The sequence below is a fragment of the Podarcis vaucheri genome, assembly GCF_965113315.1.
Source record: "Podarcis vaucheri genome assembly, chromosome: 4".
NCBI lineage: Eukaryota > Metazoa > Chordata > Lepidosauria > Squamata > Lacertidae > Podarcis > Podarcis vaucheri.
In genome coordinates, this window is record NC_138762.1 from 58397755 (window position 1) to 58469455 (window position 71701).

Here is a 71701-nt window from a genome sequence, read left to right on the forward strand (position 1 = left end):
CACCTCTTCCCACACGACGGCTAGTTCTTCCGGGACAGAAAGCGCAGCGGGTCCCAACACCTCGGTCGGCTTATCAAGTACGGGAACAGGCAAGCTGGAAGTCTCCTCTTCTTCCACGACAGAGTCTGTCATATCATCTGGACACTCCGGGAGCACGGCATCTTCCAGCTCTGAAGCGCTACCTCAGCGGACCACCACGGAGCACGTGTCTTCAGAAACATCTCCCGGTATCTCAGGGACAAGTGTGTTCTCGGCCACAACCCACACTGCTGACAACAGCTCCGCAGCACCAGTGGCAACAGAGAGCCCGGCTACCACTTGGACGGCAGGCCCAGCATCCAGTGCCTCCAGCATGGCTTCATCCAGCGCGTCTTCGGAAAGCGGGCAGACCTCTCCTAGCGGAGTGCGGGACACCTCCGTGGAATCCAGCTCAGCCGCCACAGCTCCCGTCACCTCTCCACTAGCACCAACGGGGACGCCTTCTGCATCCTTGAGGAGCACCACTCCGGAGTCAGCCACCCCGACTGAAGAGACAGCCTCCTCGGAAGCTGCAAGCACCCTGGGCGGCCAGAGCTCTGCAGCGCCAGCCACAAGCGTGGCTGGGGCCACCGGTTCCCCTGCTGCGTCCTTCTCCAGAAGTCCAAGTTCTCCACAGGTGGAGGGGTCCGCCACCTCTTCCCACACGACGGCTAGTTCTTCCGGGACAGAAAGCGCAGCGGGTCCCAACACCTCAGTCGGCTTATCAAGTACGGGAACAGGCAAGCTGGAAGTCTCCTCTTCTTCCACGACAGAGTCTGTCATATCATCTGGACACTCCGGGAGCACGGCATCTTCCAGCTCTGAAGCGCTACCTCAGCGGACCACCACGGAGCACGTGTCTTCAGAAACATCTCCCGGTATCTCAGGGACAAGTGTGTTCTCGGCCACAACCCACACTGCTGACAACAGCTCCGCAGCACCAGTGGCAACAGAGAGCCCGGCTACCACTTGGACGGCAGGCCCAGCATCCAGTGCCTCCAGCATGGCTTCATCCAGCGCGTCTTCGGAAAGCGGGCAGACCTCTCCTAGCGGAGTGCGGGACACCTCCGTGGAATCCAGCTCAGCCGCCACAGCTCCCGTCACCTCTCCACTAGCACCAACGGGGACGCCTTCTGCATCGTTGAGGAGCTCCACTCCAAATGCAGCCACCCCGACTGAAGAGACAGCCTCCTCGGAAGCTGCAAGCACCCTGGGCGGCCAGAGCTCTGCAGCGCCAGCCACAAGCGTGGCTGGGGCCACCGGTTCCCCTGCTGCATCCTTCTCCAGAAGCCCAAGTTCTCCACAGGTGGAGGGCTCCGCCACCTCTTCCCACACGACGGCTAGTTCTTCCGGGACAGAAAGCGCAGCGGGTCCCAACACCTCGGTCGGCTTATCAAGTACGGGAACAGGCAAACTGGAAGTCTCCTCTTCTTCCACGACAGAGTCTGTCATATCATCTGGACCCTCCGGGAGCACGGCATCCTCCAGCTCTGAAGCGCTACCTCAGCGGACCACCACGGAGCATCTTTCTTCAGAAACATCTCCCGAGATCTCAGGGACTAGTGTGTTCTCGGCCACAACCCACACTGCTGACAACAGCTCCGCAGCACCAGTGGCAACAGAGAGCCCGGCTACCACTTGGACGGCAGGCCCAGCATCTAGTGCCTCCAGCATGGCTTCATCCAGCGCGTCTTCGGAAGGCGGGCAGACCTCTCCTAGCGGAGTGCGGGACACCTCCGTGGAATCCAGCTCAGCCGCCACAGCTCCCGTCACCTCTCCACTAGCACCAACGGGGACGCCTTCTGCATCCTTGAGGAGCACCACTCCGGAGTCAGCCACCCCGACTGAAGAGACAGCCTCCTCGGAAGCTGCAAGCACCCTGGGCGGCCAGAGCTCTGCAGCGCCAGCCACAAGCGTGGCTGGGGCCACCGGTTCCCCTGCTGCGTCCTTCTCCAGAAGTCCAAGTTCTCCACAGGTGGAGGGCTCCGCCACCTCTTCCCACACGACGGCTAGTTCTTCCGGGACAGAAAGCGCAGCGGGTCCCAACACCTCAGTCGGCTTATCAAGTACGGGAACAGGCAAGCTGGAAGTCTCCTCTTCTTCCACGACAGAGTCTGTCATATCATCTGGACACTCCGGGAGCACGGCATCTTCCAGCTCTGAAGCGCTACCTCAGCGGACCACCACGGAGCACGTGTCTTCAGAAACATCTCCCGGTATCTCAGGGACAAGTGTGTTCTCGGCCACAACCCACACTGCTGACAACAGCTCCGCAGCACCAGTGGCAACAGAGAGCCCGGCTACCACTTGGACGGCAGGCCCAGCATCCAGTGCCTCCAGCATGGCTTCATCCAGCGCGTCTTCGGAAAGCGGGCAGACCTCTCCTAGCGGAGTGCGGGACACCTCCGTGGAATCCAGCTCAGCCGCCACAGCTCCCGTCACCTCTCCACTAGCACCAACGGGGACGCCTTCTGCATCGTTGAGGAGCTCCACTCCAAATGCAGCCACCCCGACTGAAGAGACAGCCTCCTCGGAAGCTGCAAGCACCCTGGGCGGCCAGAGCTCTGCAGCGCCAGCCACAAGCGTGGCTGGGGCCACCGGTTCCCCTGCTGCATCCTTCTCCAGAAGCCCAAGTTCTCCACAGGTGGAGGGCTCCGCCACCTCTTCCCACACGACGGCTAGTTCTTCCGGGACAGAAAGCGCAGCGGGTCCCAACACCTCGGTCGGCTTATCAAGTACGGGAACAGGCAAACTGGAAGTCTCCTCTTCTTCCACGACAGAGTCTGTCATATCATCTGGACCCTCCGGGAGCACGGCATCCTCCAGCTCTGAAGCGCTACCTCAGCGGACCACCACGGAGCATCTTTCTTCAGAAACATCTCCCGAGATCTCAGGGACTAGTGTGTTCTCGGCCACAACCCACACTGCTGACAACAGCTCCGCAGCACCAGTGGCAACAGAGAGCCCGGCTACCACTTGGACGGCAGGCCCAGCATCTAGTGCCTCCAGCATGGCTTCATCCAGCGCGTCTTCGGAAGGCGGGCAGACCTCTCCTAGCGGAGTGCGGGACACCTCCGTGGAATCCAGCTCAGCCGCCACAGCTCCCGTCACCTCTCCACTAGCACCAACGGGGACGCCTTCTGCATCCTTGAGGAGCACCACTCCGGAGTCAGCCACCCCGACTGAAGAGACAGCCTCCTCGGAAGCTGCAAGCACCCTGGGCGGCCAGAGCTCTGCAGCGCCAGCCACAAGCGTGGCTGGGGCCACCGGTTCCCCTGCTGCGTCCTTCTCCAGAAGTCCAAGTTCTCCACAGGTGGAGGGCTCCGCCACCTCTTCCCACACGACGGCTAGTTCTTCCGGGACAGAAAGCGCAGCGGGTCCCAACACCTCGGTCGGCTTATCAAGTACGGGAACAGGCAAGCTGGAAGTCTCCTCTTCTTCCACGACAGAGTCTGTCATATCATCTGGACACTCCGGGAGCACGGCATCTTCCAGCTCTGAAGCGCTACCTCAGCGGACCACCACGGAGCACGTGTCTTCAGAAACATCTCCCGGTATCTCAGGGACAAGTGTGTTCTCGGCCACAACCCACACTGCTGACAACAGCTCCGCAGCACCAGTGGCAACAGAGAGCCCGGCTACCACTTGGACGGGAGGCCCAGCATCCAGTGCCTCCAGCATGGCTTCATCCAGCGCGTCTTCGGAAAGCGGGCAGACCTCTCCTAGCGGAGTGCGGGACACCTCCGTGGAATCCAGCTCAGCCGCCACAGCTCCCGTCACCTCTCCACTAGCACCAACGGGGACGCCTTCTGCATCGTTGAGGAGCTCCACTCCAAATGCAGCCACCCCGACTGAAGAGACAGCCTCCTCGGAAGCTGCAAGCACCCTGGGCGGCCAGAGCTCTGCAGCGCCAGCCACAAGCGTGGCTGGGGCCACCGGTTCCCCTGCTGCGTCCTTCTCCAGAAGCCCAAGTTCTCCACAGGTGGAGGGCTCCGCCACCTCTTCCCACACGACGGCTAGTTCTTCCGGGACAGAAAGCGCAGCGGGTCCCAACACCTCGGTCGGCTTATCAAGTACGGGAACAGGCAAACTGGAAGTCTCCTCTTCTTCCACGACAGAGTCTGTCATATCATCTGGACCCTCCGGGAGCACGGCATCCTCCAGCTCTGAAGCGCTACCTCAGCGGACCACCACGGAGCATCTTTCTTCAGAAACATCTCCCGAGATCTCAGGGACTAGTGTGTTCTCGGCCACAACCCACACTGCTGACAACAGCTCCGCAGCACCAGTGGCAACAGAGAGCCCGGCTACCACTTGGACGGCAGGCCCAGCATCTAGTGCCTCCAGCATGGCTTCATCCAGCGCGTCTTCGGAAGGCGGGCAGACCTCTCCTAGCGGAGTGCGGGACACCTCCGTGGAATCCAGCTCAGCCGCCACAGCTCCCGTCACCTCTCCACTAGCACCAACGGGGACGCCTTCTGCATCCTTGAGGAGCACCACTCCGGAGTCAGCCACCCCGACTGAAGAGACAGCCTCCTCGGAAGCTGCAAGCACCCTGGGCGGCCAGAGCTCTGCAGCGCCAGCCACAAGCGTGGCTGGGGCCACCGGTTCCCCTGCTGCGTCCTTCTCCAGAAGTCCAAGTTCTCCACAGGTGGAGGGGTCCGCCACCTCTTCCCACACGACGGCTAGTTCTTCCGGGACAGAAAGCGCAGCGGGTCCCAACACCTCGGTCGGCTTATCAAGTACGGGAACAGGCAAGCTGGAAGTCTCCTCTTCTTCCACGACAGAGTCTGTCATATCATCTGGACACTCCGGGAGCACGGCATCTTCCAGCTCTGAAGCGCTACCTCAGCGGACCACCACGGAGCACGTGTCTTCAGAAACATCTCCCGGTATCTCAGGGACAAGTGTGTTCTCGGCCACAACCCACACTGCTGACAACAGCTCCGCAGCACCAGTGGCAACAGAGAGCCCGGCTACCACTTGGACGGCAGGCCCAGCATCCAGTGCCTCCAGCATGGCTTCATCCAGCGCGTCTTCGGAAAGCGGGCAGACCTCTCCTAGCGGAGTGCGGGACACCTCCGTGGAATCCAGCTCAGCTGCCACAGCTCCCGTCACCTCTCCACTAGCACCAACGGGGACGCCTTCTGCATCCTTGAGGAGCACCACTCCGGAGTCAGCCACCCCGACTGAAGAGACAGCCTCCTCGGAAGCTGCAAGCACCCTGGGCGGCCAGAGCTCTGCAGCGCCAGCCACAAGCGTGGCTGGGGCCACCGGTTCCCCTGCTGCGTCCTTCTCCAGAAGTCCAAGTTCTCCACAGGTGGAGGGGTCCGCCACCTCTTCCCACACGACGGCTAGTTCTTCCGGGACAGAAAGCGCAGCGGGTCCCAACACCTCGGTCGGCTTATCAAGTACGGGAACAGGCAAGCTGGAAGTCTCCTCTTCTTCCACGACAGAGTCTGTCATATCATCTGGACACTCCGGGAGCACGGCATCTTCCAGCTCTGAAGCGCTACCTCAGCGGACCACCACGGAGCACGTGTCTTCAGAAACATCTCCCGGTATCTCAGGGACAAGTGTGTTCTCGGCCACAACCCACACTGCTGACAACAGCTCCGCAGCACCAGTGGCAACAGAGAGCCCGGCTACCACTTGGACGGCAGGCCCAGCATCCAGTGCCTCCAGCATGGCTTCATCCAGTGCGTCTTCGGAAAGCGGGCAGACCTCTCCTAGCGGAGTGCGGGACACCTCCGTGGAATCCAGCTCAGCCGCCACAGCTCCCGTCACCTCTCCACTAGCACCAACGGGGACGCCTTCTGCATCGTTGAGGAGCTCCACTCCAAATGCAGCCACCCCGACTGAAGAGACAGCCTCCTTGGAAGCTGCAAGCACCCTGGGCGGCCAGAGCTCTGCAGCGCCAGCCACAAGCGTGGCTGGGGCCACCGGTTCCCCTGCTGCGTCCTTCTCCAGAAGCCCAAGTTCTCCACAGGTGGAGGGCTCCGCCACCTCTTCCCACACGACGGCTAGTTCTTCCGGGACAGAAAGCGCAGCGGGTCCCAACACCTCAGTCGGCTTATCAAGTACGGGAACAGGCAAACTGGAAGTCTCCTCTTCTTCCACGACAGAGTCTGTCATATCATCTGGACCCTCCGGGAGCACGGAATCCTCCAGCTCTGAAGCGCTACCTCAGCGAACCACCATGGAGCACGTGTCTTCAGAAACATCTCCCGGTATCTCAGGGACAAGTGTGTTCTCGGCCACAACCCACACTGCTGACAACAGCTCCGCAGCACCAGTGGCAACAGAGAGCCCGGCTACCACTTGGACGGCAGGCCCTGCATCTAGTGCCTCCAGCATGGCTTCATCCAGCGCGTCTTCGGAAGGCGGGCAGACCTCTCCTAGCGGAGTGCGGGACACCTCCGTGGAATCCAGCTCAGCCGCCACAGCTCCCGTCACCTCTCCACTAGCACCAACGGGGACGCCTTCTGCATCGTTGAGGAGCTCCACTCCAAATGCAGCCACCCCGACTGAAGAGACAGCCTCCTCGGAAGCTGCAAGCACCCTGGGCGGCCAGAGCTCTGCAGCGCCAGCCACAAGCGTGGCTGGGGCCACCGGTTCCCCTGCTGCGTCCTTCTCCAGAAGTCCAAGTTCTCCACAGGTGGAGGGGTCCGCCACCTCTTCCCACACGACGGCTAGTTCTTCCGGGACAGAAAGCGCAGCGGGTCCCAACACCTCGGTCGGCTTATCAAGTACGGGAACAGGCAAGCTGGAAGTCTCCTCTTCTTCCACGACAGAGTCTGTCATATCATCTGGACACTCCGGGAGCACGGCATCTTCCAGCTCTGAAGCGCTACCTCAGCGGACCACCACGGAGCACGTGTCTTCAGAAACATCTCCCGGTATCTCAGGGACAAGTGTGTTCTCGGCCACAACCCACACTGCTGACAACAGCTCCGCAGCACCAGTGGCAACAGAGAGCCCGGCTACCACTTGGACGGCAGGCCCAGCATCCAGTGCCTCCAGCATGGCTTCATCCAGCGCGTCTTCGGAAAGCGGGCAGACCTCTCCTAGCGGAGTGCGGGACACCTCCGTGGAATCCAGCTCAGCCGCCACAGCTCCCGTCACCTCTCCACTAGCACCAACGGGGACGCCTTCTGCATCGTTGAGGAGCTCCACTCCAAATGCAGCCACCCCGACTGAAGAGACAGCCTCCTCGGAAGCTGCAAGCACCCTGGGCGGCCAGAGCTCTGCAGCGCCAGCCACAAGCGTGGCTGGGGCCACCGGTTCCCCTGCTGCGTCCTTCTCCAGAAGCCCAAGTTCTCCACAGGTGGAGGGCTCCGCCACCTCTTCCCACACGACGGCTAGTTCTTCCGGGACAGAAAGCGCAGCGGGTCCCAACACCTCGGTCGGCTTATCAAGTACGGGAACAGGCAAACTGGAAGTCTCCTCTTCTTCCACGACAGAGTCTGTCATATCATCTGGACCCTCCGGGAGCACGGCATCCTCCAGCTCTGAAGCGCTACCTCAGCGGACCACCACGGAGCATCTTTCTTCAGAAACATCTCCCGAGATCTCAGGGACTAGTGTGTTCTCGGCCACAACCCACACTGCTGACAACAGCTCCGCAGCACCAGTGGCAACAGAGAGCCCGGCTACCACTTGGACGGCAGGCCCAGCATCTAGTGCCTCCAGCATGGCTTCATCCAGCGCGTCTTCGGAAGGCGGGCAGACCTCTCCTAGCGGAGTGCGGGACACCTCCGTGGAATCCAGCTCAGCCGCCACAGCTCCCGTCACCTCTCCACTAGCACCAACGGGGACGCCTTCTGCATCCTTGAGGAGCACCACTCCGGAGTCAGCCACCCCGACTGAAGAGACAGCCTCCTCGGAAGCTGCAAGCACCCTGGGCGGCCAGAGCTCTGCAGCGCCAGCCACAAGCGTGGCTGGGGCCACCGGTTCCCCTGCTGCGTCCTTCTCCAGAAGTCCAAGTTCTCCACAGGTGGAGGGGTCCGCCACCTCTTCCCACACGACGGCTAGTTCTTCCGGGACAGAAAGCGCAGCGGGTCCCAACACCTCGGTCGGCTTATCAAGTACGGGAACAGGCAAGCTGGAAGTCTCCTCTTCTTCCACGACAGAGTCTGTCATATCATCTGGACACTCCGGGAGCACGGCATCTTCCAGCTCTGAAGCGCTACCTCAGCGGACCACCACGGAGCACGTGTCTTCAGAAACATCTCCCGGTATCTCAGGGACAAGTGTGTTCTCGGCCACAACCCACACTGCTGACAACAGCTCCGCAGCACCAGTGGCAACAGAGAGCCCGGCTACCACTTGGACGGCAGGCCCAGCATCCAGTGCCTCCAGCATGGCTTCATCCAGCGCGTCTTCGGAAAGCGGGCAGACCTCTCCTAGCGGAGTGCGGGACACCTCCGTGGAATCCAGCTCAGCCGCCACAGCTCCCGTCACCTCTCCACTAGCACCAACGGGGACGCCTTCTGCATCCTTGAGGAGCACCACTCCGGAGTCAGCCACCCCGACTGAAGAGACAGCCTCCTCGGAAGCTGCAAGCACCCTGGGCGGCCAGAGCTCTGCAGCGCCAGCCACAAGCGTGGCTGGGGCCACCGGTTCCCCTGCTGCGTCCTTCTCCAGAAGCCCAAGTTCTCCACAGGTGGAGGGCTCCGCCACCTCTTCCCACACGACGGCTAGTTCTTCCGGGACAGAAAGCGCAGCGGGTCCCAACACCTCGGTCGGCTTATCAAGTACGGGAACAGGCAAGCTGGAAGTCTCCTCTTCTTCCACGACAGAGTCTGTCATATCATCTGGACACTCCGGGAGCACGGCATCTTCCAGCTCTGAAGCGCTACCTCAGCGGACCACCACGGAGCACGTGTCTTCAGAAACATCTCCCGGTATCTCAGGGACAAGTGTGTTCTCGGCCACAACCCACACTGCTGACAACAGCTCCGCAGCACCAGTGGCAACAGAGAGCCCGGCTACCACTTGGACGGCAGGCCCAGCATCCAGTGCCTCCAGCATGGCTTCATCCAGCGCGTCTTCGGAAAGCGGGCAGACCTCTCCTAGCGGTGTGCGGGACACCTCCGTGGAATCCAGCTCAGCCGCCACAGCTCCCGTCACCTCTCCACTAGCACCAACGGGGACGCCTTCTGCATCGTTGAGGAGCTCCACTCCAAATGCAGCCACCCCGACTGAAGAGACAGCCTCCTCGGAAGCTGCAAGCACCCTGGGCGGCCAGAGCTCTGCAGCGCCAGCCACAAGCGTGGCTGGGGCCACCGGTTCCCCTGCTGCGTCCTTCTCCAGAAGCCCAAGTTCTCCACAGGTGGAGGGCTCCGCCACCTCTTCCCACACGACGGCTAGTTCTTCCGGGACAGAAAGCGCAGCGGGTCCCAACACCTCGGTCGGCTTATCAAGTACGGGAACAGGCAAACTGGAAGTCTCCTCTTCTTCCACGACAGAGTCTGTCATATCATCTGGACCCTCCGGGAGCACGGCATCCTCCAGCTCTGAAGCGCTACCTCAGCGGACCACCACGGAGCATCTTTCTTCAGAAACATCTCCCGAGATCTCAGGGACTAGTGTGTTCTCGGCCACAACCCACACTGCTGACAACAGCTCCGCAGCACCAGTGGCAACAGAGAGCCCGGCTACCACTTGGACGGCAGGCCCAGCATCTAGTGCCTCCAGCATGGCTTCATCCAGCGCGTCTTCGGAAGGCGGGCAGACCTCTCCTAGCGGAGTGCGGGACACCTCCGTGGAATCCAGCTCAGCCGCCACAGCTCCCGTCACCTCTCCACTAGCACCAACGGGGACGCCTTCTGCATCCTTGAGGAGCACCACTCCGGAGTCAGCCACCCCGACTGAAGAGACAGCCTCCTCGGAAGCTGCAAGCACCCTGGGCGGCCAGAGCTCTGCAGCGCCAGCCACAAGCGTGGCTGGGGCCACCGGTTCCCCTGCTGCGTCCTTCTCCAGAAGTCCAAGTTCTCCACAGGTGGAGGGGTCCGCCACCTCTTCCCACACGACGGCTAGTTCTTCCGGGACAGAAAGCGCAGCGGGTCCCAACACCTCGATCGGCTTATCAAGTACGGGAACAGGCAAGCTGGAAGTCTCCTCTTCTTCCACGACAGAGTCTGTCATATCATCTGGACACTCCGGGAGCACGGCATCTTCCAGCTCTGAAGCGCTACCTCAGCGGACCACCACGGAGCACGTGTCTTCAGAAACATCTCCCGGTATCTCAGGGACAAGTGTGTTCTCGGCCACAACCCACACTGCTGACAACAGCTCCGCAGCACCAGTGGCAACAGAGAGCCCGGCTACCACTTGGACGGCAGGCCCAGCATCCAGTGCCTCCAGCATGGCTTCATCCAGCGCGTCTTCGGAAAGCGGGCAGACCTCTCCTAGCGGAGTGCGGGACACCTCCGTGGAATCCAGGTCAGCCGCCACAGCTCCCGTCACCTCTCCACTAGCACCAACGGGGACGCCTTCTGCATCCTTGAGGAGCACCACTCCGGAGTCAGCCACCCCGACTGAAGAGACAGCCTCCTCGGAAGCTGCAAGCACCCTGGGCGGCCAGAGCTCTGCAGCGCCAGCCACAAGCGTGGCTGGGGCCACCGGTTCCCCTGCTGCGTCCTTCTCCAGAAGTCCAAGTTCTCCACAGGTGGAGGGGTCCGCCACCTCTTCCCACACGACAGCTAGTTCTTCCGGGACAGAAAGCGCAGCGGGTCCCAACACCTCGGTCGGCTTATCAAGTACGGGAACAGGCAAGCTGGAAGTCTCCTCTTCTTCCACGACAGAGTCTGTCATATCATCTGGACACTCCGGGAGCACGGCATCTTCCAGCTCTGAAGCGCTACCTCAGCGGACCACCACGGAGCACGTGTCTTCAGAAACATCTCCCGGTATCTCAGGGACAAGTGTGTTCTCGGCCACAACCCACACTGCTGACAACAGCTCCGCAGCACCAGTGGCAACAGAGAGCCCGGCTACCACTTGGACGGCAGGCCCAGCATCCAGTGCCTCCAGCATGGCTTCATCCAGTGCGTCTTCGGAAAGCGGGCAGACCTCTCCTAGCGGAGTGCGGGACACCTCCGTGGAATCCAGCTCAGCCGCCACAGCTCCCGTCACCTCTCCACTAGCACCAACGGGGACGCCTTCTGCATTGTTGAGGAGCTCCACTCCAAATGCAGCCACCCCGACTGAAGAGACAGCCTCCTTGGAAGCTGCAAGCACCCTGGGCGGCCAGAGCTCAGCAGCGCCAGCCACAAGCGTGGCTGGGGCCACCGGTTCCCCTGCTGCGTCCTTCTCCAGAAGCCCAAGTTCTCCACAGGTGGAGGGCTCCGCCACCTCTTCCCACACGACGGCTAGTTCTTCCGGGACAGAAAGTGCAGCGGGTCCCAACACCTCAGTCGGCTTATCAAGTACGGGAACAGGCAAACTGGAAGTCTCCTCTTCTTCCACGACAGAGTCTGTCATATCATCTGGACCCTCCGGGAGCACGGCATCCTCCAGCTCTGAAGCGCTACCTCAGCTGACCACCACGGAGCATCTTTCTTCAGAAACATCTCCCGAGATCTCAGGGACAAGTGTGTTCTCGGCCACAACCCACACTGCTGACAACAGCTCCGCAGCACCAGTGGCAACAGAGAGCCCGGCTACCACTTGGACGGCAGGCCCAGCATCCAGTGCCTCCAGCATGGCTTCATCCAGCGCGTCTTCGGAAGGCGGGCAGACCTCTCCTAGCGGGGTGCGGGACACCTCCGTGGAATCCAGCTCAGCCGCCACAGCTCCCGTCACCTCTCCACTAGCACCAACGGGGACGCCTTCTGCATCCTTGAGGAGCACCACTCCGGAGTCAGCCACCCCGACTGAAGAGACAGCCTCCTCGGAAGCTGCAAGCACCCTGGGCGGCCAGAGCTCTGCAGCGCCAGCCACAAGCGTGGCTGGGGCCACCGGTTCCCCTGCTGCGTCCTTCTCCAGAAGTCCAAGTTCTCCACAGGTGGAGGGCTCCGCCACCTCTTCCCACACGACGGCTAGTTCTTCCGGGACAGAAAGCGCAGCGGGTCCCAACACCTCAGTCGGCTTATCAAGTACGGGAACAGGCAAGCTGGAAGTCTCCTCTTCTTCCACGACAGAGTCTGTCATATCATCTGGACCCTCCGGGAGCACGGCATCCTCCAGCTCTGAAGCGCTACCTCAGCGGACCACCATGGAGCACGTGTCTTCAGAAACATCTCCCGGTATCTCAGGGACAAGTGTGTTCTCGGCCACAACCCACACTGCTGACAACAGCTCCGCAGCACCAGTGGCAACAGAGAGCCCGGCTACCACTTGGACGGCAGGCCCAGCATCCAGTGCCTCCAGCATGGCTTCATCCAGCGCGTCTTCGGAAAGCGGGCAGACCTCTCCTAGCGGAGTGCGGGACACCTCCGTGGAATCCAGCTCAGCCGCCACAGCTCCCGTCACCTCTCCACTAGCACCAACGGGGACGCCTTCTGCATCGTTGAGGAGCTCCACTCCAAATGCAGCCACCCCGACTGAAGAGACAGCCTCCGCGGAAGCTGCAAGCACCCTGGGCGGCCAGAGCTCTGCAGCGCCAGCCACAAGCGTGGCTGGGGCCACCGGTTCCCCTGCTGCGTCCTTCTCCAGAAGCCCAAGTTCTCCACAGGTGGAGGGCTCCGCCACCTCTTCCCACACGACGGCTAGTTCTTCCAGGACAGAAAGCGCAGCGGGTCCCAACACCTCGGTCGGCTTATCAAGTACGGGAACAGGCAAACTGGAAGTCTCCTCTTCTTCCACGACAGAGTCTGTCATATCATCTGGACCCTCCGGGAGCACGGCATCCTCCAGCTCTGAAGCGCTACCTCAGCTGACCACCACCGAGCATCTTTCTTCAGAAACATCTCCCGAGATCTCAGGGACAAGTGTGTTCTCGGCCACAACCCACACTGCTGACAACAGCTCCGCAGCACCAGTGGCAACAGAGAGCCCGGCTACCACTTGGACGGCAGGCCCAGCATCCAGTGCCTCCAGCATGGCTTCATCCAGCGCGTCTTCGGAAGGCGGGCAGACCTCTCCTAGCGGAGTGCGGGACACCTCCGTGGAATCCAGCTCAGCCGCCACAGCTCCCGTCACCTCTCCACTAGCACCAACGGGGACGCCTTCTGCATCCTTGAGGAGCACCACTCCGGAGTCAGCCACCCCGACTGAAGAGACAGCCTCCTCGGAAGCTGCAAGCACCCTGGGCGGCCAGAGCTCTGCAGCGCCAGCCACAAGCGTGGCTGGGGCCACCGGTTCCCCTGCTGCGTCCTTCTCCAGAAGCCCAAGTTCTCCACAGGTGGAGGGCTCCGCCACCTCTTCCCACACGACGGCTAGTTCTTCCCGGACAGAAAGCGCAGCGGGTCCCAACACCTCGGTCGGCTTATCAAGTACGGGAACAGGCAAGCTGGAAGTCTCCTCTTCTTCCACGACAGAGTCTGTCATATCATCTGGACACTCCGGGAGTACGGCATCCTCCAGCTCTGAAGCGCTACCTCAGCGGACCACCACGGAGCACGTGTCTTCAGAAACATCTCCCGGTATCTCAGGGACAAGTGTGTTCTCGGCCACAACCCACACTGCTGACAACAGCTCCGCAGCACCAGTGGCAACAGAGAGCCCGGCTACCACTTGGACGGCAGGCCCAGCATCCAGTGCCTCCAGCATGGCTTCATCCAGCGCATCTTCGGAAAGCGGGCAGACCTCTCCTAGCGGAGTGCGGGACACCTCCGTGGAATCCAGCTCAGCCGCCACAGCTCCCGTCACCTCTCCACTAGCACCAACGGGGACGCCTTCTGCATCGTTGAGGAGCTCCACTCCAAATGCAGCCACCCCGACTGAAGAGACAGCCTCCTCGGAAGCTGCAAGCACCCTGGGCAGCCAGAGCTCTGCAGCGCCAGCCACAAGCGTGGCTGGGGCCACCGGTTCCCCTGCTGCGTCCTTCTCCAGAAGCCCAAGTTCTCCACAGGTAGAGGGATCCGCAACCTCTTCCCACACGACGGCTAGTTCTTCCGGGACAGAAAGCACAGCGGGTCCCAACACCTCGGTCGGCTTATCAAGTACGGGAACAGGCAAGCTGGAAGTCTCCTTTTCTTCCACGACAGAGTCTGTCATATCATCTGGACCCTCCGGGAGCACGGCATCCTCCAGCTCTGAAGCGCTACCTCAGCTGACCACCACCGAGCATCTTTTTTCAGAAACATCTCCCGAGATCTCAGGGACAAGTGTGTTCTCGGCCACAACCCACACTGCTGACAACAGCTCCGCAGCACCAGTGGCAACAGAGAGCCCGGCTACCACTTGGACGGCAGGCCCAGCATCCAGTGCCTCCAGCATGGCTTCATCCAGCGCGTCTTCGGAAGGCGGGCAGACCTCTCCTAGCGGAGTGCGGGACACCTCCGTGGAATCCAGCTCAGCCGCCACAGCTCCCGTCACCTCTCCACTAGCACCAACGGGGACGCCTTCTGCATCCTTGAGGAGCACCACTCCGGAGTCAGCCACCCCGACTGAAGAGACACCCTCCTCGGAAGCTGCAAGCACCCTGGGCGGCCAGAGCTCTGCAGCGCCAGCCACAAGCGTGGCTGGGGCCACCGGTTCCCCTGCTGCGTCCTTCTCCAGAAGCCCAAGTTCTCCACAGGTGGAGGGCTCCGCCACCTCTTCCCACACGACGGCTAGTTCTTCCGGGACAGAAAGCGCAGCGGGTCCCAACACCTCGGTCGGCTTATCAAGTACGGGAACAGGCAAGCTGGAAGTCTCCTCTTCTTCCACGACAGAGTCTGTCATATCATCTGGACCCTCCGGGAGCACGGCATCCTCCAGCTCTGAAGCGCTACCTCAGCTGACCACCACCGAGCATCTTTCTTCAAAAACATCTCCCGAGATCTCAGGGACAAGTGTGTTCTCGGCCACAACCCACACTGCTGACAACAGCTCCGCAGCACCAGTGGCAACAGAGAGCCCGGCTACCACTTGGACGGCAGGCCCAGCATCCAGTGCCTCCAGCATGGCTTCATCCAGCGCGTCTTCGGAAGGCGGGCAGACCTCTCCTAGCGGAGTGCGGGACACCTCCGTGGAATCCAGCTCAGCCGCCACAGCTCCCGTCACCTCTCCACTAGCACCAACGGGGACGCCTTCTGCATCCTTGAGGAGCACCACTCCAAATGCAGCCACCCCGACTGAAGAGACAGCCTCCTCGGAAGCTGCAAGCACCCTGGGCGGCCAGAGCTCTGCAGCGCCAGCCACAAGCGTGGCTGGGGCCACCGGTTCCCTTGCTGCGTCCTTCTCCAGAAGCCCAAGTTCTCCACAGGTGGAGGGCTCCGCCACCTCTTCCCACACGACGGCTAGTTCTTCCGGGACAGAAAGCGCAGCGGGTCCCAACACCTCGGTCGGCTTATCAAGTACGGGAACAGGCAAGCTGGAAGTCTCCTCTTCTTCCACAACAGAGTCTGTTATATCATCTGGACACTCCGGGAGCACGGAATCCTCCAGCTCTGAAGCGCTACCTCAGCGGACCACCATGGAGCACGTGTCTTCAGAAACATCTCCCGAGATCTCAGGGACAAGTGTGTTCTCGGCCACAACCCACACTGCTGACAACAGCTCCGCAGCACCAGTGGCAACAGAGAGCCCGGCTACCACTTGGACGGCAGGCCCAGCATCCAGTGCCTCCAGCATGGCTTCATCCAGCGCGTCTTCGGAAGGCGGGCAGACCTCTCCTAGCGGAGTGCGGGACACCTCCGTGGAATCCAGCTCAGCCGCCACAGCTCCCGTCACCTCTCCACTAGCACCAACGGGGACGCCTTCTGCATCCTTGAGGAGCACCACTCCGGAGTCAGCCACCCCGACTGAAGAGACAGCCTCCTCGGAAGCTGCAAGCACCCTGGGCGGCCAGAGCTCTGCAGCGCCAGCCACAAGCGTGGCTGGGGCCACCGGTTCCCCTGCTGCGTCCTTCTCCAGAAGCCCAAGTTCTCCACAGGTGGAGGGCTCCGCCACCTCTTCCCACACGACGGCTAGTTCTTCCGGGACAGAAAGCGCAGCGGGTCCCAACACCTCGGTCGGCTTATCAAGTACGGGAACAGGCAAGCTGGAAGTCTCCTCTTCTTCCACGACAGAGTCTGTCATATCATCTGGACCCTCCGGGAGCACGGCATCCTCCAGCTCTGAAGCGCTACCTCAGCTGACCACCACGGAGCACGTGTCTTCAGAAACATCTCCCGAGATCTCAGGGACAAGTGTGTTCTCGGCCACAACCCACACTGCTGACAACAGCTCCGCAGCACCAGTGGCAACAGAGAGCCCGGCTACCACTTGGACGGCAGGCCCAGCATCCAGTGCCTCCAGCATGGCTTCATCCAGCGCGTCTTCGGAAAGCGGGCAGACCTCTCCTAGCGGAGTGCGGGACACCTCCGTGGAATCCAGCTCAGCCGCCACAGCTCCCGTCACCTCTCCACTAGCACCAACGGGGACGCCTTCTGCATCGTTGAGGAGCTCCACTCCAAATGCAGCCACCCCGACTGAAGAGACAGCCTCCTCGGAAGCTGCAAGCACCCTGGGCGGCCAGAGCTCTGCAGCGCCAGCCACAAGCGTGGCTGGGGCCACCGGTTCCCCTGCTGCGTCCTTCTCCAGAAGCCCAAGTTCTCCACAGGTGGAGGGCTCCGCCACCTCTTCCCACACGACGGCTAGTTCTTCCGGGACAGAAAGCGCAGCGGGTCCCAGCACCTCGGTCGGCTTATCAAGTACGGGAACAGGCAAGCTGGAAGTCTCCTCTTCTTCCACGACAGAGTCTGTCATATCATCTGGACCCTCCGGGAGCACGGCATCCTCCAGCTCTGAAGCGCTACCTCAGCTGACCACCACCGAGCATCTTTCTTCAGAAACATCTCCCGAGATCTCAGGGACAAGTGTGTTCTCGGCCACAACCCACACTGCTGACAACAGCTCCGCAGCACCAGTGGCAACAGAGAGCCCGGCTACCATTTGGACGGCAGGCCCAGCATCCAGTGCCTCCAGCATGGCTTCATCCAGCGCGTCTTCGGAAGGCGGGCAGACCTCTCCTAGCGGAGTGCGGGACACCTCCGTGGAATCCAGCTCAGCCGCCACAGCTCCCGTCACCTCTCCACTAGCACCAACGGGGACGCCTTCTGCATCCTTGAGGAGCACCACTCCAAATGCAGCCACCCCGACTGAAGAGACAGCCTCCTCGGAAGCTGCAAGCACCCTGGGCGGCCAGAGCTCTGCAGCGCCAGCCACAAGCGTGGCTGGGGCCACCGGTTCCCTTGCTGCGTCCTTCTCCAGAAGCCCAAGTTCTCCACAGGTGGAGGGCTCCGCCACCTCTTCCCACACGACGGCTAGTTCTTCCGGGACAGAAAGCGCAGCGGGTCCCAACACCTCGGTCGGCTTATCAAGTACGGGAACAGGCAAGCTGGAAGTCTCCTCTTCTTCCACGACAGAGTCTGTCATATCATCTGGACCCTCCGGGAGCACGGCATCCTCCAGCTCTGAAGCGCTACCTCAGCGGACCACCACGGAGCACGTGTCTTCAGAAACATCTCCCGGTATCTCAGGGACAAGTGTGTTCTCGGCCACAACCCACACTGCTGACAACAGCTCCGCAGCACCAGTGGCAACAGAGAGCCCGGCTACCACTTGGACGGCAGGCCCAGCATCCAGTGCCTCCAGCATGGCTTCATCCAGCGCGTCTTCGGAAGGCGGGCAGACCTCTCCTAGCGGAGTGCGGGACACCTCCGTGGAATCCAGCTCAGCTGCCACAGCTCCCGTCACCTCTCCACTAGCACCAACGGGGACGCCTTCTGCATCCTTGAGGAGCACCACTCCAAATGCAGCCACCCCGACTGAAGAGACAGCCTCCTCGGAAGCTGCAAGCACCCTGGGCGGCCAGAGCTCTGCAGCGCCAGCCACAAGCGTGGCTGGGGCCACCGGTTCCCTTGCTGCGTCCTTCTCCAGAAGCCCAAGTTCTCCACAGGTGGAGGGCTCCGCCACCTCTTCCCACACGACGGCTAGTTCTTCCGGGACAGAAAGCGCAGCGGGTCCCAACACCTCGGTCGGCTTATCAAGTACGGGAACAGGCAAGCTGGAAGTCTCCTCTTCTTCCACGACAGAGTCTGTCATATCATCTGGACCCTCCGGGAGCACGGCATCCTCCAGCTCTGAAGCGCTACCTCAGCGGACCACCATGGAGCACGTGTCTTCAGAAACATCTCCCGAGATCTCAGGGACAAGTGTGTTCTCGGCCACAACCCACACTGCTGACAACAGCTCCGCAGCACCAGTGGCAACAGAGAGCCCGGCTACCACTTGGACGGCAGGCCCAGCATCCAGTGCCTCCAGCATGGCTTCATCCAGCGCGTCTTCGGAAGGCGGGCAGACCTCTCCTAGCGGAGTGCGGGACACCTCCGTGGAATCCAGCTCAGCCGCCACAGCTCCCGTCACCTCTCCACTAGCACCAACGGGGACGCCTTCTGCATCCTTGAGGAGCACCACTCCGGAGTCAGCCACCCCGACTGAAGAGACAGCCTCCTCGGAAGCTGCAAGCACCCTGGGCGGCCAGAGCTCTGCAGCGCCAGCCACAAGCGTGGCTGGGGCCACCGGTTCCCCTGCTGCGTCCTTCTCCAGAAGCCCAAGTTCTCCACAGGTGGAGGGCTCCGCCACCTCTTCCCACACGACGGCTAGTTCTTCCGGGACAGAAAGCGCAGCGGGTCCCAACACCTCGGTCGGCTTATCAAGTACGGGAACAGGCAAGCTGGAAGTCTCCTCTTCTTCCACGACAGAGTCTGTCATATCATCTGGACCCTCCGGGAGCACGGCATCCTCCAGCTCTGAAGCGCTACCTCAGCTGACCACCACGGAGCACGTGTCTTCAGAAACATCTCCCGAGATCTCAGGGACAAGTGTGTTCTCGGCCACAACCCACACTGCTGACAACAGCTCCGCAGCACCAGTGGCAACAGAGAGCCCGGCTACAACTTGGACGGCAGGCCCAGCATCCAGTGCCTCCAGCATGGCTTCATCCAGCGCGTCTTCGGAAAGCGGGCAGACCTCTCCTAGCGGAGTGCGGGACACCTCCGTGGAATCCAGCTCAGCCGCCACAGCTCCCGTCACCTCTCCACTAGCACCAACGGGGACGCCTTCTGCATCCTTGAGGAGCACCACCCACACTGCTGAGAACAGCTCTGCAGCACCAGTGGCAACACGGAGCTCTGCTGCCACTCGGCCCGGAGGCCCAGCATCCATTTCCTCTGTTATGGCTTCATCCAGCACATCTTTGGGAAGTGCACAGACCTCCTCTGTATCCTCTCCGCACAGTATTAGGAATGATTCTCTCACAGAAAGTACGGCAATTTCCCGAACCTTGGCCAGAACTTCTCTAAGTTACTTTTCAATGACATCCCATAAGCCAGAGGTATTCTCTTCTGTGAAAACACCCCACCCAGTACCCTCTACCAAAATGCCTGAAGAATGCTGTGAGTGTATTAGATTTTTTTATAATATTTGATGTTATTTTTAACTGTGTATCAGATTTGCACTACCATTTTTTGTCTTTACAAATTATTTTTTAATTTACAGTACCCCTTAATTTCTTGTCTTTGCCCAATTAGAATATGTATTTAAAATTCTTCCCCCCCTTCATATATAGAAAGATCACTCTTGTTTTCTGCCCCCAGCCCTTATATGGGTCAGACTGCACCATCCTCAGGGAGGCTCTATTTCTTGTCTCACTTTGCATATGCTGTGGAATAGAAGATCCCTGGAGCACAATATTAAATTGGGTGAAGAATGCTTCCTGGTCGTGGAATGCTTACTTACTTTCATAGGTGGATGGTAGAAAAATAGTGAAGGAGGGAATGGAATGGAATGGAATGGAATAGTCTACATGGCTCTATTCCATACCATAATATTTTGTAGTAAGTCCCACATGGGTATTCTATGCTATTTTGTTATTTTACATTGTGAGTGCAGTGTGACATATTGAATAACTTCTATCCAAGAGGAGCAGTACATGTGGTCAACAGTGGGTTCGGCCGCCTGACAATCCTAAACACACACACACACACACACACACACACACACACACACATTTTTGCATGCCCTTATAAGAAAAGCCAGAAGCACACACACACACACACACACACACACACACACACACACACATGCACACACAGACTCACTCAGGTGTGCACACATACATGGACACAAATGGCTTCTCTTTTCTCCAATCCATGAAAATCTGCTGAGGAGTGGGTTTATCAATCCCTCCCTGCTCCTCAGATGATTGATGTGATGTGTGAAGTTTCAGGGACATCTTTGCAAATCCATCATGGCATTGGCAGAGTGGGTTAAATCTCTACATTCACCTGAGCAGTATGTCACTTTGATGTTTACAGCAACAAAACCAGGGGTTTGGGGGGTGGGAGGGTTAGAAAAAGTTGTTTGAGGACTTGATTATACCCTGTTGCTGCAAATTTCCAACCCTCTCATATACATATTGTGATATGGCGCCCCAGAATCTCTTTATATTCCTAATTTTTTCCCCTTCTGGTTTATGTTGTTTTTGGAAGGCTTATTAAAGCTAGAATTTACCATTTATTCACTGGATTTACTTTTTTGAAGTGGGAGTAAGAATTCAACCATAGCAGAAACTCAGCAAAATAACATATTCTCCCCCCCCATCATAGTTAACATTTTGTGAATATTTCCAGAGTTGTTGAAATGCACCTTTGACATCAGATGTGTATTTTTGTTTTTGTTTTGTTTAGCTGTAGATGCTTTCTACATTCAACTTGAAAAAGTAACCAGCCAAGTGATACAATTCTGTTGGTTTCTTCAGAGTGTGAGAAGGGACAGCCCTTATACCGTGTCCCTCATGGCAGATAACACAGTTATAAATAACACTGTCACAAATGACACCAGGATGGTATTTGGAAACCTTTCTCCAGGTGGTTTGTATACAGTAACTGTGAAGGTGTGGAGTTGCAGTAAGAAGTTCAGTTCCTCCGTGATGGTTCGGACAGGTATTATCTCAATCATCCATCTACACTTGCTTTATTGTAGTAATGCATACAGTACCAGACAGTATTCTGATACATTTTGCTCAGCGCTAGCTTTCATTCAAACAGTGTCCCCAAAGGAAAACCCAAAATATGAATAGGGAATTAATCTCCAGCCATTTGTGAATTTCCCTTTTCTGTCTCTTTGGTGCATTAGGTGGGTTAGCTCATGTAATGGGACAACCCAGGATATCTCTCATTGCTCACCGCTTTCTTCATGGGAATCCCTGACATCCAAATGTTGCACACAGCTTTTGCAAGAAGACTGAGCCTAGTGAGCAAGTTGATGGCTTTTTTGGCTGCTGTGTGAAGCAGTCCTATGCACATAAAGATGCATTATGAGGGACTCTTAAAACCCTAGATTTTCCCCTGTGAGAAGGAATCTTGCGCATGTGCATCATAATTTTTATTTTTTTTATTTACATTTTTCTTCCAAGAAGCTTAGAGAGACCTAAAGGGTAGGGGTTTGAACGCTGGTCTCCCAGGTCCTAGTTCAACACTCTAAGTACTACACCACCCTGGCTCTCACATTGGACCACTTCCTATGGCTTCTGAATGTATGGCCAACAGGGGGCTGGGGAGGATGGTCTGAAGTTTTCCATATAAGTTTTCTATTTGCAAAATCCTTGAAATATGTGGATGTCCATGTACTTTTATATTATGATGATGATGATGATGATTAGTAGAGGTATATTATTATTATTATTATTATTATTATTATTATTATTACTATTATTATTATTAAAATTTGTATGTCACCCTTCATTCAAAGATCACAGGACAGTTCACAACATAAAAATACAAAACAAAAACATAAAATACATAACAAAACAAAAACAATAGCCCCCTTCCATAATTATATCTCTGTAGTATGGGGATTAACGACAGGAAAACAAAAGAGGATTTTGCAAGCCTTCACAGTCACCGAGAGACTCATACTTTGAGCCTGGAAGGATAAACACCCACCGCCTATTATGAAATGCCCTGCAGAGTTTACCTGCCCGCCCCCCCCCCCGCTATATTTGAATATGCTTCTTATCAACTCCATGTGAATATCTGGACATTTGGATGGCACACATTGATTTCTATGTTTAAATTAAGATGAATGCAGTAATGGTTATTGTATTTTAATGTTCTTTCTTAATTAAATGTGTTATAAAAATCAGTTTAAAAAATCCAATGGAGTTTTATGGATAAAGCTTACGCCTAGGTAAGTGGAATACGTCTGCAGCCTTAAGAAACTAATGTCCCAATACCTTCTGGGCAGGCATTTGGCTTTCCTGGCATATGGAATCTTTTAAAAAGCTATTTTATATGCCATTTCTGTCCTTTTTGGTGCTTTTAATTTATTTGTATTTTCGTATTTTAATACCTGTTGTAAGCAGCCTTGAACATTTTGTTGGGAAGGTAGAATATAAATATTTTAAATAAGTAAGTAAACAGACAAATAATACATCCTATGCATGTTTATTTGGACATAAGTCCCACTATGTTCAATGGAATTTGCTCTCAAGTAAATGTGGAATTTCAGTCTAAATGAGAAAAGATTGTTTCATTTGTTTCAAATTGTCCTTAAGGACCTCAGAACTAATGAATATTAGTTTATCTATTTGGAACAGCAGCAGCAGCAACAAAACAGCATAAGTATTTTGTACTAAAAATGTTACCTATACTATTAACTAAATGGTTCTCTTATTCCTTATAGAAGGCACAGCCTATCGTGGAACAGCCAGGATTACAAATAAGAAGTACATACCTCAGTTCAGCAACAAATCAAGTACAGAGTTTCAGGAGCTTCAAAAAAATGTCACTGAAGAGGTATCATCCGCAGCATTTAAAAAAATGAAAAGTAATTTGTTAAAAGCACTGAGCATAACCCAAGACAAGCATTTTTAAGCCCCATTGATTTCAGTGAAACTGACTTAAAAATGAACTTAATGGTTCTTTAGAATCCAGTGGGACTTAAAATGTTCACATTTGCCTCAACCAGAGTTTGTGCAGGCCAGATGGTGAATTTAGGCCCCATTTCAATAATTCTTACCAATGGGCAGGCCCCCTCAAAATCGCAGGCCCTCTGTTCTGGCCTGGGCTGGAGTATGCCCCATATTTTCAGTGCTCTCTTACTGATACTCAGCGGAGTAACGTTAAATCCCCCTTTTCATGGCACAGCTATGACTATGTGCTTCCCTGAGACTGACGACAGATTGGGCAGACTTGATCCCTTTCAGCCATTTCCTACCACACCCTTGCAATTGCATGGAAGGCAAACTGGGCCCTGCTAGCCTCGCCTCTTCCACCCACATGCAGAGTTGGGGTGAGCTTGCACATATTCAGCCAGCACCCCTTTACATAAGTTATCTCCAGCAGGGCTGGCAGGGACATGGCTCCCCCCTCCACATGATTACCATTTCATGGAAGAGAATGCTTGAAACAAGGTGGTACTTTCTGTCAGCTTCCCAACCTTCTGTCAATCACAATCCTGAGGTAGACCCAGGGAATCGCCACACCCCTCTTAACTGGTTTGGCAGTCTTCTCTTTCCAGAAGATCTCTCCCCTCCTGACTGAAATGAGACTCAAACAGACTGTATCCTCACAGCTTCTTCCTCTCCTTGCTCAAACTCAGCCCTCTAGTTAACTCCTGCCTGAATATTCGCACAAGACACTAAGCACTGTCTTTCTATCTTAAGCTCTGAGACTCCCTTCTCTTGCTTGTAGATAATTTTCTCAGAGTGGATGTTATACACACAGAACCAACTCTCAACTCTCAACTCTCCCCCTCGTCTTCTCTCTATCGCCACACTCTTTTAGAAAGGCTCTTTTTATTTTCCCTCCCAAAGTACTGTCTCCACCCACTTCTGGCTCGCTGTCTTGGTAGCCAATCAGAGAGAGGCTGCAGCACTCTGGTGGAGTTCTGAGCTACTGCATCACCAGACTCCGGTCTAGCTCAGCTGTCTGTCACAGCTGTCAATAATAGTTTGTGGCTTTTGGAGGTTGGCTTGGTTTTGTAATGTTATGATCTTTGCTATTTATGGTTATTGTTTTCAATTTCTGGATGTGTAGTAAGTTACCTAGATGCCATTTGGTATTAGAAAGCTACAAAGCAATTACCGCATTTTTCATTCTATAACACGCACCCGACCATAACACGCACATAGTTTTTAGAGGAGAAAAATCCGTAGGCATGCCACCCGTAGGCATTCCCTCCATAACACGCACAGACATTTCCCCTTACTTTTTAGGAGGAAAAAAGTGAGTGTTATGGTGCAAAAAATACGGTATTTATTTATTATTATTATTATTAGTAGTAGTAGTAGTAGTAGTAGTAGTAGTAATAACAGCAACAACATAATGTCTAATCAGAAGCAAGGGCCAGGAAGCTTGATTTTATGTTTGCTGCCTGAGATAAGGAAGCCTCAGACAACAGGAAAGAAAAAGACGCTTGGGAGGAGTCTAGTGGGCTGTGAGAGATGTGGTGTGGGGCTCAGGAGAACAAAAATCAGCAGCTCCTTAGATTCAAGGATGTTGCACCAAGCTGGAGCATCCAGCAGAATCTGGATAATTTTTCAAAAAGTTGAAAAACAAGACAGAGTGGTAAGGAACTTGCAAATTTTAGGTCTGTGTTGAATCTTGGCCCTTCAGACAGTGTTCACATTCAGCCCCTATCATTCTCCGTTGTGAGGCCAGAAAGAATGCCTTTATTTTCTATTCTCGGGTACAAACCTGCCTAAGGCCAGACTTTTGGCTGTTGACAGTCTGAGATCCAACATTTATTGGAAGAAATGATAAACAAATTATTCTGAATATTATGCAAAGCATAGAAAATAATCTCAAACCTGCCACTTTTACAGATAATAAACAACTTGCCGCCTTCGTTGAGAGCATTAATAGATTCTGGGAAAATGCGTATAACAATAACTGAGATTAGAAATGGCAGTGTGATTGTGACCTTCATCATCGAGATGGTTCCAGATAGAAATATAGCACACAATGAGGTGGAAAGGGCTGTAATCGAAGCCTTAAACAAAAGCAGGCATCTGGATGTAGACCTCACTCGGACTTCCATAGAAGGTATGGTCTTTCTATTATATGGTAGGAACATAGGAAGCTTCCTCATATCAAGTCAGAATATTGGTTCATCTTACTCTGTAGTACCCATACTGACCGACAGGGACTCTCTAGGGTTCAGACGGGAGCCTATTCCAGGGAGATGCCAGAGACTAAACCTGGGACTGTCTAAACGCAAAACGTGTGCTGCCTATCCCCGCTTAGCCATGGCTCTTCAGTCGGTTTATGTGTGATTCAGCCAGTGCAGATGTGCCAAGTCTGCATTGCCTTTCCTGGCCTGCTTCACAGTTAGTCTGTGCTCATACAGTGGACAAGACGTGCTCATTTGAACATTTATATCCTGCCTTTTTAAGCAAATAAAACATCCTATGCAGTTAACAACAGTGGAAAAATAGTAGCAAAAATAGTGATAAAATCATGATGCTACCCCAGAGTGTTTCCCAGAAGCAACTGTTAAGTGGGGCTGGGGGACCTGTGGTCCTGCAGATCCTCCTAGACACTAGCTCCCATCAGCCCTAGCAAGTGACAGGCATTAAGAGATCCATTTGGTGGCATAGTTCTGTGCATAGCTGTCAACTTTTCCCTTTTCTTGCAAGGAATCCTATTCGGAATAAGGGAATTTCTCTTAAAAAAAGGAAAACGTGTGTTTTCTCTGTGTGTAAATAAATTACGGATTATATTGTATGCCAATGAAAGTGCTTTCTCTTTAAAAATGACAGCATGCATATAAGCGATTGTGGTGCCTTTTATGTTGACCTTCGTGCATTAATTTTGTTGCTCTTTTATTGAAATTTGTCATAGTAATCCCTGCCTGTCAGCCAGACAACAATGGCTGTTCTGAATTTGCCTACTGCATCCCCCAAAGCACAAATTATTCATGTGAATGTAAGCCGGGATTTTTGGATCTGAGTCCCCAGGTGCCAGGAAGACAATGCGAAGGTAAGAACGGGGATTTCTTCAGAGGGTCTGCTTATTCAACATTCATCCTGATTTGCTTGCCCAAAGATTACACAATGGCTAGGCTATATCCGGTCTATACTGTATGAGTATTCATTCTGATTTGCTTATGGCACAGCTCTGTTTGCAGGGTGTTTATGTGTCCCTCATTCAACCTTCATTCACCCCATACTTTTCAATGTATCTCCCTGTCATTTTCCAAACTGGGAAAAGTCCAGATTTTTTAAAAAGTGGATTTGTTGCCCTAGGGGTACAGGGTGCTTTAATTCATTCTAAATGCATAAATCTGAAGTTTCAGTATGTGCTTGAATCCCTCCTACAAAAAACTGACTGGAGGTTTTTTAAAAAAATAAATAACAAAGAGGGAAGAAAGTGATGCTGATCTGCCTTGATTCAATAGTAGAGATGAGAAAAGTGCAATTTTAGTGTTGTTGGGATGAAGATGGGACTAAAGGTTGTCTAGCTTCCAGTTTTATTGTGAGCTGGTAGGCTCACTGGCCTGTAAAACTGTATTTGTGGATAGTCTGCATGTGTGCAAACTATCGATTTCAGTGAGAATTGCCTCTAAATAGCAATACACCATCCTGTGTTTTAATCTGTAAAAGCACTGATTCCCAACCCACTTGTTCTGCAGACATGCTTCTTACTTCAAGAGAGCTTTCCCAAAAACAAGTGCTTTGAGGGTCTCCAGTGAAGAGAAAACCGAAGTCTCACTGTGTCCCAACTGCAGAGGGAAAGGTGTCTTTCACAGTCAGGCCCATCTAAAGATAGGGAAGGGTTGCAAGAGTTTTGAAAGTTTCCCCTGGAGGTGGCAGAAATGACTGGCAGAATCCGAGACCAGGGAGAAGAGTTGGTGAAAGAAGACTGGAAGAAATTTAAAGACTATTTACAGAAATATTGTAAAATTAATGAATGTTAGAAGGATGTTGGATAGAAATTAAGGGGTTTCCAGCTGTAATGCTTTAGGAGATACGAAAAAAAGGTTTATAAATGGGTAAAAGCTTAATGGTAAGGATTTGCTGAACTAACAAATTGAAGTGGAATACAAAGAAGGGAGGTATGAGGAGGTCTGGGGAAATAAGCGTAAGGAAGATATGTTATGGAAAATTATTTGTTTTTTAACTGTTTTTATGTTGTATTTTGTTTCTTTTTATTTTTTATTTTTTTCATTGTTATATTTTAAAAAAACATTAATAAATATCTTTTTTTTGGGGGGGAGAAAGTTTCCCCTGGAGGATTACAACTACTCTTCCACATGTATAGAACATGAAATTCCTTATTTGCTTCAATGCTAGAATTTATTACTATAGCAGAATATTGCAGTTGTTTCTTACCCCATCCCTCTTCCAGATATAAATGAATGCAAGGAAAATAATGCCTGTTCCAAGTTGGCTGCGTGTGAGAACACTATTGGCAGCTATAAATGTCAATGTTATCCAGGCATAACAGATCTGAATACAAGTAATCCTGGAACAGAGTGTCAAGGTTAGTGAATATGACCTTCCCATGATATGATAATTAAAATTATAAAGCTGTATGGCTAATTAAATGATTAAGGTTTAAGCTTCACTGCTTCATCATGGGATGCACATGTGCACATCTCACTGCTGTCAGGAGTCCCTTTTTTCAAAAGCCCTTCTATTCCTGTTTTTAGCACAATGCAGGCTAAATTTCTCTAGCTGCAGTGGTTCATTCAAGGCGCGTTAGAGTAACATGAAGTGTAATGGAGTGCACAGTGAGTTTGTTGTGCAACAGTTTCAGTAGGTAGAGCCATGACTATTTAAAGCTAGTTCAAGGAAGGTCTGTTTGATAGAAAAATCACCCCTGGTGTTGACCTTCATAATGCCAGATAAATGATAGGAGGTACTTCCAAAAGCATACTGTACTCCCTTGTGAATTTGATCCGGATTCTAGCACTGCTTCTGAATCACTAGCACTACTTGCATTTTCCTGAGTTGGCGCCAAGAGGCTATAGCCCCCACTTGACATGTTGCTTAGCCGAAAGGGGTTTCCTGGGTTGAAGTGGCTGGGGGACCATGCTGCTGCCCCTACCCCATATGTCCTCTGAATCTGGATGTCTCAAAAGGGAAACCTATGCATCCTCAGCTGGGGAGGGCGGGATATAAATAAAATTTATTATTATTATTATATTATTAAAGGTTGACAAGTTTAGGCTTTTCTTCTGCAGATGTCCTCTCTTAATGTGTGGACATTGGCGTAGGGAAGCTATACAATGCCAGAGGGAGGGCAATCCTTGGTGTCTCTTCAATTAGTAGAGCCGATTTTGCATGAGTACTATGTGAGGGTGGCTATATAGAATTTGTTGCGCCAGTACAAGCTACTGTCAATGTGGGTTTGGGCTAGTATGCTAAAAGCATATTCCTGTGAGTAGTGATGATTAGGACAATTGCACATGGATTTCCAGTGACTGCCATGTTTCAGATGTACATACGCATCATCTCTAAATTGCTATTTCCAAAAATGGGTGTATTTGGGTCTGGAATTAGGATATGCAACAAACCTTTTGGTATTACAGTGGTACCTCAGGTTACAGACGCTTCAGGTTACATACGCTTCAGGTTACAGACTCCGCTAACCCAGAAAAAGTGCTTCAGGTTAAGAACTTTGCTTCAGGATGAGAACAGAAATCGTGCTCCAGCGGCGCGGCGGCAGCAGGAGGCCCCATTAGCTAAAGTGGTGCTTCAGGTTAAGAACAGTTTCAGGTTAAGTACAGACCTCCGGAACAAATTAAGTACTTAACTTGAGGTACCACTGTGTTCTTTGAAATCAGGCAGGGAGTACAACTTTCATAAGCTGCATTTCATATTTTGAAGTTTATATTTCAGTTACATAAATGGCAGTTCAGCAAGAGGAGGAATCTTATCTTTTACATGATTAATTTGGTTTTGTGCTTCTTTTATAGATCCCATCTTGTGTCTGAACATGCCTAATATTTGCTTGCAATCCACTGTGTGTCTTTCCTTACAACGTGACATCTGTTCAAGTATGTTGTAAATATGTATTATGAATTTTTTTAGCCACTGTAAGATTAGATTGCTTAAATACATGACTACAAATGATGTTTTGTAGAGCAGGACTGGGAAACCTGTGAACTTCTAGGTGCCATTGGGCACCAACTCCCATCAGCCCTAGCCAGCATGGCCAATGGCCAGGGAGCCTGGCAGCTATAGACCCACATCCTTTGGAGGGCCATGGGTTCACCATCCCTCTTGAATAAGTTGCGTGCTCCTCTGACAATTTTACAATGATTTTTTTTCTTAGCAAGTGTTAAGACCATATTTCTTTGAGCACATCAACATTTTTTAGCATATGAGCAAAAATAAAATGTTTATTTATAATTGTTAAGCAGATAAACAAATAGCTCACTTTTCAGTCCTTTTAGCTGGTTCACAACCACCATTAAAAATAATCTAATAAAAACATAAGAATGTATTCTGGAGTTGCATATCCAGTCGTAATGTATCTAGACTGGAAGGCTGTTCACGCTGACCTAATAAGCAAGTAACACTAAGTCAAGCCATGGCTTAGTGTCAGTATTTTTTTCTTTTTCTTTCCCAATTTCCTTTTTTAAAAAACTTTTTTTTATTCAAAATTAAAACAAAACATATTATCCAGAAACATATCATCCTTATTCCCCCCCCATTTTTCCTCCCTCCCCCACCCTCCTACACAACCCCCGACTTCCCTCAGTTCCAGTCTTTGACTTCTGTAAGAAAGCTGTTTTCTGCATGTTACACAGTTGTATAGATCCTCAAACAATTTAGCTGATTATTATCAAGAAAAAGTTTGTGAATGTTTATTCAAAGCCAGCCAAGGAGTCCAGTTCGCTTTGTTGCGTCTTCAAATACTTTGTAAAGGGTTCCCATTCATCTTTAAAGTCACAGTTATCCTTGTCCCCGTAGCTTATGTGTCAGTTTTGCCAGTTCTGCATAGTCCATCAATTTTTCTTGCCATGATTCTTTAGTTGGGGTTTCTTCAGTCTTCCATCCTTGTGCTATTAAAACTCTTGTGGCCATTGTCACATATATGGAGATGTTTTTCAGCTTTTCGGGCAGATCTTAGTGTCAGTATTGAGGGGTTCTCAGAGAGATGATTATAGCTGCTGCACTACTCCCCTGAACCTGCTGATTCTGCCCCAACACAGTTTGGCACAGAGTTACATCCAGTGGCGTAGCGTGGAGGGTGCAGGGGGGGCCGGCCGCACCGGGCGCAACATCTGGGGGTTAGGGTTAGGGGGCGCAAATCCACGGGCTAGGGGGCGCAAATTACTTGCCTTGCCCCGGGTGCTGACAACCCACGCTACGCCACTGGTTACATCCAAACCTGGGGTTGTGGTTTGTCTTGTTCCAGACAGGCATGAGCTATAACCAATGAAATATGGAAAACTAGTTCTGCGATGGAACTGATTGAGGTGTTAATTGCGTTGCTTTTCTTTTCCAGGCAAACAAGCATTTGCTTGCAGAATTTTATTCAAAAACCAGAGTTTTACACCTGACCTTTATAATCCAGAAAGTGAGATCTATAAGAATATGTCTAACAAAATCAGAACAACTGTGAGTTCTTTAACATTATCCCTTGTTGCAGTCATTATCTTTTGAAGAAGCATTCTCAGCACAATGTGCAAATCTATTTCAAACCAGTATACACAACAGCAGCAATAGAATGTGCCCCCCTATCTGAGATTACGAGATTGGGAATATTTAAAATCATACCCTAAAAGCATAACGAACAAAATGCTGCAATATTTAGAACCTTTGGGGATCAGTAAAAAGCACCATGGAATAAAAGTCTCAAACTAGAAAAGCCATAGTAATTAAAAAATAATAATGAGTGTCTATGTCTTTATGCTTCTTGCCCAAGAGTACCCAACCCAAAACCAGCAACATACCCTAATATTTCCAGTCCAGATAGCAAATCCTTATACTTCTACACATGTTGTGTGTCTTTCATCAGTGTTGACCTATCCCACAGGACAGTGGTAACTGGGGCTCACTGAGTTCTGTGAACTGGGGTGGGATGGGGGGGCATGAGCAGAGTGTGACAGGAGTCCAGCAGGAGACCAGGAACCAACAGCGGGAGTGGAATTCTTGGATCTCTATGGGAAGAAGCCTAGAACAAGGTCAGCTTTTAGATTGCTAGATGATTTGCAGTCAGACAGGGGTTTCTGACTCCCACTTGTTTAATCATAGTGTCAGGGGTTCAGGAGCAGAGGCGAGGGCAAGGGAGGAAACAGAGAGCGAGGGGGAGGAGGCAGAAGAAAGGATGAGTGATGACGACGACCCGAGATCTCCGAGCCTTTCCAGTGAATCAGAAGATTCACAAAAAGGAGCACCAGTGGCCAGGGCAAGGGGGGAGACTAGGGGGACACCCCAGGAAGAAAGAGCCAGAGGGGACTCAGAGGGGAGCAGTTGGAGATCGGGACCAACGTCACCGCCAGAGAGTAGGAAAGAGGAAGAGCGCCAGGGAGCAAGCGCTGGCAGCTCGCAACAGGAGGGAGGGCACGAGTCAGGAGTGGCCACACCTTCATCGGGGAGCGAAGTGACGGTTAGACGGAAAGTGGAAGGTTGGGCGCGCGCGCCAAGTTCAAATGCACAGGAAGGTGGCGCAGTAGGCAGCCCGGAAAGGGAGCCAGGTCCTAAAGCCCGGCGCAAGGAGACAGGAGAGTCAGGGGGGTCAGTGTCAGAAGAATCCCGGAAGGAAGAGACCCAGGGGGGCAGAGGGACCCAGAGGAGAACTGTCAGGCGGAAAAGGTGGAGCAGGGCTAGGATATTAAGTTGGTGCGCAAGGGGCAGAGACTCAGACGGAGCTTCGCCGATCTAAGCATAAGACGTAGGGTTGCACGCAGCAGCTCGAGAATGGAGACTGTAACTCAATAAAGACTTTTATTTAACGATCGCTGGCTAGCGTGATCCTCTGTGAGCTAGGATCTGGAAGTAACCCTGACAGTAAGCTCCGTCTCATCAAATTGTGGGCATCCACGGCCTCGCGGAGAGGAGGGAAAGCGGGTGCCTACAAGAGAGCTCACGAACGGCAGACAATATGACGGCCGAACAGCAAATAACGGAACTCAGAGAAGCAGTTTCACGACTGAATGCCGAGGCGCTGGCGTCCAGGAAGAGAGAGGAGGAAGCAGCTGCCGCCTACAGGGATCTCCAGGTCAGGTTGGACGTGCTTACGAAGCAAGGGCAACAGACACCCAAATCAGAGGGGATTGGGTTGGGGAGACGCACAGGCGGTCTAGTCTCGCACTTCGATGGGAATTTGCAACAGTACCCCAACTTTAGAGCAGACGTAATGTGTGCACTGCAACTACTGCACAAAGACTTTAGAGATGAACAAGAGAAAGTGGGGTTCATCATGTCCCATTTGCATGGAGACGCAAAAGCATGGCTGCGCAATTTGTGGAGAGATAAGGATCCTGCGCTCCAAAATGCGGACGCCTTTATTAAAGCGATGGATGGCTGTTTTTTATCAAGCATTGACGTGGATCTTGCCCGAAAGGAGGTGCATGGACTAAGGCAAGGGAGGGCCAGCGTAAGGCAGTATCATGCCCGCTTTTTCGCTTTGGTCAGTGCCCTGGAATGGGACAGAGATTCGGCTCCTGTCAGAGACCTTTTTTGGGAGGGCTTGCACAACTCGGTTAAAGATGAGATTGCGAGGGGGGAGAGACCCCGGACCACGCAGGAGATCGTTCAGAGGGCGCTGGCGGTGGGGGTGCGGCTGGAAGAACGTCCGTGGAGCAGGGACGAAGGGCGCAGCGGGCGCGAACCAGCCAGGGGCTCCTCCTTCCTTCCCAGAGAAGCAGCGCGTGTGCAATCCACGTCTCCAACAGGGGGAGGGGTGGAACCGATGGAGGTTGGGAGTGCAAGGGCTCAGTCAGCAGCCAGAGCCCTAGCACCGGCAGCAGTGAAAGCGAAGCCTCCTAGAGGGAACAGGAAGTGTTATATCTGCGAGGATCCAGGGCATATGGCGAAAGAGTGTCCCCGGAGGCTCCACAAGCACACTGCAGCCTCAGCAATGGTGACTGCAGCAACGCAGCACGGAGAACCACAGCAGGGAAACGACGATGTCTGGCTGGAGGAAGAGGCACTGGGGCCCAGCCAGACGTGTCAGTGAAGCAGTCCCCAGAGAGTTTACCGCCCATGGACCCCCTCCCGCCCAAGCCAGTAGTGAGGCTCACCGCATCGCTCCAGCTACCCAATGGAATCACCATGGACGTGCCAATCACCGTCGACTCGGGAAGCAATGCAGACTTCATAGGGCAGGACTTTGTCGACCGGCACGCTATACAGTTGCTGCCTGCCACGCTGCCCCTGCAGGTTGTCACGGTGGATGGCAGGGAGCTGTTAGGGGGGCAAGTGGTGAAGCAGACGCCACCTATGGTGCTGCGGCTTGGAAATCACAGGGAAATCATCAGCTTCAACGTCACTCAACTCTCGGACACGCCTATTGTATTGGGCATGAGTTGGCTGGACAAGCACAGCCCGACGCTGGCTTGGTACCAGAGGCAGCTGACCTTCGGCTCTTCCTTTTGTGCTGAACACTGCATCATGCCCCAGCAGGAAGGGGAGCAAGAGGAGTCACAGCTGCTGCTAGGCACGCTGCAAGCGATTCCCCACAAGTACGCAGAATTTTTGGAGGTTTTCTGCGAGAAGGAGGCAGACAAGCTACCCCCCCACAGACCATATGACTGCAAAATTGACCTGCTGCCGGGGGCGGCGCTGCCCAAAGGGAAGCTGTATTCCATGTCTGAAGACGAACTGCAGGAACTCAAAGAGTTCATAGATCATAATTTGAAGCGCGGTTTCATCCGAGAGTCCCAGGCAGCAGGGGGCAGTCCTGTATTCTTTGTGAAGAAGCGAGACACGCCCCAAAAAAGACTCGTAGTGGACTACCGCATTTTGAACAGTGTCACCAAGCCATCGGACTTCCCCATGCCCCGAATCGACGACCTCCTCGCAAAAGTACGCAAGGGCAGCGTGTTCACCAAGTTGGACCTGCGAGGGGCGTACAACCTCATTCGCATGCGGGAAGGAGATGAGTGGAAGACAGCCATGTTCACGCCCCTGGGCACCTACGAATATAGAGTTATGCCTTTTGGATTGCAAAATGGCTCCCACGTTTTTCAAGCTTTCATGCATCACGTGTTGGCGGGGCTCCTCTACAAGACGTGCGTCTGTTTCTTGGATGATATCCTGATCTTTTCGGAATCGCAGCAGGAGCATGACAGACACGTCAGGGAAGTGCTGAGCAGGCTCCAGCAACATAGGCTTTACGCCAAGCTGGAGAAGTGCCAATTCGACGTGACGGAGGTGGATTTCCTGGGCTACAAGTTGTCTGACAAGGGGCTCGCCATGGACAGCGCCAAGGTTCGAGCGGTGTTGGATTGGAAAAGCCCACGCAACCGGAAGGAGGTCCAACGGTTTGTCGTCTTCGCGAACTTCTATCGCAAGTTCATCAAAGGCTTCGCTATGCAGACAGCGGCCATCACGGACACGCTCAGTTCCAAGAAAAAGAAGTTCATCTGGACAGCGCAGGCGGAGCAGTCTTTTCAGGCACTCAAGCGTCTTTTCGCGTCAGAGGAACAGCTGCTTCATGTCGACCCCAGCAGGCCGATGAGAGTTGAAACAGACGCCTCGGACAGGGCCGTCGGAGCAGTCCTGCTGCAGAAGGACCCGCAGGGGGTTTGGAGGCCCGGAGCGTTTTACTCCAGGAAGCTCAGCAAGTCCGAACAGAACTACACCATCTGGGACAGGGAGTTGCTGGCTATTCATGCAGCGTTCAAAGCATGGAGGCACTTCCTGATTGGAGCCAAGCACACGGTGCAGGTCTGCACGGACCACAAGAATCTGGAGCACTGGCGCACGGCACAGTTCCTGAACCAGAGGCAGATACGTTGGGCTGAGTTCTTTGCGAACTTCGACTTCCGGATAGAGTATGTCCCGGGGGACACCAACATCATGGCGGACGCGCTCTCCCGTAAGCCACAGTATCTGGAGGACGCCACGCCAGCGGCCGCCATGCACATCTTCGCACCAACAGTGTGGGCGTGCGCTGCGGCGACAGTGGACCTGGAGGCGGTGCGACGAGCGTTGCAGAATGACTCCTTCGCGCAAGCAAAGATGGCAGAGATGCAAAGGGGCACGGCAGCGACCGACGGGTTCCAGCTGAGAGATGGATTGCTCATCCGCAAAGGGGCCATCTACGTGCCGGGAGACGAACTTCGCGCCAAGGTACTGCATCAGCTGCACGACGCGCCCACTGCCGGGCACTTTGGCAAGGAGAAGACGGTGGAATTAGTCGCCAGGGATTTCTGGTGGCCCGGAATGAGAGGGGAGGTCGCGGACTATGTGGCGAGGTGCGACACCTGCCAGAGGGCCAAACCAGTGCACAGACCGCCGGCCGGACTGTTGGAACCGCTGCAAACTCCGGTCGAGCCATGGGAGAGAGTCGCCCTGGACTTCGTCACGGATCTGCCCAGCTCGAGGGGCAAGACGGCCGTGCTGGTGGTGGTGGACTTGTTCTCCAAGATGGCACATTTCATCCCGTGTGCGAAGGTGGCCACGGCGGAACAAACCGCCAAACTGTTCATAGACCACGTGTTCAAGGTTCACGGTCTGCCACGGTCTATTCTGTCCGACCGCGGGCGGCAGTTCATCTCGAATTTCTGGCAGAAGCTGATGGGCTTCCTAAACGTCAAGATCAACCTGGCGTCGGCGAGACACCCGCAGACCAACGGGCAAGCGGAGCGGGTCAATGCCATCATGCAGCAGTACCTGAGATGCTATGCGAATCAACAGCCTGCGACGTGGGTGGATTACCTGCCGCTCGCCGAGTTCGCCTACAACAACACGAAGCACGTGTCCACGGGGGTCACGCCGTTCTTCGCCAACAACGGGAGGCACCCCAGAACCTTCCCGGGACTGGAAAGACTGGTGGAGGGGGAGCCGCAGACAGCAGATGCGTTCGCGTCGGAGTTGCAGGAGGTCCACGATCAGCTGCGGCGGCACCTGGAGCTGGCCAAACACGCATACAAGGTGCAGGCAGACAAACACAGAAGGGTTGGCGAAGAGATCCATGTGGGAGACTGGGTCTGGTTAGCAGCCCACGCAGTGCCGGCCAGGTCGTTGGCCAAGAAGAAACTAGGGCATAAGCAACTGGGGCCCTACCAAGTCGAAGAGCAGGTCAACCCGGTGGCCTTCAGGCTGGCGCTTCCGGAGGGTTCCAGAATGCATCCGGTGTTCCACAGATCGGTGCTCACTCCCTACAAGGCACCGCACAGGTTTCAGGAACCCGGAACGGCGCCGAGTCCGCTCCGAGAGGGAACCAGGCAACGGGGAGTGGCACAGGAGGTGCGCCTCAACGAAGTCACGGAGATTTTGGACTCCAGATGGGGGGAAGAGGGGGTAGAATACCTTCTCGCTAAGGAGGGCACCCCGGCCAGTGCCAACAGCTGGGTGCCGGGCTACGCTTTAGATGAACCTCTGCTCAAGGATGAGTTTCATGCCCTCTTCCCCCATAGGCCAATGCCAGCGGACTTTTTCGACGACTGGCTTTTCACGCCCACGCTTTCAGCCAGCACGTTCCGGGGGTTCGACTCGGATGAGGAACCGACACGAGACGCCCGTTCCCCGGAGGGGTCGCCCTCGGGATCTGCTTCAGAACCCTCGTATTGGTGGGATGATCGACCAGAGGAGCAGTGGCGCAGGAAGTGGCTGGAGGGTCCAGGACGAGCAACGCCTCCAGAAGGAAGCGAGGGAGAGACGGACATGGACGTTTTTGGGGACGACCAGGGTCTCGAGCACGGCGGCACAGAGATGGAAGCAGAGGTGACCGTCGTCGACGAGAGCAGGGAGGAAGAACCGGAAGACTTCGGATGGAGGCCCGCCACGGGAAGCGAACTGTACCCGACATTCGTCCCTTTGACACTGCAGCACCCAGTTCCCGCACCGGAAGGAGGGGAGGGGGGAAGAGGGGGCTTCGAGGGGGGGATGGATGTCAGGGGTTCAGGAGCAGAGGCGAGGGCAAGGGAGGAAACAGAGAGCGAGGGGGAGGAGGCAGAAGAAAGGATGAGTGATGACGACGACCCGAGATCTCCGAGCCTTTCCAGTGAATCAGAAGATTCACAAAAAGGAGCACCAGTGGCCAGGGCAAGGGGGGAGACTAGGGGGACACCCCAGGAAGAAAGAGCCAGAGGGGACTCAGAGGGGAGCAGTTGGAGATCGGGACCAACGTCACCGCCAGAGAGTAGGAAAGAGGAAGAGCGCCAGGGAGCAAGCGCTGGCAGCTCGCAACAGGAGGGAGGGCACGAGTCAGGAGTGGCCACACCTTCATCGGGGAGCGAAGTGACGGTTAGACGGAAAGTGGAAGGTTGGGCGCGCGCGCCAAGTTCAAATGCACAGGAAGGTGGCGCAGTAGGCAGCCCGGAAAGGGAGCCAGGTCCTAAAGCCCGGCGCAAGGAGACAGGAGAGTCAGGGGGGTCAGCGTCAGAAGAATCCCGGAAGGAAGAGACCCAGGGGGGCAGAGGGACCCAGAGGAGAACTGTCAGGCGGAAAAGGTGGAGCAGGGCTAGGATATTAAGTTGGTGCGCAAGGGGCGGAGACTCAGACGGAGCTTCGCCGATCTAAGCATAAGACGTAGGGTTGCACGCAGCAGCTCGAGAATGGAGACTGTAACTCAATAAAGACTTTTATTTAACGATCGCTGGCTAGCGTGATCCTCTGTGAGCTAGGATCTGGAAGTAACCCTGACACATAGTAATAACAAAAAGGCCCTGCCACTCCACAAACAATTAGGCTATTAGAAACTCTGTTCAGTAGTAACTCAATATAGATTTGTTCTTGCATATGTAGATAATATATACCTGCATATATACGTATATGCAGGAGTGCAGTAGGAAATTGACTACAGTCCCTGAGCCACCATTTCCCATCTGACTTTGGGTAGCAGACCTTGGTACAGTATGGCAAAGAACTGCTGTCACATATGAGCTCTTACATATGAAACTTTAGGCTATTTATTGCACAACATTTTGGAAATGTTAAATATGTTTTGTTTAGACCAATCTCATGGTCTCTTTTATTTGTTCTTTCAAAAGAAGTCCGGTAAAAGTGAAAAGAGTTAAAGTTTGGGGGAATGGTGATGGTGTCTTGCCCGTTTCTTACGTACTGACAGTTTGGAATAAATATAAATGTTTTCAGGTTTCTAAAGGAATGATAATGAAGCTTGGAGATGACAACTTTAATATCGAAATGGTGGGATACCAAGCTGGAAGTGTGGATGCATATTTTGCATTCCTCCTGCAAGGGCAACAGTGGATTGGAACAAAAAATCTCACGGACTATTTAACAGAAGTAGTAACAAGAATGCTTGATAACAAGACTGCTGTAACAGTAACAGGTAATCTTGTTGTTCAGGGCACTACAAATATCTCTTGATCTAGTCAAAAAGTGTCCACCATGACAAGTTCCATCATGACCTCCCTCCCAAAGGACTGGAAGTTGAATTCCCAGATCAGAGGATGTATTCCCTTTGAGGCCTCCTTCAGATCAGTTCAGCAGCAAGGAGGGAAAGCTTTTCCTGTTTAAAAGATTATTTGGAAAGTGTGACTGAGGCTTGGAGGACACATACTACAAAACATATCTTATCGGGGGCTAGTTTGCCCTATACTTTCAGTGGTGTAGGGGCAATCCCCCGCTCACCCAAGGATCCTTTAAGTGGTGAAGAGGGAGCCCATCTCACCACAGAAAGGAACCTTTGTATCCTTTCATGGGTGTCCTCCAAGGTCAGTTCCACCCAAGCTTTCCACAGCAGAGGGGGAGTCCTCCTTGCCATGGAGTGAATCTTCAGTGGGGCTGTAACCAGAACTGGAGGACACACTCCACTGTGTCCTCTGAACCTAGTTCCTCTCCATCCTTTTAGTACAAAGAGGAATCCACCCTTTGTTTCCAAATGGATTGTTTGTGGTGTGGCTGTGTTAAGAGACCAAACTTTGAGGATGCACCCACAGCTCATAGGTCCCTCTTCCGTGCAGGCTCCAAACAGGGCATAAATAAATGCCTCTTAAGCAGATTCTAGGGGGAAGATTCTAAAACTGCCCAGCTCCAGTTGGCCAACAGGTTATACGTGCAAATATTTGCTGGCAACCTGAGAGGGGCATACAGGAAGCACAGCTGTCATCCTCAACTTGTTTGGGGAGTATTTGAGGAAAAGTGTAATGTTGCTTCACTCTCAGGTTGCCTGCATACATCACTCCCACTTTACCAACAGAAGGAGTGGTCTTTGCGTTGTTTGATACTACACAAACTGCTGTTTCTAAGAAGCAATGGGAAATCCAGGGACTGTAGCTTTCCATGGCTACTTGGATTTTAGTCCATCATTCTCATGTGTACTTGCATTCTTTCTCTATTAGCAGTGAGTCCAGTCATGTGAAGGATCAATCCTTTGTTCAGGGAGATTAGGCAAGAAATAATATCCCATTTTTGTGTACTGCTTCAAATGTCTGGGCATTGTCTTGCTTGCATATTCAAAATCACAAGGTATGCAGGAAGTGGGTTTCCCTCCCCCTTTGGGTAGGATGTCCAGTGGAAGCCAAAGTAAATGTTCAGACCTTTTGAATCCTCAGTACATAAGACAGAGTCAGACTTGCACAGGTGTTTACCTAGATAACAGACTGATGACGTTAGAATTCCTCATGCAAAACCAGCTTTGGCCATTTGCCACATTATGCTGTGCATGTAATTAACAAATGTGGTCCTTCTTTTTCTGTGCTAAATAGGAGGTGAATGGGAGGGAAGAAAATCCCAAGTGGGGGGTTTTAACCTTTTGTCCCTACTGCAATCCTGATCCAGATCAGGCCATCCTACCTGGACAAACAGTAGGTGCAGGAATGGGGCAGAAATCTAGATCAGGACTGTAGCAAGAGCAGTCACCTACTGTTTAGCAAAGAAAATACTGGCAACAATGGATAATTGCATGCTCACTGTAAAATGAAGGATGGGCTGGCAAAACGACCCAAACCTCCCTCCTCACCATCCCAGGTCATGGCAGCAGTGCTATTTGCTGGGGCTGGGGGCAGGCCTGCAGTGGAACATCTCCTTACCACCCACTCCTGGTCACATGTAGCTTAGTTTGGCTGTTTCGTGGCAAATTAATTTCCAGAGACTTTGCCAGCTCTGTAGCTTTTCAATAATCCACCAATTTAGAAAAACCTTCCCCAAACATAGGGCCTAAATGTTGTGCTATCTTTTCCATATACATTGTGGCACATTCAGTTTGATTGAAAGCTGATTACTCTTGCCTATAAGTAGTTTAAAATATCTGCCTGCAGGCCTCATAAAATAAAGTAACACTTGAGGTGTCACAAGTAAAACGTTAGTATAGTGAATGCTCGGGTTGCAAATATGATTCGTACGGGAGGCACGTTCACAACCCGCAGCACCCGCAACCCGCAGCGCCATGTCTGCACACGCGCAGGTCGTGATTCGGTGCTTTTGCACATGCACGAGCGCCGAAACCTGGAAGTAACCCGTTCTGGTACTTCCGGGTTCAGCACAGTGCACAACCCGCAAAATGCACAACCTGAAGTGTCTGTAACCTGAGGTATGACTGTATTAACAAGGTCTAGTGCTCCCTGAGAAAATTTCCTATGATGCTGTGGGAAAAAATAGTATCCAGTGACTTGTGCTAATTTGGGCCAGCCCTACCATGAAGTAATGTGTGGCGGCCACCTATGACAGCTGACTTTCATGAAAGAGCAGCCAACTGTTATTTATTTATTATTGCTTCAAGGGAGAGGCACATGTAGGATTGAATGCCTCAAGTACCAAAGGACTTGACTGCCTTAGATTCCATACACCTTGACTTTTTGGCGTTGGGGCACCGTTCGCTGTTTGGCCTCAGGCAGCAAAATGTCTTGGACCAGCTCTGCTCATTTCAGCACTAAGCTAATTTTTTGTTTCCACAATATACTTTCAGCAATTGCCACATCCCAGCAAGTGGAAGATCTGAAGCCAACGGAAGACAATTCAGCCTGGAAAACAGGAGTCATTGTCCTTGCAGTGCTCTTTAGCATTGCGCTGATATCTATTGTGCTGATGGTCACAGTATGGCTTTATATGAAGAAAAAAATGGGCAAATATATTATTGAACCTCAAGGACCCATGGGAAAGTTTGCCTTTCAGAACTTGTGAGTGTCTCAGTTCCCTCCCAACTGTGGCATATTTTAACTCTGAAGTTTGCATAGTTATTAGAAAACAGACTAACCAGAACAGAAGACGAATGCCAGTAGAATCTGTACGTTATTTACATAAGTCTGACTAGAACTTAGAACTGCTGTGACTCAGTGGAATTCCCGTGTTTGTTCGAGGGAATAGGGCAAGACCTGAAGAAACAGAACTCAGCGTTGCATCAAAGGGACACTTCATCAGGACTAGAAATCTCACAAGGGACTTCAAGATAAAAGATAATGGATATTTTCAATTATTTCACATTTTCAGACTCAGCTTACTTTTGCATGCAACGGAATCTTCGGGAAATGGTTTTGGACTTGAGACAGCCCAGAATGCCTTTCAGAGGTCCCCCACACAGTGTTTGCATTGAATAACTTGCCATGTACTTTCATTTCTTCTTTCTAGTTCTGCAAAGCAGGAGCAATTCTATTGCGACATGTTGGTGCAAAACCTTGCCATTGTAAACCAAGCTTTAAGCATAAGGGAAAGTACTAGAACAATGAGAAGAGCTTTCGATTCATATTCTATAGGGCTATGCTGTGATTGCTTCTGTGAAAAATCTATGGACCCACACCCCATATTTGCTGGGAAATCATGTCATCCTTATGCTCAGCAGTGGGCTGCATGCATACCTTGCATGTGAAGGTTTTTCCAGACTGTCACTATTTTCAGGTGGCACTCAGTCACACACTGGCAAATTCGGATTGCACATTATAATTGATTGGGATGCCTTGCCCAACAAACCTGGTTTCCCCAAAGACTGGAAGGTGACAGGAAAATGCACTGGGAACACTTGCTTTGATGCAGTGTCATGTAGGCCACTGGCCAGGACCCACTCATGAGCCATGGCCTGATCGAAGGTGGGTTTGCAAGAAGAGCACTACCACCATGCAAGTATATGGCAAAAGATTGAGAAATAGGTCTGTAGATGCATGTTGGGGTTAAAAGTGAAAGGTTGAAGATAGCCAACTCAAACAAATCAGAATGAATGCTCGTTAAATAGCTGATATAACCTAGCCTCCCCTGAAAATAATCAGGATGAATGCTCAATAAACACATTCCCTGGAAGTGCCACCCGATTCCCTTCTAGGACGGTTGGTGAATACTGTCAGCTTGGGCAGGATTGATCAGAGGGAAGGGTATGGCTGGGCTCACCCACTGTGTGTGAGAGAATGTGCCAAGTTAGTTCCCCTACCTGCAAAACAAGGCAGTCAGAGTGGACAGCTCCAGCTATCAGCTTGGTGAGTGATGGATGTGGGCATTCCCATCTCATACGGCATCATTTGTCATGCATGAACCCCAATCAGGAATAAATTGCCAACATCTCCATGGAAGCCTGTGCTGCTAATAGAACTTGAAAATAGGTAAGCAATAGTCCCGATATTCAAATAAACTTAATTATTCCATGATAAATGGAATTAGCAGAGGCAAATGGGCAATATTAATATGCTTGCATTATTTTTAGGCAGTGCGCAAGCTGTGAAAGATACATTTTTAATCATTTGAACTTTTGAACATAGTTAAATTAGCTCAGCGAACACGGACTTAATTATTGCGCACTGCATATGAAGATTAATAGTAATTTATATGGAGGCTGCTTTTTAATGGGATTTGAAAACAGATTGAAGTAAAATAAGCAATGTGCTGCTATATATGCTGCATCAGACTTGAATTTGTACAATAATATTTATTTTGAGCCTACCTGAGACGCATTTCTTTTACATGTTTCTCCAAAAAAATAAAAAAGTTTAGTAAATATAGACTTGCTTGAAACCTGCGTATTGCACATGGAGATTAAAATGTAATGTTAATAGTAATGTTGCTTGTTAAGTGTTCTTTGAAACCAGATTGAGGTTAAATTCAGCAAAATACCCTATTTTATAATATACCAAACTTGAATTTGTATAATAATATTTATTTTAAGGCTGCTAGAGACATATTTCTTTTCATGAAACTGTGGCAAATAAATATATTATTTTTACTATAGTGTTTAGTCGGGACTCAATTTTTGACTGTGTAAATGTACATACAAAGACCCATGGTTTTACTATCCTACCTCTATTCCTGAAATATATGGCAGCCTCATTACCGTATTTTTCGTCCCATAGGACACACTTTCCCCCCTCCAAAAATGAAGGGAAAATGTGTGTGCGTCCTATGGGGCGAATGCAGTCTTTCGCTGAAGCCTGGAGAGCGAGAGGGGTCGGTGCGCACCGACCCCTCTCGCTCTCCAGGCTTCAGGAAGCTCTGCGCAACCCTCGGGAGACCGGCTCCGAGGGTTGCGCAGAGCTGCCTGCAGTCCCGGGATCAGCGCAGCTCTGCACGGCCATCGGGAGCGGGGCGCGAAGTCCCGCCCCGCTCCGGATGGCGGGGCAGAGCTGCCTGCCATCCCGGGATCAGCGCAGAGCTGCCTGCAGTCCTGGGATCAGCGCAGCTCTGCGCGGCCACCGGGAGCGGGGTGCTAAGTCCCGCCCCGCTCGGGATGGCGGTGCAGAGCTGCCTGCAGTCCCGGGATCAGCACACTTCTCCCCATCGCCAACCCCACAAGCTCGGGGGACAGCGGGGAGGCAGAGCGTGCTTTCCCACTGTTCCCCAACGTGGTTCTTCCAGCCCCGCACCTGGGGGGGGAAATAATTTTTTTTCTTTATTTCCCCCCAAAAAACTAGGTGTGTCCTATGGGCCGGAGCGTCCTATGGGGCGCAAAATACAGGCTCTTTTAGTAGGAACTCGGGGAAACTGAATTCCCTTGCCTCTTTTAAATTAAATAATTGGGTTGTTTATTTGTCTGGTAATGAACAAAGCTGTGGTCATTTCTAATCCAGATCATTGTCTGCTTGAGTTTATTAATCACTTCTTACATTTAGCCACTGCCCATGAGGGGTGTGTGTGTGTGTGTGTGTGTGTGTGTGTGTGTGTGTTTGGCACTGCAACTGGGCTCTCCACAAACAAACAAACAAAAAACTTTGTAGTGAATTCCCCCACCTTCCCCCCAAAAAAAACACACTGCTTTTTATCTACCTATAGTAACCAAACAATTAAACCCCTGTGTTGCAAACAATTATCAGAAATATCCAAGGCAACACAATGACCAAGTACAACAATGCAATGTCACTATAAACTCTTTATATAATCTATACAGAACCTTGAACAGTATGAAATATATGAAATATGCACTCTCTGCAAAACCAAATGAACAAAAATCTTATAAATTTCTTTAAGTCGCAAAATATGCACTCTTGATGGATTCTCTTGAAAAAATAGAACCAAATAAGTCTTATAAGTCTCTGAAAGTCTTTGTAGACTATGCAAGTCTCTTTTATGCAAGTCTCTGAAAGAAGCAATGGGTCAGATTCTTATTAGGTGAAAACAAGCCGTAAAGCTTTGTTTTATGACGTCCAACGCTGCCGAAGTGGTCCGCAAACAGACGTAGTGAACAGTGATTCCGGATATACCCACTCTTTCGTGGAATTCTTCTTCAGCACAGCAGAAGGATACAGAAATGTTTCATAAACCCATCTAAATGGTGAATGAAATTGTAGAACAACAATTGCTTTGGGGCAGTGGTCATAAAGTTATCTACCTATGGCTTGGTTCACACGACACAGGAAGCCAAACTATACATTGTTTTTATTCAGTTTGCTTAGTAAAGTGTTATCAGGACTTTTTTCTCTGGATTCCATCTGTGTTATTTAAGCGACTTTGATAACAATAATAGGATTGGAAACCAGAAATATTCAGGCATACAGCTATTTGGCCAATGGTGACCACCATCCTATATGGATAATATTCTGCGCTTGCAAGATATGATGTAATGAACTAAGATCATCATATATTTTAATTTATTTTCATTATTTCAATTTGTATACTGCATTTCCACATAAATGTGCCCTAGTGGCTCAGAACACGACAGCAATAAATTCAAATTGATGCACCATTACAGTAACAGTCTAAATACTAATTCATTTCAAAACATAACAGCTGAAATACATATTTCATTTTGCTAATATGGGCATTATAACATTTTAAATGCATTATAAAATAAACTCAGTTTAAAACATATCAATTTACATAGCTGTCAACGTTTCCCTTTTTTTAAGGGAAATTCCCTTATTCCGAATAGGATTCCTCGCAAGAAAAGGGAAAAGTTGACAGCTATGTCAATTTCTAACAGTTGATTAAAATATGAGATCTTCACTCAGCACATACGCTTGTATCCCTTATCCCACACTCTCTGTTTAGTGCTCATTTTTAAAGCTTTTTTTATCATAGCTCATTACATTTCGTTGTCATATTTTTAAGCAGAGATAGTAGCATTCCGATGTCATAGGTTCGGCGGCAATAATGTGAGGTATTCGCCGCTAGGTGTCTCTGTTTGCACTCCTTTTATAGACAAGAACTCAATGTAAGCGGTTGAGTCATTAGAGACTTAGCATGGCCGGCAGGCTTTGTTTGTCGCAACACGTGAAGAAACTGGCAGGGAAAGGCAGAACCTTCTTTGCTCACCTAAAATTAATTCCTTGTGCCAATACAAAGCTTATCTTACATGTAAAGCTAAAGAGGATTAGCAGGGATTAATTGCTATGTACAAAAGGTGTGCATTTAGATCCATTTTTAAAATACCGCGCCCCCCCCCCCGTTTTTGAAAAACCCTATTCCCATTTACAACCAATGTAAAAAAAGCAGAGTTGTCCAACATGGTTCTCTCTAGGTGCTGGTGCACTATAACTCCCAGCCGATTTAGCCATCACAGTGACTGGAAAAGGGTGAAGGGAGCTGCAGGCACCTGTTTTGGCTACCTGCATTGTAAAGCTAAGCAGGCGACAGCTTGGAAGATCAAAATTAAAGTAAGGGAAACTCCAGGCCTCTCTCTTGAAGTGCTTGCAGTATACAAGTATATCTCCTTTGGTGTGTTCTGAAATAAAAGATAGCCTGTGGAGCTATGAAATTTCAGAATAAGGAGAGGCGGAAATGAAAAGTAAGAGCAGGGAATGTATCGTAACACATGTACGTTTCTTTAAAACAAAGGGTAGCTGGAAAATCAATGTACTTTTTTGGCACAGCAAGCCAGGACAGGAACAGAATGTAAATGATGAGAGCCAGAGAGAGGGAGGTCTGGAGCCAGGAAGACTGTGAACATAATAGCACACAGGCAAGTGGACAAGTTGGGTGGGGAAGCGGGGGAGGCCAGAGGTTCACATTACCCCAGTTCATGCATTTTTATGCACGTTACTTGCATGGCATGCAGAAAGTGGACAGAAAAGAGCCCCCCCCCCAAAAAAAAATAACACTAGAACTCAGGGACAATCAATGAAGCTGAATGCTGGAAGATTTGGGACAGATAAAAGAAAGTACCTCTTTGCATAGCGCACAGTTACTCTCACAAGAGGCAGCAATGGCCACCAACTCAGACGGCTCTAAAAGAGGGTTTGGTAAATTCATGGACCATCAGGCTACCCGTAGCTTCTGGATGCCAGTTGCTGGAAGCCCCAGGAGGACCGAGTGATCTTGTGCTCATGTCCAGCTTGCAGGCTTCCCAAAGGCATCTGGTTGGCCTTGTGAGAACAGGACATTTGTCTACTTAGGCCCAGCAGACTCTTCTTATGTTCTTATAATCTAGACTGCAGAATCGCATTGTGAAATTCGGTGAATTTCAAAGGATGGCTGTGTTTCCGTCTGTGTCTTGTTTTGGAAAGGGAAAATTAGGTATGTTCACTGCTAAATGCATGCTGAATTGAATTTCTTCCCCATCCTGACCACCAAGGCTTCTGAGACGACTGAGGAAAAGGGTGGCGGTGAAGCAGGAGGCCAAGTCTGGAGTTCCCTGCACACCCTGTTGATGAGAGTTCTGAGCAAAACTCTAGCAGGATTCCAAAACTGATAACTTGGTGACTCTGGTAAATGTATTAATTACTGGTATTTCTTCCTTCTAAGTTGCAGGCAGCTGTGTTAACTACTGGAGTCACACAATTTCCGATGGATGGCTGTGCCAGATCTTCACTGCTGTTTTCCAAGAATTTTAAACATCTATGACATTTTGCAGACACCTGAAGGCTGTTTCAGGAAGCTTTCAATGTTTGATGTTTTGATGTTAATACTTTGTTAGATGTGGGATGTTTATACTCCTGAATCATCAGCCCACTCGCCTTGCCGTGTCTTGATTCGAAAGCCAGTGTGGCGTAGTGGTTAAGAGTGGTAGACTCGTAATTTGGTGAACCGGGTTCGCATCTCTGCTCCTCCACCTGCAGCTGCTGGGTGACCTTGGGCTAGTCACACTTCTCTGAAGTCTCTCAGCCCCACTCACCTCACAGAGGTGGGGGGGAGGAAGGGAAAGGAGAATGTTAGCCACTTCGAGATTCCTTTGGGTAGTGATAAAGCGGGATATCAAATCAAAACTACTACTCCTCCTCCTCCTCCTCCTCCTCCTCCTCCTCCTCCTCCTCCTCCTCTTCTTCTTTGTTGGAAGCCACCCAGAGTGGTTGGGCAACCTGATCAGATGAGCAGGATACCAGAAATTGATGATGATGATTTTATGGTTTCTCCAATCTTTGGCCTTCAGATGTTTTGTACTACAAACATTCCTTCTAATAGCGAATTCAGGTGGTGAGCGCTGCCAAGACTGTAACTAAAGTAGGATAAATCAGCAGAAGTATAAAAGGGGGAAAATTGGGAGGGGACTAAGGGGATGTGTCCCAAAACATCTCAAGAGGACTGAGCATGATCAGTGGTCACGGAATGCTAAATGTCCGTTGACAGGCGTAGAATGAAAAAGGGGTTGGGGTGAGGCAATGGAATGCCGGGACATAGGAAGCTGCCTCAGATCATGTCAGACCAATGGTCCATCTACCCTGACCTGCAGGGGCTCTCCAGGGATTCAGGCAGGAGACATTCCCACCCTGGTCTGGAGATTCCAGGGATTGAACCTTGTACCTTCTACATGCAAAACAGAGGCTCTGCCACTGGGCATGGTTGTCTGTCTGCCTGGCACACAGAAAAGGAAGTCCTCTATGCTACAACATTCTGATGCAGGTCTCATCTGTCTGTTTAAAGTGCCGAACTGTTAAAGAGCGTCAGGAGCACAGGGAAAGAGGAGGCAATCAATGGATGTAAGAAAATTCACAAGAAGATCAAGCAAAGAGGGCCATGAGTCTTTTATAAAATGTGTGTTGTCATTTTAAGTGGTGGTGGTCCATGCAGAACAGCCCTGGGTGTGGGTGGGTGCAGCCTTCTCACAGAACTATTTACAAATGGCTGAACCCATCCTTAGTTTATATGGAGTATAGTGGATTGGATGACAATGTGAACCTATATAGGTAGGTTCATTTGGGAACTCGCAGTATTTCCACTGCTGTGTTACAAAAGCTCCATAAATAACATGCTGCTGCTGCTATATCCTAATAGCGTGCCTCTTGAAGACTGAGCTATATTTCTTTTCCAAACTCTTTGAGAAGTTTCCATTGTATTGTTTTAGTATTGACATGCTGCTTGCCTTGGGTGCCTTTGGAGGAACGGTGGAATATAAATAATATTCATTCAAGTACTCTTGTATGAGGTATATTTGAACTGATATGCTTCTGTCTGGTTTCCATTGTAAATAAGCTTTACTTGGATAAATGGTAGTGTTAAGGGGAGAGGGGCTGGACCAGTCGGAAAATAGAATCTGAACACTTTAGCATATTGTTTTTCTCCAAGGACCTGCTTTTCACTTGTCAAATAAGGAAAGAAGTGGCACTTTCAAAAGCATAATCCCCTCCATGTTGGCCTGGAGTCTTGCTCTTACCCTGACTCAGAAGAAAGCATGCTGCCTCCTGAATCATCAGCCCACTCGCCTTCCCATATCTCAAACCCAAAGCCAGGCCATCTGGTTTGCATTGTTCTCACAAACTTTTATTCAGCTCATTCCAACAATCAGCACTGCACACTTGAGGTTGGCAGGTCAATACAGTGGTACCTCTGGTTACATACTTCATTCGTTCCGGAGGTCCGTTCTTAACCCGAAACACCACTTTAGCTAATGGGGCCTCCCGCTGCTGCCACCGCACGATTTCTGTTCTCATCCTGAAGCAAAGTTCTTAACCCGAGGTACTATTTCTGGGTTAGCTGAGTCTGTAACCTGAAGCGTACGTAACCTGAAGCATATGTAACCCGAGGTACCACTGTATTATACAAAACAGTATTAGTGGTACATCATTAAAATTCTTGATGTGCTTAAAATGTTAATTTCTCTTTATGTTCTTATAGGCATTATACAAATATTTGGATTGCTGATCATTATTACAGTAGCTTGTGGTCATTTCTTACTTGGAGATATTGAATCAGCAACTAGTGATGATGATAGATGTTGCAGAGCCTTTTAAAAAAAAATTAGCCTGATTTATTGAAAATACTCAATAATTTAAAAAAGTATTTTAAATGCATTCTCTATGTTAATTAGACTGCTTGATTTTTGTCATTCCCTTTTATCATTCAAGAAATCTTATGCTGAATTATTTCCCTGTTGTGCATCTCTACTCATTATTAGCTCTACTGATCTCTGGGAGAATCCTGTGGGTTTTAGTCAGAGTCATCCATCTTCTGTGCCTTTATGACGTATGAAGGAAAAATTAGAGTTGAGCCACACTGCTCAATAGTGTAGCCTAGTTATTGTGCATTAAGCTTTGCATTCTGATTACTTCTTAAGAGGAGAATGGTGAAGTCTGAAATACACTGCATTTGGCTCTAACAATATCAGTAACTTCAGAAAAGTCAATAATACTCAGAAAGGGCTTCCAAAATATCTGAAGTCCAAAGCTTCCTTTATGAAAACAAAATCAATCACACACCTCTTAACCCAACCTTTTAGTTTTTAAATTAGAAGTCACTTGGCGTGGGCAGGAAAAATCATTGGAAGGTTCCCATGCCTTTTATCTTACTTGGACAGCAAAACAGTAGACTATGTATGCAGTTAGAGTCTTCATTGGCTTGTCTCGGTGGAGGGCAGAATTCTCCCTATTTTCTGGACCTATATTTGCAGGGCTGGCCCAATTATTTAGTTGCCTGAGGCAAAAGACAACACCGGCAATGGGACAGTATCTTTCGCAAAAGCCAGCAGGCTGACTTAGCGGATACAGAGCAGATTGCATGGTCCTCATAGCTCTGTCCTTCAGCACTTTCTCATTGCTTCACAACTCCAAGTAATTTCTGCCTGAGGCAGCTGCCTCACTGCCTAATGATAGAGCTGGCCATACACACTGAGAATCTCCCCTGAGCAGAGCTTTGAGGCTTCTAGATCTAGGAGGACTTTAACTAGTGGATAATTCTGTGAGTGGATAATTCTGAACAACAAAACATTGTTCGGCAATGGAGCTCATCCTTTATATGTATAAGGTCTGAGGTTATCTCTCTGGCATATCCAGTTAAACATTTTCAGGCAGCAGGTCTAGAGTCCTTGGCCTTAGACCTTTAAGAGCTGCTGCCTCTCACTGTACACTGTACTGGACTAGACGGGCCAAAGATCTGATACTCTGTAAGGAAGCTTCTAATGGGCTGGCCCAAAGACTCACCACATCTGAGCCAATCCCATTTAATACCCTTGAAGTACCAGTCCACGTTCTCTTGACTGACTGCTGTGGTCCTATGCCATGCTGAATTGAACATGGGGAATGTTGGACTCCCATTAAGCTCATACCCATCAGTTGACTGACTTGTAGAATGGAAATTAAACTATAAGTAGTTTATGACCACTTCTAAAGCTTTCTTCTTCACAAAAGTGGTGTCATGTTCTTCGTCTACACCAGGGTTCCCCAAACGTCAGTCTCCAACTGCTGTTCAACTACAACTCCCATCATTGCTAGCTAGCAGGGAAGATGGGAATTGTATTCCAAAACAGCTGGAGACCCAAGTTTGGGAAACTCTGGTCTACACCATTGAACTTGTCTATCATTTTCTCTAATGGGCTTGTTTGTCTGCTTGACTGATCAGCTGATCATTTTAATGAGCAAAAGCTATTTTCTCTTCCTCTGCTGGCAAAGATGAGGCATATATACATAAAACAATACATATTGCATCATGCCAGCTAAGGAAAAGAAAAAAGTCTTTGCTCCTTATGAGACTTCTCTCTCTACTTGAAAGGTTCTCTCTCTACTTGATAGCTAAGCAAAATCAATGTCTTAATTAGAATGCTATTTTATTATTCTTTTTGATACCACAGACTTCGTGTGGTGATGCTAAATAAATCTAACTTTTATTTAACACTGCCTTCTTGTTATTAGATCCCAGATGATTCCGCTGTTTTCATGCTGTGATGACACCTCATTTCAGTGTGAGAATCTTGCCTAATTTATCACAGGAATCAGGAACCTACGACCTTCCAGATCTACCGGACTCAAACTCCCATCAGTCCCAGCCAACATAGGGATGATGGGAGTTACAGTCAAACTTCTGAAGAGTCAGTTTCCCACCCCTTCCTTATAACTAGAAATGCTTAAATATAAATAGAATTGTAAAGAAATAATTTTCTTATTTGGAAAATAGCACAGCAATGTGAAAACTGTAAATAGGATTACATCCTATTCATTTATAATGAATTGATTTTAGAATGCTGTGTTAGCCGCTCTGAGCCCGGCCTAGGCTGGGGAGGGAGGAATATAAATAAATTATTATTATTATTATTATTATTATTATCCTTATCCTTATTATTATCCTTATAAATGCACAAACCTGAATTTCATTAATTTCATAGCCCTTTTTGTACACTGATTTGACATTTCTATTTTTTAAAAAAATAATATTTATTAAAAGTTTAAGAATTAAAGAAAGAAATAAGAAAAAGAGAAAAAATAAACAATACAAATCAATACATTACAGTACATATAAAAAAGCAAAAGACACAATACATCAAAACAAAAACAAAAACAGTTAAAAACACATCCAATATTTCCATATCTTTATCTTTCATTAACTTGTTTCATCAACCTCCTCACACCTCCCTTTTTGTGTTCTAGTTATTAATTATTTCAGCAAATCCTTTCCATCTTTCAATGTTTTCTGTCATTTAATTATCTTATTTTAACCTTATCTTACCATTAAAACCCTAAAACTTATTTATACTTAACTCCTAATAACATTTCTACTAAAGCCATATAATTTCATTCCAACATTTTTCTAACACTCATTAATTTGCAACATTTCTCTAAATAAAATTTTTTTAAAAACTTTTTTTCCAATCTTCTTCCACCGTCTCTTCTCCCTGGTCTCGGATTCTGTCAGTCCTTTCTATCAATTCTATATGGTCCATCAACCTGGTGCCCTTCTGTCCGAGGCTCTTAACTCTTTTCCATGTCCCTTCTGCAGATCTTCTTCATATTTATACATGCACTTTACTTTATCTTCTGCTGATCTTGTTCTTAATTTCCTTCCTTTGGCACTGAGGAGTAGATCTCGGGGAAGCTCCAACCTAACAATGTCTTTATTCCTTCTCGACAGGTCAGCCCATTCTCCATAGTCAGAACTAAAGTCCAAAAGGTATTTCAGAGCGCCAATCTCCCCCTGACCCAAATCCAGATCCCAAAGGCCAAAACATCCCTGCATCCCTGCAACTTTCCTTCTCCAATCCAAGCGGGGCTCCATCCCACCAAATCTGACTTTCTCTAGATTTGATCGTAAAAGGCAACAGCTTATGTTCATCAAATTGCCTCTGTGAGGCCGGGGCTCTCTCCACTTGAATTACTTGAGGTTCAACAACAACTTTCTCCTTCGTCTTCTCCACAATCAAAACAGATTCCTGAATCAATTCCTGAGTAGTTTCTGTATAGGTATTCACTTTTTGTCCCAAACCAGTCATTTTTTGTCCCAAATTGTCAATTCTAATAATCATCACATCCGTCTTCTCATGAAGCTGTTCCAGTAAAGCACTTGTCTTACAAAATGCAATCACTAAGGCTTCTTCTGTCAACATTCTTGTCCAAGGTCAATCTCTGATTCTCACGGTCTTTAATCTCTGCAGCTGGAAAATTCCCCAGCTCCACTCCTGCAACAGTTTCAAAGGCTCCCTCTAGGGGAAACAATTTCTATTTGTACCCATCCTTTTAAGCGCAGATCCAGCAACAAAGTTATTTTCAGTTACATTTTTGCTCCTTTTTAAGTGCAAAAGGAAACAATATATTTCTCTTATTTAACTATCTGTCAACATACATTTTATTCACAGTCAATGAACTTTCCCAAAACGTCAATCTTACTGGCAGCCCGTTCCCAGGTTCGAAACGGTGGTAATTTATCTTTCTTCACTCTCTCTCCTGCAGGCTTAAATGATCTAAAATTTTCCCCCTCTTCTCCTGCTTCCAAGGGGGGTTTAGTAATTTTAACCGATGGAGATTTAATCCTTTACAAAAGACTTTCCAGGCTTTAGCTTGCAACATCTTTGCTTCAATCTATTTACAAAAGAGGAAGGCGGACTTCCTGTTTGAAACCTTCCCGTTTCAATGCCAAATTAAGATGTTTAGAGATCCAATTCTCCGTTCTACTCACGGGTAGTTGTTTAGAGTCCAATTGTCCACAGGAAAAAGTCAGCGCTCTCCGGCAACAGCAATGCGGATTCACTCCGTGAAAGAAGCAGTCGATTCGAAGCACCGCGCCGCTCACCCCACGTCGCTCCGGATCCCCAAAACCGGGTTTCCCCGCGAGTAGGGGAGGCGCAAAAGGTGCCAGCCAAATCCCACGTCCACAGGCTTCTCCCGCCTGTGGTTTTTAATGGGTCTCCACCTCACCGTGGCAGTTCAGTCCCTAAATTCCACGGAGCGGATTCCTCCCGATCAGAGGAAATCCGCCATTGCCGGAGGCGCTAACCTGGAAGTCGATTTGACATTTCTAGTGTGATAAGGCATTGTTACATCCATACCTTAGTGATTCTATGGAAAACACTGCCTAGACAGATATAGCAGAAGTGAAAATATAGTAAAAAAATAATGGACAGAGTTCATGGTTGACCTAAGATATTTCACTTTCTGAGGTAAACAAGATTCTTCCCCTGCCCATTTGATGCACAGAAACTAAGGAGACTGGTGGTGGATAAATCTTACTTCAATGCTGGAACAAGGGAGGCATTCATTGTGAGTTTCAGCACCTATTTTTCTTGAAAAATAGCACTGATTATGACAGCACTCTTAAACACACAGACTAGGGACTGAGAGCCATTGGACACAGTGGAATTTACATCTGAGTAAATATACATAGGATTTCCCTGCATGAGACCAAATCAAACCCGGCCCTGTTATGTCTATTAATTTCAATGGATAAGTTAAACAAATTTTCAAGTGTGAAACAGATTCGTTATTTTGAACAAGAACTTGAGAGTAGAAAAAATAATCTAAGAGTTGGAAAATAAAAAAAATGTGTTTCCCCCCAGAAATGTGTTGCCATGGTAGTTAATTTATTTGTATTTTCCCCAAGCTTCCCCCCCCCTTTTCACTTTTGGCAATATATTATGCACTCTGCACTTCTTTCATAATGGCTTAAGTAATTACTTTCCCTGTGTTTTCATTGTTAAAATATCAAAGCATTATTTACAATACTCACTTGGAACACAAATTGTAAAAAGCATTTAGACCTTGGAGGAGAAATGGGTGCAGATTCACTTTAGAAGCCTAAACTGCCATGCAATTATCCGAAGTACAGAGACGAGCTTTTAGCTTTCTACCTTTTTCTAATGCTGCTTTTTGGAAGGGGTACTCAAGAAGTTTGTGATTTTTTTTTTAAAAAAAATGAAATTCAGTGAAAACATAAACAACAAACATTAAAATGTGTGTGGGTTGTTTTTTTTTAAAAAAAACTGAGAACAATCTCAGATGTCCCCTCAGAAAAATTGCTTGTGTCAGGATCCAGATGTATAATGTTTTAAATGTGCAAATAAATGCCTCTGAAGAACAAGGAACAAAATGGTAAGATGGGTAGATAATCCTCCTAATCGCTTACCTGAAATCCATAGCCCCAACAAACAGAACTTACTGCAAGAGATGTCCTTTCACAAAGGTAACTGTCATATCCATCGCTTCATCCACTTTTTTCCTCTTGCCCCACCCACCTGCATACAGTCCCACTGGGCTTGCCCATCAGCTCCATCCCTGCTTCCTTTGTAATTAGTTATTTCCTATTCATTTGCATGTCGAGGGCATTCCTGAACTAGCCTCTAATTAGTTGCTGTGTGTGCTGTGTAGGAAATGGGAGAACCTATCAATTTTTGTCCTCTCTGTTTCTCATTTTCCAAAACTGAAATTAAGCTCTCCAAATTTATTCAGCAATTTGCAAATTTCTTTTTACAGGTCCTCTTGAAATTGCTGTGGCCAGTTACTCCTAATAAACACACGTTTGCATGGATGTTTCTGCATGTTATTTTTGCTAATATACAGACATTTGTCCACACCTTCAATCCTCTGCATCCCCCATTGACAAGATCTTGGGTGGTAAAGACAGAGCGGGGAAATCCTTTTGGAGAACATCTGACAGCCGGAACAGACATACTGGGCTAGATAATGTTCTGACCTGGGGTGAGGCACTTCCATATGTTTACATTTCAGGTGGATATGGCACAACAAGGGTGAAGAACCTTTTTTAGCCCACAAGCTGAATTCCTGTGTGGACAATCTCCCACGTGTCACATGGGTATGGGTCAGAGCTAAAACTGGGTGGAACAATGAATGCAAACATTACCTTTGTAGGCTACTTCCTACAGACACTCTCTCACAGCCTCTGTCCAGACAAGCAGGAGGCATTCTGAGAGTTGAAGGACACATTCATTTCTGCTAGGCAAAAGCATTCAGAGTGCAAAGCAGCGCCAGTTAGAGGGTGGGTGCTGCAGAGAGATCCAAAGGTGTGAGAAGCATGGAAGGCTTCATTTGGTCCCCACCCCTGTGACAGAAAATGATTTGAAGTTGCTTCTTGTAGTTCCCTCTCTAGCTCAAGCCAGGAGGCTGCATATTATGTATTGTACACCATTCTGAGGCCCTTATTGCAGTGGTGATGGGGCAGAACAAACAGGTAGCAAATGAATATATGCAAGCACACAGGAACATGCAATGGTAAAAGACTAAATGGTAATTGTAATACTGTAGCAATGAGAACATGTCACTTGCTAGCATCACAGGGAGAGCATACACCAGGGCTGTATCCAACTTTTGCACCTATTCACTGCCAGACCAATATTTTAAGGGCAGCATGCCAGCTTTAATTTTTCATTATGGTAATGTCTACTAATTGTCCCATATCCCATTTGCAAAGTTAATGCAAGAGTTGGAACGCAGGAGAGTCTTTGCTATTTTTAGGTTGTGGATTACGTAATTTCATTGCTATGCAATATCCCTAAGTGCAATTTGGTAGCAGTTAGCATCCTTGACACTTCACAGGGGTTTACACAGAGATGAATCACTTATTGATCTGTCAGAGGTTCTGTGGAAAAGTGAATCATCTAATAGGAACCCCAAATTCTGTTGTCAAGGAAATCCTTTTGAAACTTAAAGGGACTTTCGAGATCACATGTTTGGAAGGGGTGCTGGGAAAATAGGGAAGTGAGAACTTCCTGCGATTCTGCAGGAGATGGGTTGTGAAGGGCAGTTGCACTCCTATTGTCTTTTAAACACCAGTCTTCCTTTGGAATGCAATAGGGAAATTTAGATTATTCATGCAGATAAAAGAGAGGGGGGAACTTCCTTTCTTGCTGAGGCTTGCATTGCTTCTAAACATGGTTTTAATGGTTTGTTTTTTTAAAAAAGCAAACTGAGTTAAAGTAACCAACCACCACCAACAACAACCCCAGATAAAGGAAGTTAAGTTTAACAGTAATTCCCTTCAATCAATATATAGTGATGGTACCATAATTCTTTATTCAGTAGATTCAAGAAATGGGAGAAAGGCAAATCAGGTATTAATACATGTGTCTGAACTTTCTTCATTCTTCGTTTCAACTGTCTGACAGGTGAGTTTGTGCCTTATCTCTCAAACTTTGTTTGTCCACACACACTGTACAAGGCATGATGTTTTGATTTGAAAGCCTGTGTTATTTTTAACTGCTAAAAGCAGAAGCAAAATAAATAAAAAAATAATAATTTTCATACTTTAGTGGGCTGAGCAATTGTTATCCAAAATGAGAATTGATTCAGGATATTTTTCTACAGCGCAATGGAAAGCTTTGTCACATTTGGATAGTAGTGCTATGAGTTTGTGTGTGTAGTGGTGGGCAGGCTGTATGACTGAACTCCCTTCTAATTCCTTGATCCAGCACAGATTCAATCCAGGGAATAACCAGGTTAGCTTCTTGGTAATGGCCCATGGGCCGTTAAGGCAGTGTTTCCCAACCTTTTTTGGGCAAAGGCACACTTGTTTCATGAAAAAAATCTCGAGGCACACCACCATGCCAGATGGGGAAAGGTCACTTTTTACTTATGTAAAAAAAAATAAAAAAATAGTAACAGCATAGAAGGTAATGGTTAGGCTAGCATCCCTCTTCCAAATATGCTAGGTTTTTATTTGCAGGGACTGTTCTACATGGGAAAGCATTCAGCACTGTCATTCTCCCATCTGCCATCTGATTTGGTACTATTCTGGGTCAACTTACTCTGCTGCATGTGTAGATGAAAATGGCACCAAGTGTGGGGGAGGGGCAGAACAGGTTTCAGATACAGGATATTAAGCATACACGTACTTCAGATTGAACTGGTTGCTTGCTTTGCAAGTTTTCATTTCCCAAATGACTGCCTTGGCAAGCGCAATACCTACTAGGCTCAACGCCGGTCTCGCGCTGCCGCTTCCCGCGCTCTCAAGGACCCAGGAGGAGGAAGGCATGAAGGGAATCCCGAAGGCGTGAAAACCTCGCGCATGCGCAGGCCTTCCGCCTGCGACAGCCCAGTAGGCCGGCCGAAGCGAGCGGCGATGGGATGTGGGAGGGAGCTCACTCGCCGCCCCGCGTGTGCCTATGTGGGGCACGTTACAGCCCCGTGACGTCAGCGCCACACACGCAGCCAGGCAGGCAGATGGCGAGAGCCCCGCGCTGGGCGGCCTCTCCTCTCCTCGCCGCTGCCACCCCGCCTCTCGCCGCCCGACTTGCCCGCCTCCCTCCCACGGCACACCAGGCAACGTCTCACGGCACACTAGTGTGCCGCGGAACACCGGTTGGGAAACACTGCGTTAAGGTAACAAAGGAAGTGGATTGGCTCCAGAGGTCAACTAGTGGCCCCCCCTCCCTCAACTCATTGGTAGTCAGAAAGACAAAGGCCAGAGTTGAGAGTCTGTGTGAGAGAGCCAGAAGCTGGAAGCAAAGCAGCAAGCTGGGCAGCTGAGAGACAGAGCCATGCATGATTTCTGCTGGAATCAAAGGATGTGGCTATGAGAGAAGCAAGACCCTCTTGCTGCTGTGAACCCCTCCAGCATAGGCTTAGGTTGTAAATAAACCATATCTCACAAACACACCACAATCTCCACTGGCCTCATTCCACTGGAAGCACAAACCCTGGGTTTAAGTGCCTAGAACCCCTGGAATCTTGCACTGCTCAGAGATTAGGGTGGCATCCAACAGTATCAATATATTTTCCAGAAGCTTGAACTACAGAACAATCACACCAAGCACCAGTCCATCCCAGTCACAAGGTGTGAGATGGGGAGTAGGGGACAAGCTTCTTCCTGTGAATGCATTCAGAAGATGTAGGGCTGCTTCTTTATATTTAACGAAGCTTGGCATGATAGGAAAGTGTGCTTCTGAGCATCTGCAAAGTGCCCTTTAGTACTGGGTAACCGCAGCTGGAGACGGTAACGCTGAGGGGATAGAGAGCAGAAATCTCTTTGAGCCCCAGCACCCTTTCTTCTGGAATCTAAGCCCCAGCAGCAGAGAGAGTTTCCTTGCTCCATTAGACTTGACATCAGGAAGAACTTTCTGACAGTAGGAGCTGTTCCAACAGTGCAGTGGACTCCCTTGGGAGGTTCTGGACTCTCCTTCCTTGGAGGTTTCTAAGCAGAGGTTGCATGGCCATCTGTCTTGGATACTTTCGCTGAGAATCCTGCATTGCAGGGGGTTGGACTAGATGACCCTTGAGGGTCCCTTGCCACTCTCTAATTCTATTATCCTTCTGTCCACCCCAAGTGCCCGTGTATCTCTGGTCTGGAAATGGCAGTCAAGGAAGTAGGGGGGCACCAGAAGCGCGTCAGGGCCCCGCCAACGCCACGCAACGCCGCTCAGGGCAGGAGGAAAACAAGAGCACGTTTACGGGCAAGAGGCAAGTCACGCCCCCGGCGGCCCCTCAGCCAATCGGGAACGAGGGAGAGCCGAGGGAGAGCCAGTGGGACGCCGAGAGAGGGCAGGCTAAGTAAACAAGCAGCCGGTACCCGGAGAGGCCCCGCCTCCTCTCTCTCTCTCTCGTTCTTCCCCCTTTTCTTTTAGGTGCTGCTTCCAGTCGATTTTGCCCCAGCCGCGACGCCTCGCTCTCAGGCTGCTGCAGTTGCTCTGGATCTCCTCCTCTCTTCTTTTTTTTTGCGGTTTGTTTTGTGTGTGCTTCTCCTCCTGCTGCTGATCTTTTCTCCTGCGCTGGTTGCAGCCTCCGGGGGCACATGGCATGCCTGATGGCCGCTTTCTCAGTGGGCACCGCTTTGGTAAGTTGGGCGCCCCTTTGCTTCCGTAGGATTGGGACAAGCACAGCTGCGCAGAGCGATCTTGACCCTGCGCCCCTTCCCTGGCCATGACAGGACCCTTGACTTGCTTGCATATACCATCTGCTCTGAATGAACCATGGACAAGGCGGGGAGAGTCGTGTGTGTATGTGTGTGTGTGTGTGTGTGTGTGAAGGCAAGGAGGTGGAATCGGAGAACCTGAGCTTAGTATGCGACTTTGAAGGGACAGCAGCCCCCCCCCCCATACTTGAACTGTTACAGTATGTCTGTCTTTGACGTCGCTCTCGCCTTGGGGGCTGGTGGCTTGCTCTATGTGTTGTTGTGTGTTGTGTTGAAAACAAACGAAACGGGGGTCAAGAGCAACCCATTATCTAGATCAAACGTAGCCCAGCTGTTGGCCGGCTAGAAACGCTCAAAGAGCGAAGGAGATAATACCCAGCGGGTCAAAAGCGACGAGTTAATTCATTACAGCTAGAGCGGAGGGGGCGGGGGGACGACGAGGAGGAGGAGGGACACTTCTGCAAAAGTGACCCAGAGCCGGCGCTAAAGCTGGGTCAGTGGTTGCCTCTTTTAATCGGAGCTTTGCTGGGGTGGATCAACCCTCGCTTTAATTAGTTGCGTGTTGATCCACCGAATGGGAAGGAAAAGGGGACCTGGAGTTTGGTTTCTCAGGAATTAACCAATCTTGATTGGCAGCTTCAGCATTTCCTTTGCTTTGGTAAGAAATCTCTCTGTTGTTTTATTTCTTTCCGTTTCGAATGGATGCCTCTGGTGGGGTTTATTTCTATATTTATAGACAGTTGACCTGCGGAGGTTGTTTTTTTGTATAGCGTGGCAACTTACTTGTATGCATCTTTCCCCGCAAGCTTCAGTGACAATTTCTCTTCCCTTTGGGGGCTGTTAGTTGCTGTGGCTTCAGTGTTGTCATCTTGCAGGTACAGGCTGGTTAGAACTGCGGGGTTTATTTTGTTTTTGTCATGTACATCATTCTGGATTTGAAGTCATCTGGGTTTGACCGAAAGTTACCTCTCTGCCTCGAGCTTATAAAAAAAGATGGAGCTGGAGGAGGGGAGGGGGGAAATGAGATGGGTTTTCTGAGCATGCTCAGACTTTTCGCGACTGCATCCTATGATTTGGAAACAGATTTACTGAGGCACAGATAACCTTTCCAGCTCATTATATAATGGATTTTGTGTAAACGTGGAGCCAAATAGTGGGTTTTCTCAAAAGTAAGTTTCATGGGTGAAGGATGCAAGTTGCCCCCCCCCCCCGCCGTCAGTGTCCTTCTCTTTTTGCAAGGGAACGCAACAAATTTATTTCTCAGCTTCTGGTTGTGTAACATGATGTGATTAAAAATCTTCAAAAGTGAAATGGGAATGTAGAGCCCCACAGGAAAATGATGCAGCTTTACAGCAGAGGAAATAGGTTACATAAACTGGATTTCAGAACCTAAGTCTGCTGCAAGGCATCTGTACTAGACATACATTATTTGTAATTTGTTGTAAATATTAATTGTTATAAAATATTAAGTGACTTGGCTCATTCAGAAAGAGAAGCATATCTGAGATTGAGATATTTGTTTTCCTCTATGCATTTCTGTTCTCCACCAAATTATAAACTAGGACAGTCTTGAATCTTACCGGGATAAGATCAACTATTATTTCAAATCATGTGATGCCATTTCTCATCTTACCAAATTCCAAAAAAGTTGGCAGTGGTGGGAAGATGTTTGCTCGCAGGAAATAATCCCCACAGGAAGAATCCCTGAGTCAACGTCATCATCTGACATTTTTAAATCTCAGGTCTGGTGTTTATCTTGCCTACTCTGAGCCCGGCCGCTCTGAGCCTGGCCTTGGCTGGGGAGGGCGGGGTATAAATAAAAAATTATTATTATTATTATTACTGGGAGACCTCGGGGTCTCAAATTTTGGTGGTGCCCTGTGCCTTCCATTCTACATCATAGTTGCATTACCCCCCAAAGCTCAACACCCTGTGTGACTGAACTGCTTGCGCTCCCCTAAATCCGCCTCTGTCTTGGGCCCCATGCATCTCTTTTTATACCACAATCCCTGATGGACAAGTAAACAAGAGAAAATATCAAAAGTGTCTTGAGTGTGTGAATTCTCAATACTTTTAAAGCATGTCTCTTGAAATCAGGGCTTGGAGCTTGAGGGTGAATGGAGCCCTATCCAGCTAACCTCAGCCAGCCACCATCTGCCTGCTTTCTTACATACATCAGTCCAGGGGATAGTACAAGCTGTTTGCTTCTTCCTCCTTAGTCTCAGTGTTGCCATTGTAGAACATAGTACAGTAGAGAGGAGGATGGGAGAGAACGATAATCAGCTGCCTCTGTGTCATCCTCTCTGGCTCCTCGTCTTCTGCACTACCAGTTCCAGTGGTCATCACTCACCATCTCTTGCAGCTACACCATGCAGAGTATTCAAACACTATGGCACCCAATTTTTTGCATCGTTCTGCAAAGTCCATGCCTTTTAAAGCCAATTGCAGGAGTAGCACTAGGTGGATTTCCTTACCAGATCTACTACCTTTGCCCCACCAGCTGGCACTGCGTGCTTTACTTGTTGATGTTTGTCCACACAAATGTAGCACAGGAATCCCCTGGGCTGCTTGGGAAGAGGAAGAACATGTTGTGTGAGCCACTTCTTATAGCATAGCTTCTTGGGGGCGGGGGGAGTGGTTAATGTAGTCATTGTTGGGTTGTCCGAGTCAAATATTGGAGTGTGAACATTTCTCCCTATATGCTGTTTTATCATGCAATTGTGTAGATCAGCCTCTTCTAGCCTGGTGCCTTCTAGATGTTTTGGACTACAACTCCCATCAGCCCCAGCTAGCATGTGCTGATGGGAGTTGTAGTTCAAAACATCTGGAGGGCAGAAGGTTGTGAAGGCTGGTGAAGATGTAACATGAACAGAGCTGAACCTAGGCTTGTTTCTTCTTCTTCTTCTTTGACATTACAGTTGGAACAAATGACTAGCAGATGCATTTTCCTGTGTGGAAACTATTTTCTCCCTTCTTGTATTCCAGAATGCCAGCAATTCTGCATCTGCTATGCCTGAACCAAAGTCTGTATGCGTTTCAGTAGATGAAGTGGTCTCCAATGGAACCGACACCCAAGAAGTCCACCTCCTCAATGGCCATTTAAAAAAGGTGGACAATGCATTGACAGAAGCCCATCGCTTCTCCTACCTTCCGCGGAGACCGGCTGTGAACATTGAGTTTAAAGAACTCTCTTACTCGATCCAAGAAGGACCATGGTGGAGGAAGAAGGGTAAGTCTGTGAGAAAATTTCCTGTTCTGTTCTTGTTGGAAGGGAAGCAGGTGTTCTCATCTTGACATGGCCCTGAAGGGGAACAATGGAAATTAGATGATAGCAAAGGCAGTCAGTGATATGTCCTGAAGTTAAAGATTTCTATTTTTGTCTTGCTGAGGCATTGCGATAATCTTCTGCTGTAGTCATGCTTGCTTTCTTGTTTGTCTACATGGACTTAATGTATACTAAATATAAATGATTTTTTAAAAAGGACTAATGGGCAGGTTGTGCCCCTCTTCTTGGTTGTCAGTCTGACAACCACTGCCCCCAGTGTCTTGCTGAATATTGGGTTCAGTTTCTAGAGGAGCTAAGCTCATTGTCCACTTTTGGTGGTGAATCTTGCCAAGAGAGAAGTCATTATGCATTGGATTCCTTTGGTTAGTTGTGAAAGTGTGCTTGAAGAAGGAGAAACAAGAAGACAAAGGAAATTGCTCAATCAGATGGCTCCTTTGATAAAGGATGGATTGAATTTAGATGCTCACCACTTCCAAATAAGTCCTTGTTCATAGAATTGTAGAGTTGGAAGGGATCCAAGGGTCATCTAGTCCAACCCCTTGCAATGCAGGAATTTCAGCTAAAGCATCCATGAGAGATGGCCATCCAACCTTTGGTTAAAAACCTCCAAGGAAGGAGGTGTCTTAGCAGAGCCTGCCCTATCACCACCACCACCACCACCATCACATTTATTTATACTTCACTAGGAAGTTCCATGGTGGGTTACAACAATTTACAATTCAGTATTAAAAACAGTTAAAACTAAATTACAATTTTAGGAACAGGGTAGCTACTGAACAGAAATGTCTCAAGTGGCAAAGGTCAGGGTAAAAAGGTGTGTCTTCAGCAGTCACTATGGAGTAGGTGTTCAGAGCCAGGTGGGCAATTTAGGGGCTGCCTTGGAGAATGCTCCCTCCCAAGCCACTTCCATGAACTTCTGAGGACAGCAGAACTACTCAGAGATTCCCTGCTCTGCTGCTCTTAACACCCAATAGGTTCTGTAGGAAAGGAGGCAGCCTCTCAGAAATCTGGGGCCCAAGTCACTTTAGGGCTTTAAACACTAGTGTGAGCATCTTTTAATTGGGCCCAGAAACAAACTGGCAGCCACTGTAGCTGTTTTATATGAGTGCTATATGCGGGGTTATATGAGTGCTAAAGGCAACCCCAGCTAATAATCTGGCCACTGCATTTTTGACCAGTTGAAGTTTCTGAGTCAACAAGGGCAACTCCATGTGTTGAGCACATTGCAGTGATCTAAACTGGAAGCTGACAGAGCATGGAGGTACCATGGCACATTAGTACACATTAGGCAGAGACAGCTGTCTGAGGCACCAGAAGCTCAGGGCAGCAAGTAATGGTGAGATGTTGGAGGTATTGAAGCTGGCCAAGCCAACTGTTTGCCTTCATGTGTGTTGGAGGGTGCTATCTCTTCGTGAGTGATTCATCTGTCAGTCCAGTTGGCAGGGGAAGGGGGATGCCATCTTGCTTGCTTTGAACAGCAAAATGCCTTACCAACAATGTGAAATGTGTGATGCTGTTTTAAAAGAATAAAGATGCATCTTAGATAGCATAACACTCCTTGGCCTTCAGAGAGACTGTAGTGTGTGTTTCTATGCCCAAACTGCTTAAAGGTAAAGGTAAAGGTACCCCTGCCCGAACGGGCCAGTCTTGACAGACTCTGGGGTTTGTGCGCCCATCTCACATCTATAGGCCGGGGGCCAGCGCTGTCCGGAGACACTTCCGGGTCACGTGGCCAGCGTGACAAGCTGCATCTGGCGAGCCAGCGCAGCACACGGAACGCCGTTTACCTTCCCGCTGGTAAGCGGTACCTATTTATCTACTTGCACCCGGGGGTGCTTTCGAACTGCTAGGTTGGCAGGCGCTGGGACCGAGCAACGGGAGCGCACCCCGCCGCGGGGATTCGAACCGCCGACCTTTCGATCGGCAAGCCCTAGGCGCTGAGGCTTTAACCCACAGCGCCATCCGCGTCCGCCAAACTGCTTACTCCTGAATAAATCTAATGAAGTCAAGGGCTTCTCTTGGTTGTCTTCAGTGTGCTGATTCACTGCAAAGCCTTTATGTTCAGCACATGCAATAGGTGCTCATGTCTCCAAATTCAAGCCAAACATGTCAAACATGAGACTTTTCTTGGATCAAATGAGACTCCTGTGTTTGTTTCAAGTTCCTTTCTCAATAAAGGAATCAAGAAAACCTAAACATCACAGGGTTTACATAGTTCCTAGCTGTGTGGATGGATTTATTGCTCTATAGTGGTGTGGCAGGATGCAGTGCAAAATGAACCACAGTGGTCTGACTCTGTATAAGGCAACTTTCTATGTTCCTAAGTTCATTTCATGTGCTTTTACTGGTGGAGGACCATTCTTTATTAAATTTTAAACACTGTCATCAGAACAACTCGAATGAATCTGATTCATAATTTTGGGGGAAGATTTCATTTTATTGTATCTTTTTATATATAAAATGGCTAGTGTTCATATCTGCTGAAATGATAAAATTGGGGGCAACTTATACTTAAATGTGAGGGGAAACAAAGGCTCACAGATGAGTATGATAAATAAAACAGCTGTCTCCCAACCAGAAATGGGTCTCGTGAACCAAGGAGGAAAAAAATAAATAGTATCAGGGCCCAGCTGTGAATGACTGAGTGCTACTACTAGTTATATAACCTAAGCGAATGTGTTTATTGCTTTGACAAACAAACAGACCCCAGAAATGTAAAGTTGTAAGTCATAAGGCTTAGCTGTGCTATTTCAGAAATAAAATATAAATATTTTGCTCATTACTTGCCATGTTTCTTTGAATGGAATCAGCTATGATCTGCATTAGGGCCTGATAACCTATAGAAATGTTACATTTGTCTATAACTGCTGCACTTTAAGTATTGTTTAAATATCATCTAATAATGTCACATTTGTGAAGATTTGTTTTAAGAAGAAGGTTGTTGCAGTCTATAAAACAGCCCAACCCCCCAATAAACTAGTAATGTCTTCTTAATTTGGGGACTTCGCAGTTCTATGGAGGTGTCTGGCAAAGCTTCTAGCGAAAGATCAACAGGACTTCTAATCGGGCTTTAACACCCGGAAGGCACTCAGGGACAGGGAGTTCTTATCAAAGTTGCCCAGAGCACTTTTTTTCTTTCTTACTATGACCAAGTTTATGAAGAAAACTTTTTCAGACTATTGGAAAAAACCAGTGTTGATTGTTAAAAAATCTTTTTGTGCTGACTGTGACTTTCCCTTTCTTCAGTCTATGCAAAACTAAAATCCCATCAGAAGATCAGTTCTGGCTTGGGGTAATACTGACTCAAAACACTCCCTTCATTAGAGCATGGACAGAGGAGCATTTTCTGCTTGATACATAACCTTGAACCTGTAGCAATGGATATAGTAGTTTGGGCCCAGATCCAGGGTGCCCCCTCTGCATACAACAAAGATGGAGGAGCACTGTCCCATCTGTTCTGTAATTCAAGATCTGTAGTAAGTTACATGGCTTCTAACAACATTGACTTGTGCACTAGTATTTTGTCAACACAGAATGAAAAATGCTGTCAGTCAGAATGATAACATTTGGCAGATACCATTATGGTTTTCTGCAAGCACCAACAGCAGAATAAGTCAAATATACACTTAGTTTGAAGTCTTGTTTTCTTCAAGTGACGTGTGTCCTCCATGAAAGGACTAGAGGACGTATGTGGGATTCCCAGCAGCAAATACTTCCGAAGAGAAAATTACCCAAGAGAGAAATGCAGCTCTTGAGGCTGGTGTCACATGTTTTAATGAAGTAATTACAGTTCCACATGGGATTGTCTTCTGTTGTCTAAACTGGCATGACTGCAGGTTGCCAATTGTGCTACCTTTGACTTGATCTATTTTAGATGTGTAATTACCAATGTTTGTTTGAATGTGCACAGAAAATTCTGCCCTTGATTCATCAACTGCTAGTTTGTGGGAAAATAAAAGTAGAAATTCTTCTAGTTTGTTTTAAGTACTGTTCCCCACCCCCTTTTCCACACACAGCTAGTTAAGAGAAACTCAGCATGCTGGATGAATTGTTTAGTGAGTCCAGACCCTCCAAGTGTCCCTATTTTCCAGGGATGTCCCTGATTTAGTGAGGCCGTCCTGGTTTTTCATTTGATCGTGGATTCTCCCTCTTTTACTTAGGATGTCCCTGTTTTCATTGGAGAAATGTTGGAGCCCTACTCATTGCCACCCCATCACCGCACTTACCTGACCTGGGGGTTCTGGATTGTGGGCTCTACTAGTCAAAACAGGAACATCAGTGATCGCCCTCTCACACCAGAAACAAACCAGGACTGCTCCAAGAATACATACGTGGCAAAAAGGAGCACTTGGCCCTGGCGAGCCACTCCCTTACCCACTTGTGATTGGCCAAGGGGATAGCCAGCTGATCAGGGGGTTTTTAAAAAACAAAATTGATTCCCCCCCTTCACTTCTTACTTCCCTCTGTGGCCCCCTAGCCTCAAGCTGTTGCCCTCCCATTAATGCAATTTTCACCTGTCACCCCCTTAGAATATCTTGGGGCCCCCCGGTTGGAAAACGCTGCTCTAAACTACTTCAAATATGAAGCTAGATACCCAAATGAATATTTAATGTCCAAGCTTCATGTTTTGAAAGATAGCTGTTTTCTTAAAATCTGATTTGCATTGAGAGAGAAAATATATGACCATATATAATATCATAGAATCATAGAATCATAGAGTTGGAAGAGATCACAAGGGCCATCGAGTCCAACCCCCTGCCAAGCACCTACCCTGCTCAATTTTTTGCCAGAGGATGGGACGGATTTCTTTATTTATTACAGATTTCTCGGAAAGAAGTGCATTGATACAAACTAGTTCTTGAATTTCAGAATGCATTGTCTTCCTGTCAACTGCAGTACATTTTTAACTGCCCGAATCTAGACAGGAAATTTAATTTAGGAGTTTTCCACATAAAGCTTTTATTGGCACATAAAAAAATAGAAACTGGATTTGTTGAGGCTATATAGCCAGTTCACATAGAAATATCACATAAAATGAATCAATAGCCAGCTTCTCTTGCTGTTAAAAAACAAAAGACAAGTGCCTGTCCCTTCGCACAGAAGGGGTATGGACAGAAGACGAAAAGCTGCAGATACATTGTGCAGTGTGTTTCAAATTAAGTTCTTTGTGAAGATGATAACTTACATTTATTAAGTCACAAGCTGGATGAAGGGTGGTATATAAATTAAATAAAGAAATAATGAAGTGTGATGCTGGAAGCCCTGAACATATTAATTTCTGCCTCAAGTTAAAGTGCTGGCCATGATTCAGGTTCCATGAGAGACTGATGGAACTCAGAGAAGGAGGACGTGCCCCATCAGGTTCATTTTTAGCATATTCTGTGAACAGATGAGAAGAGTGCTAAAGAGATGAGCTGTGTTTGTTCTTACATAGCTCTGTGCGTATATTGACATCACTGCATGTGCACCAGAATTACCATATTGAGATTAAGATGGGGTTTTTTTTTATTTAAGAACTAACTCTAGTTTGTGTCTGTGTCTGCAAGATTTCTAATGGCACTTTAGTTGTTCCTTAGTCACATGTAATGGAGCAAACATTGAAACATAATGTAATGCCTGACAACTCATGCAGTGAAAAGGATGAACACAGGCAACTTTTATCATCAAAATATAACTTATAATGGTGTCTACGACCATTCAGTAAGGTAGTTTGCAGTGTCCTGCTGTGTGATGAGGAAACCTTGACCACTTTACTCTGACCACATATTTATGATCATGTGTGGACATGTAGTGAAATTCTCTGTACTACTTGGCAGGATATTCCAGACTTAATGGAAAACTACATTTGGTAAATCGTTCCTACTCAAAACCATAAGGTCTGTTCTACCAGGAAGTTCTCATGTGTAAGCTCCCTTAAAGGGAATGAGAGCAGGATAACCCAACATTTTAATAGGGCTTGCGCCAAATAACTTCTTGAATGATTTTTACATTTCCTAGACCAAACATGGCAATTCTGCTCTCTTCTCTCAGAGGAATAGTATGTCTCTGGTAACTTCAGCTGGGATCATAAATACTTTTCTTATCTTGTTCCATTAACTTGCTTTCCCATAAGCAGAGGACTGGAATAACACCAGCCTTTGGCAAGAAAATACCTGTTGCCGCCTTGCTACCAGCATGTACATAATACACTCATCCAGAAGTTCAACAAGGAAGCCTACTATAGGCTTAACAGTTGATACTGTGATGAATATGTCTTTGTATCATTGGTTCTGACTCCATCCTCTGCCACCCAGTCATCTATAAGAAATATGTGTTCCCACATGCAGTCTTGTGGGGGGCAGGGAGTGACATCCATGTCTTTCTGGCTTGATGATTTGAGACATCTTAACAAAAGCAAACCACATCCCTGTATCTGTCTTCATATAGGATGCAAAACCAGGGTAACAGAAGACACATATGATGGCATTGCTGAAAAAGTCCCTCCAGTAATAATAATTCAAAGGAGATCATGAATCCCTTATTCCCATTCAGTTCAAGAAGTGCTTTGCTTTTGTATAAGTGAATACAGAAGTCTTATTCATCCTGTGGTACCTAATTTCAGCTTTATTGATGTGTTTGGGGTGAATGTGTGTAACCTTAAAGTGGGGGTGAGGACATGGAGGTGCATTAGTTGCCAAAGAGGCTCAGTCAGGTAGGTGGAATACACCATTAAAGAATCCAGCATAAGCATGCTCATTGTGGAAAGGGGCCAACTTCCCCCTAATGTACCTTGATTTGAAAAGGAAAGCCTGAAAAGGAATCTATGGCTTTCATTATTAATGAAATGGCTGGTACTGTAGATCCATCCATTTGACAGGCCATTTCCACCAGAGGTTTAGTTTTCTAAAGGAAGTTCCACTTCAAGAGGACTTCAGGGATAGACCGTCTGCTTCGTGTGCAGAAGACCCCATGTTCAATTCCTGCCATCTCCAGGGAGGGCTGGGGAATGTTCAATGTCCAAAACTCTGGAGAGCAGCTTTTGGTTGGTGTAAACAATACTGAGCAAGATGGACCTGACTCTGCATAAAGCAGCTTCCTCTGTTCCTTCCTGAGTCCTCAAGATTTAAAGTGGCAATTGGAGGTGGGGTGAATTGTGAGTCGTTCAAGATGTAGGAATCCCTTCCTGATCATTGGTTTGTGTCTCGATGAGAAGGAATATTGAATTTAACTTTCATCATATTGCAAAATAATCATATATTTTAAGCATATTTTAAATTATTTCCTTGCAAAAGTTCAGTCTCACAACTACATCATTCCCAGAGGATATAAATTCTGCTTTTCAATAGTAGTGTAACTATCACAGGGAGCAGCTGAAGACTGAGATAAATAGGCAGAAGTGGCACAGGATGTGCTCGGGTTTATCTTGTTCCACGCACCGCCATTCTGTCTAGGGGCCCTAGGGGCCCATTTTCCAAAATGTTGAAGCCGCAGACAAATTCACTGTCTTGTATTGCTTATACTGATGCAATAATCAGTTTAATATTTATTAGGATAGTGTATAGTGGTGCTTTCACAAAAGAAAAATTCTCTGTTGCTGAGATACATATTCTTATACAGTGTGTTTCTTTTGATTTGGTTTTATTTAACACCCCTCATTATCTTTCTTGCATATTTAACAATATGCCTTTTAGATTGTGTGATAGTGTTAATACAGAAAAGTAATAAAACCATGATAAAACCACCATAATTTGTTTGATATTTCAATGGAGGCAGAGGAATGAGAATTGAGTTTAGATGTGGAAGAAACAGATTTAAATCCCTATTACCTGTGTTGGTTCCCCTACAACTGGGAGGCAGATAGTGATGTTCCCTGAGAACACTGTAGTGGTGATGGTTGTAATGAGGCAACGAGTTTTAGGGCATTTTATACAAGGATGCTAACTATGCAGGTCATTGGTTCATGACTTGACCACAAATTAATCATGGATTTCTGAGGAGAGTACCATTTTTGTACACATTTCCAAACATGTTCACACATTACATTTTTAGGCCTGGGTTATGCCTGTAAAATCTCAGATATTCACCTCACAACAGAATGTGTGAACCAGTCTTATTTGGTGGTTGATAGAATGCTTCTAGTACAATCCACTGGAATATTTCACATGCAAGCCCCACTGAAATGACAATACTTAACTTTTCCCTCCTTCAATACAGCAACCTCTGAGAAGATGATTCTGAAACATTCTTCTCTTGTTTTTGTTTATATTAGTAGGAAGTACATAGAGATCCAGAATTGGCCTCCACAGTCACCTATGGACACACTGTTAAGATCATATTCATAGAAGACAATC

The 71701-nt window shown here is 48.9% G+C and overlaps 2 protein-coding genes across 2 annotated transcripts in view; both read left to right on the forward strand.

Moving 5' to 3' along the window:
• The first annotated feature begins 18850 nt into the window (after positions 1-18850).
• On the forward strand, positions 18851-43390 carry LOC309531110 (uncharacterized protein). The gene is made up of 10 exons (XM_082220434.1): positions 18851-19547; positions 20841-21095; positions 22837-22949; positions 24980-25199; positions 25998-26135; positions 27504-27638; positions 29077-29157; positions 30615-30727; positions 38375-38573; positions 41151-43390. The coding sequence occupies exons 1-10, from the start codon at positions 19085-19087 to the stop codon at positions 41363-41365; spliced, it is 1932 nt and encodes a 643-aa protein (XP_082076560.1). The 5' UTR covers positions 18851-19084; the 3' UTR covers positions 41366-43390.
• A 16370-nt stretch (positions 43391-59760) lies between these two features.
• ABCG1 (ATP binding cassette subfamily G member 1) overlaps positions 59761-71701 on the forward strand; it is a 45493-nt gene continuing 33552 nt past the window's right edge. Inside the window, 2 exon segments of the mRNA XM_082221265.1 lie at positions 59761-60007; positions 63071-63314. Coding sequence (XP_082077391.1) covers positions 59966-60007; positions 63071-63314 — 286 coding nt within the window. The 5' untranslated portion in view covers positions 59761-59965.

Excerpts from the sequence above, each read along its gene's own strand:
- LOC309531110 (XM_082220434.1), top strand. The coding sequence starts at position 19,085 with ATGGCTTCATCCAGCGCGTCTTCGGAAAGCGGGCAGACCTCTCCTAGC. Across the intron at positions 21,096-22,836 it reads CTCCGTGATGGTTCGGACAG|AAGGCACAGCCTATCGTGGA; the intron begins GTATTATCTCAA and ends TATTCCTTATAG. Across the intron at positions 25,200-25,997 it reads CACTCGGACTTCCATAGAAG|TAATCCCTGCCTGTCAGCCA; the intron begins GTATGGTCTTTC and ends AATTTGTCATAG.